Source organism: Salvelinus namaycush, chromosome 29, assembly GCF_016432855.1.
Source record: "Salvelinus namaycush isolate Seneca chromosome 29, SaNama_1.0, whole genome shotgun sequence".
Classification (NCBI taxonomy): Eukaryota; Metazoa; Chordata; class Actinopteri; order Salmoniformes; family Salmonidae; genus Salvelinus; species Salvelinus namaycush.
Window position 1 is genome coordinate 16850316 of NC_052335.1, and position 64174 is coordinate 16914489.

Here is a 64174-nt window from a genome sequence, read left to right on the forward strand (position 1 = left end):
TAATTAAAAACCTGTACACACCCCCTCCCTAACCTTGAGGCATGCTGAAGTTACTAAGCAGCTAAAAGTGGCAGCCCTAGTTGTCCCTGTCTATCTGGAACGGGATCAGCAGTGTTGTTTTGCTGAATGAGGGATTGAGCCCACCACTTATCTTCCCCTGGGAATTAAGGAAATCAATGCGTTGCACCTCTGCCAGACTATAAGGCAAAACAGAGGTCAGCTTATTAACTGTTGCTGACCTAACTGCTTTTGGAACTCAGCAAAGTCAGGCCACCTGGGAACTTTTTCTGCTTGGCTTATTGTTGTTTATCTCCCCTCAGCAAATTGCATAACCCAATTGTTCAAAAGTGAATAGTGATGGCAAAAGCTCAAAATGATGTCATGACAATTAGTCACACTTTATTACATCTTTGATCGCCCCCTCCCACCAAACTTCCTTATCAAACTACAGTAGAATCAAAACCACGTGACTGTAATCATGCCGAATGATCATAATATACAGTTTGGAATTGTAATCCATTTCTCCTCATTCATCCCAAAAACATTTTGACATGTCAGTTGTCCAGCACAGTTTTGAATATGACTGGTGCAGGCCTCCATTTACTCAGCTTCTTCACTTCCAGTATGTCTGCCTCCCTGTCCTCCATCCTCTTTCTCGCTGCATATGGAATACTGCAGAAAGACATCACACACACCAGCCACAAATAAATGTCAAAACATACTATACATCTGGAATGCCTCTTCATCTAAACCTTGCATCAATCATGAACATTTGCATAAATAATATCACTTGTTAAATACAATTCTTCTTCCCCAGGTCTCCAGAAGTGCACTAGTTTAAACGTTATCTTAATTGGTTATATATGTCTCACCATGTCTTTTTTGGAGGTGGCTGAAGAGGAACGAATGTATCTGCACTGAAGGTCAGTGACCTACAGAGAACAATTCCACTGTGAGTATGAAACCACCATCACACGTCACTGAGCATGCTGATACCCATCTTTTCACAAATGTGAAACTGTGGTTATGTCTCAATTATCTCGCTTTCCTTCCAAAGTGTGCATTTGTCCACTCCCCTTCACTGATTTGAAAGGAAATATGGTGGAAGCTCCAACTGCCCTATGACTCCACCAATCTACTGCCTTTAGATTGGTTGGAAGTAGTGAACAAGTGTACACTTCAGGTGAAAGGAGAGATTAATGGGATGCTCCCTGTGTGCTAAATTGTTGTATACTTGCTGTTTGTCCCTTGAAACCGGGCAATATAAAGACCAATAGCACCATCTTTCAGCCATCTGTAGTAATTCATGTATGAAAACAAGACAGAGCTACAGTATATCTACAGCACCGTAGCCTACTGTATCCTATTTCAATCAAATATACTATCAACACAACTGAAGGAAAACAAAAACCTTACCCAAAATGTGTTGTTGGTAATGTTGATCCAAACTTGTGAAAGTCAGAACTGTACTCAGGTGTTAGATAGGGTCTAGAACCAGGTGCAGAATGGCAGGTAAACCTGGCTGGAATGGAGGAACAAGCGGTTACATTATGATACATATATTCTCTCGTCTACAGACTACGTAAACATAATCAAGCGTCTGACCAAATGATGCAATATTTTAGTTCTGGGTTAACTGAGAATATAATACATTTAACACTGAGCATAACCTTGTTTAAACCAGAAATAAAATTGTGTGTAATTTTGTGTTTACTTAGTCTGTCCAGGAGAAATTACACAGAGCATAGCCAATCTAGAAAGTATTCTTCTATTAGCCTAAATCATGCATTCCAATTTACCATCAGAAAGCCTAACCATAAAACGCAGATAATCATAAACTACTTATCAACTTTAACACAATAACCTTCATCGGATAATCTTGTTTAAATAATACTTTGAACATTCTGCAAAACGTATGCGTTTTCACTGCTACTGAATATTTGCTGTACATACCTTGTTTTTTCCTCCCGATGGTGGCCTCCAGAGTTCTCTCTGAAGAACACCGTATGGTCCTATAATGGTGAGCTCCCTCCAGCAAACAGCGTTTGCCAACATGGAAGGTTCTGGGCTGACCAAAGTTGGGATAAAACGTCCACTCAGTCTGAGACCCCATGTTGGCCTCTACAAAAATAAATAAACAGAGTAATAAACATAAATAGAGGTTTGATAAATAGTATGCAAAACATCAGCGTTAGTGATCTAATAAAGAATGACGTCACACAGTTCTATTTATGACATAGTTGTCACGTTCCTGACCTTATTTCCTTTGTTTAGTATGTGTTTAGTTGGTCAGGACGTGAGCTGGGTGGGCATTCTATGTTATGTGTTTCTATGTTGGTTTCATTTGTATTTGCCTGATATGGTTCTCAATCAGGGGCAGGTGTTTTGCGTTTCCTCTGATTGAGAACCATATTAAGGTAGGCTGTTCTCACTGTTTGTTTGTGGGTGATTGTTGCTGTGTCTGTGTATGTCGCACCACACGGTACTGTTTCGTTCTTTCATTTATTTTCGTGTGTTCCTTCCTGTTCGTGCGTTCATGTTATATGTTCTCTAGTTCAGGTTTGGTCACGTCGTTTATTGTTTTGTAGTTATCAAGTGTTCTTCGTGTTCGTCTTCGTCTTGATTTAATAAATTCATTATGTATTCAACCAACGCTGCATATTGGTCCGATCCTTCTCGCCTCTCCTCATCCGATGAGGAGGACGACTTAGACGAACGTTACAGTAGTACTGTACATTCAATAGGGGTTACTGACGAGGTACTGTTTATGTCAGATTATTGGCACTTTATACACTGAGTGTACAAAACATTAAGAACCCCTTTTTGCCCTCAGAACAGCCTCAATTCGTCTGGGCATGGACTCTACAAGGTGTTTGTATTTTGTATTTATTAAGGATCCCCATTAGCTGCTGCCTCTTCCTGGGGTCCGGCAACATTAAGGCAGTAATATACAAGTTAAAATATTACATTTCTTAACACTTTTCACAACACATTAAGTGTGTTCCCTCAGGCCACTACTCTACTATTACATATCTACAATACAAAATCCATGTGTACGTCTGTGTAGAGTGCGTGTCTTATCATGTGTGTCTGTGCCTGTGTGTCTGTGCCTGTGTATGTGTCTCTTCACAGTCCCCGCTGTTCTAGAAGGTGTATTTTTATCTGTTTTTTAAATCTGATTCTACTGCTTGCATCAGTTACCTGATGTGGAAGAGTTCCATGTAGCCATGGCTCTATGTTGTACTATGCGCCTCCCATAGTCTGTTCTGGACTTTGTGAAGAGACTTTTGTTGGCATTTTATTTAACTAGGCAAGTCAGTAAAGAACAAATTCTTATTTACAATGACGGCCTACCACGGCCAAACCCGGGCCAATTGTGAGCGGCGCTATGGGACTCCCAATCACGGCTGGATACAGCCTGGAATTAAACCAGGGTCTGTAGTGATGCCTCTAGCACTGAGATGTAGTGCCTTAGACCGCTGTGGCACTCGGGAGCACCTCATGTTTTGTGGGGTATGCATGGGTGTACGAGCTGTGTGGTAGTAGTTTAAACAGACAACTCGGTGCATTCAGCATGTCAACGCTTCTTACAAAAACAAGTAGGGATGAAGTCTATCGCTCCTCCACTTTGAACCATGAGAGATTTACTGTATATTATTAACGCTAGCTTTCTGTGTACATTTAAGGGCCAGCTGTGCTGCCCTGTTCTGAGCCAATTGTAATTTTCCAAGGTCATTTTGTGGCACCTGACCACACAACTGTAGTCCAGGCGTGACAACTAGAGCCTGTAGGACCTGCCTTTTTGATAGTGTTGTTAAAAATGCAGAGCAGTACTTTATTATGGACAGACTTCTCCCCATCTTAGCTACTGTTGTATCAACATGTGTTGACCATGACCGTTTACAATCCAGGGTTACTCCAAGCAGTTTAGTCATCTCAACTTGCTCAATTTCCACATTATTCATTACAAGATTTAGTTGAGGTTTAGGGTTTAGTGAATGATTTGTCCCAAATACAATGCTTTTAGTTTTTTTAACATTTTGGACTAACTGATTCCTTTCCACCCACTCTAAAATTAACTGCAGCTCTTTGTTAAGTCCTGCAGTGATTTCACTCGCTGTAATAGCTGATGTGAATAGTGTTGACTCATCCGCATACATGACACACTGGCTTTACTCAAGGCAAGTGGCATGTCATTAGTAAAGAGTATGGGGCCTAGACAGCTGTCCTGGGGAATTCCTGATTGTATTGGAGAGGCTTCCATTAAAGAACACCCTCTATGTTCTGTTAGATAGGTAACTCTTTATCCACAATATAGAAGGGGGTGTATAGCCATAACACAAGTTTTCTATTAGCAGACTATGATCCGTAATGCCAAAAGCCGCACTTAAGTCTAACAAAACAGCTCCCACAATTGTTTTATCATCAATTTCTCTCAGCCAATCATCAGTCATTTGTGTAAGTGCCGTGCTTGTTGAATGTCCTTCCCTATAAGCGTGCTGAAAGTCTGTAAAATAGCATTGTATCTGGACAAACACCATTTTTTCCAAAAGTTTAATAAGTGTTGGTAACAGGCTGATTGATTGGCTATTTGAACCAGTAAAGGGGGCTTTACTATTCTTAGGTAGCGCAATAACTTTTGCTTTCCTCCAGGAATGAGGGCACACACTTTCTAGTAGGCCGAGATTAAAGATATGGCAAATGGGAGTGGCAATATCGTCCACTATTATCCTCAGTAACTTTCCATCCAAGTTGTCAGACCCTGATGGCTTGTCATTGTTGATAGACAACAGTTTTTTCACCTCTTCCACACTCACTTTACAGAATTCAACAGGGAGCATTCCACATGGGTGCTGGCCTATGTTGACTCCAATGCTTCCCACAGTTGTGTCAAGTTGGCTGGATGTTCTTTGGGTGGTGACCATTCTTGATACCCACAGGAAACTGTTGAGCGTGAAATACTCAACAGCAAAATACCAGTGCCCCTGGCACCTACTAGCATACCCCATTCAAAGGCACTTACATGTTTTGTCTTGCCCAATCACCCTCTGAATGGCACACATACACAATCCATGTCTCAATTGTCTCAAGGCTTTAAATCCTTCTTTAACCTGTCTCCTCCCCTTCATTTACACTGATTGAAGTGGATTTAACAAGTGACATCAATAAGGGATCTTAGCTTTCACCTGGATTCACCTGGTCAGTCTAGGTCATGGAAAGAGAAAGATTTCTTAATGTTTTGTACATTGTGAAATCATGGCCTCATATATTGGTAAATTAAAGGGGGGGGGGGGCATTGTCAAACAAACAATCAATCAATCATTTGTAGACATGATCTAAGCCCAGTGACTCACGTGGGAAGGACCTGAGCAGTCTGGTCTCTTCAGGGAACTTGATCAGTTTGATGTGAGGGAGTGGAGCATCACTGTAGCGAGGCGCAGGAAGCCACCGCAGACCAGAGCTCCAGTCAAGGTCACACCTGGAGAAGTACAGTACCCAGTCACCAATCCGTGTGCTGGACAGCTACTTGGTGTGCAGGCTTTTATTCCAGCCCAGCACTTACACACCTGACAGAGCTCATATGTTAATCATCAACTAACAATCAATAGCTTGATTAGCTGTCTTAAGTTAAGGGTAAGGTGCCATAAACATGAGGCATCATGAAATTGGGAAAATATATATATATATTGCAGATAAGGAGAGAGGTAGGCTGTGCTACCATCTAGAAGCACTGCAGGATTACTGGTTGCTGGCTTGCTGCAGCTTCCTCTGCTCTGACATTGTGACATAGCTAATGATGAGACAGACAGCCCTGTCAGAATGCCATTGTGTCAAGCCAGTTCCAGAGACATGGGAGTGGTGTGAGTAAACACTTTCTCAGTTAGTCTTTTGTGTTCATCTTACATTAACTCTGTTTTTTTTATTTTTCTTATTTAATGTATTTTATTCATAATACAAAAATCAACTTACATTGCTACATCAAACATGTCTAGCAAACCAAACACAGGTATTAACAATGCTCAAACATACAAAAAATATAAAAATAAAACACAAAAAATAAACAATTTAAGTGCAATTATATTCACTCTGAAAATATCTTATTATAATGATTCATGAAGGTGTTATTCTTGTTGTTATTCACTAGGGTTAGTGTTTTAATAAGATAATTAAATTCAATCAGGAAAAATTGGTAATTTTGGTATAGAATTTTGGAATTTTTGTTTGTGTATAAAGTATTTGGCAACAAGAATAAAAAAATTAACAATCATTTCAGTGGTTTTGTTATCATTGCAATAGTAACATATTATATATTTTATGTTAAAATTATAGGCAGTGTTCATAATGGTAAATAAGTACTTTGCAAGGTTTTCCCAAAATTCTGACACAAATTTACATTCAAAGAACAAGTGAGACAGATTCTCACCTTCTTTTTCACAGAAAACGCAGATATCATCAATAGCCACAAATTTGGAAATCATAGAGTTACATGGATATATCTTATGTAAAATTTTGAAGTGCACTTCCTTAACTTTGTTTGGTATACAGTATTTGTAAGGCCTTAACCATGCATTTTTCCAGACAATGTCAGGAATAAGCATGTTCCAGAAAAACTTTCCTCTCGGTGTAAGTTGGTTTTGTGAATGAAGAATTTGTCTTATATATTTATTACAACAAGATTTCTCAAGTAAGCCCACGCGTTCCAATATTAACATAACATTCCAATATTAACATTAACTCTGTCAATGTCAATTAACTCTGTCAATAACATATGTCAATGAATGAAGTGAAATTATAAAGGAATGCTATTGCCTACAGTCTGGTGTTCTAAGATCCTCTCAACGCGCTGGACTTGGATTTAGCTTGCAAAGGTCACTGCGCCTGCTCTGTATCTTAGCTACCCTACAAACAAACAGTGTAGAAAAAGAGAAAGCACACAAAATAAAGTGATTGGTTGGTTACAAAACTTTAACCTCTAGACTATACATTCAGTTGTTTGTAAAGTAACCCTTTATCCTGGTACATTGAATCCCTTTTAACAACTTTGTTGATGTTCATACAGTGTATACGGTAGTATAGAGACGATCACTTACTCTGTTAGGTTGGGCTCTATGTGCCGAATGTGCGGTCTGTAATTTATCTCTCCTCCATGTGAATAGTGTCTGCCGTGGGGTCCGAGCTTGTCCAACGCACCAAAAGAACACATGCTGAATGGGAACCACCTTTTACACGAGTTTATTACTTTATATTTCAAGGAAGCGTATCCTGATGGCTATTTTACTTTGACCGTGTTTTGCAGCGGGCATTCATGTTATCTAGATTAAGCGTCTCGCCCCAAAAAGTTGTTGGAAACAATAGGCCTGTATGACACGTTTGTAGCCTATAGAACGACCCAAGCTGTTGCTAGGAGAGAATGACAAACTTCTCTGAGAGGGGTGGGTCGTTCCACCAATTAGGTGCCTTTTGAGGAGTGTAACTTCGTGAGAGAAGAAAACGTGTTATTTCTCCTAATTGTAACATTCTGTCATAAAGAGCAAATGTTCAACTTAATAAAAAACATGTTTCCCCATCTCAAGAGGTCAAATAAAATATCGACTATTACATTTACATTTTAGTCATTTGGCAGATGCTCTTATCCAGAACGACTTACAGGAGCAATTAGGGTTCAGAGCCTTGCTCAAGGGCTCATCGACAGATAACAGGGTTGAACGTGAAGGTGCCCACATACATAGGTTTGGTTTGCTTCTAGCAGAACACCGCTTGGCGAAACAAACATCTGTGCTTGCACACTCCCTAAAGACCCTCAATATTGCTGTTGTTTGTCCCTCTTAAGCCACTGTAGCAACAACATAGTCAGAAACTCTTCCTCAAAATAGTCAGAATTAACCTAAAATAAATCAATGAATCTGTCATTCATTTCAATGTTTTTGCCAAGGAAGACTTAGTCACGCAATTTTACATCTAACTATGATTTTTGGTGCAGTATTTCTCAAGTGAAAACATTTGCATGAAAACTAATCTCCCATTGAATGACAACAAACACTTCATGTTCCCACTCCTACTAGTAGTGTTTTTGACCAGTCACCGATAAAGGGGCGTAGACTTCGGCTACGAACTTTGACTTGCTTTAAGAAGAAAATGTGTGCTCAAACAGCCGAAAACAAACGTGCCGAATACTAAAACCAACAAAAACATCATAAAACTTCTTCGTAATATATGTGCAGTTTTAGAAGCATTCGGTAAGCTTTACAGTGTTGACGATTTCATCTTAAATAAATAAAATAATAGAGTCTTTCTATCTACAGTATGGGTAACGAGGGTTGATGTGTGGCTAAAAAGAGTAGAACCAGCTCACCCGCATTACACTATGATTTGACTATTCAATGTTTCTTTTAAAGGAATAGTTTCACTATATTAAAACAATTCAGTTCACGTAACAGGGATGACCTTAAAATAACAGAATAAATTGTTGTTTTTGTACCTTAAAATTAATCACTAATCGCATGAAATAAATAATAATCTAAGCTTGGAGAAATGTTGGTGTTAAGTGGGTTAAAATCTTGCTTGAAGTCACAGAGGATACACGAGGAACACACATATTTTGGCACTTTAGCAAGTCTTTATTCGTTTTAAAAATCAGATTGGTTGACTTTTCAGTGGGTCAATCTAATTACATAATTTACAAAACCCCATCTTATTAAACCATAGATAGCTGGGGGGGGGGGGGGGGGGGGGGGGGGGTCAGACCTATCTGGCTAGAGTCCTGTACCAGAGCTCTAAACCCCCCCCCCACCAAAGGCTTAGACTTTTAGGTGTTAAAGGGCACTTCATTTAATTGAATAGGATTTGAATATGTGATATTTGTGCACAATTTCTACTTAAAATATCAAAGGCACTAATTTCATGGAACGACCCAGGTATGAAAATGAGAGGTGATGGGAGGGTTACTTGTGCAAAGCATGGAAGGGTCAGGCCTATACCACATTGACAAAGTGCCAGATGTATGACCTGTTATAATAACACATTTTGGTATGAATTTGCTTACAGATCCTTTGTGAAGGATCTATATTGGCATTGTAAAGGTTTTATGAAGTATTGGTAGTGCATCAGCAGTTTTCCACTTATTATGTCAGTCACTGACAGTCACTCAATTAGCCCATGTCAGCTAAAAACATATATATTGCAAAGTAAGGTAGTCTAGCCAGCCATCCAATAGTACTGTTGACCAAGTGCCGTTTACAAATGTAGACCTTTTCTTGTACGCTACTATTTAAAAACAGCATAATTTGCTTTTTTGTCATCATTATGGTCAGAAACGAGATTTGGTTGTTAGCTGACATGGGCTACAAATGTTAGGTGACATGGGTTAATTGAGTGACTGTCAGTGACTGAAATAACAAGTGGAAAACCGCTGATGCACTACCAAATTTAGAAATTGCACCTTGTGTATTCTAATTTACAAACTCTCAACAGTAAATTGAGTCCCCGACTGAGTTTTCTTTTTTTTAAACGGCCAGAGGCGCCTCTGATTATGGTGTTGTTATCTGTCACAACAATTTATCAGTGTCATGTTTTTTTGTATGTTCAGACAAGTAGGCTATACTATGTAACCATAGTCACTAGATGGCGCCAACAGATAATGTACTAAGCATTTGCCTGGCTACTACCTAGTCAAGACCTAAACTTGACTGTCACATAATGGTGCCCTGATGTGCCCTAGTCTAGATACATATGTCAAAGGCTTTGGCAGAGTAAATTGCAATTCGTAATGCTATCCCAATAAATTTCTCGGAGCCACACTCAAAATGTAAATAATCTGTGGCATCTCTTTACTTAGCTGTACTTAGATTTTGAAGCCCTATCTATGTAGCCTAAATGTGGGTTGTGTCTTATTATTTGAGATAATCTGTCGACTCTTCACTTGCTTGAAAACAATAGATTACAGTAATTTATATTTGCTAAAACTTCAAAATCCTAAAAAGCATATGCGTTTGAATGGGAATTGGGAAGATAAATTAGATAAACACTACTGCCTGAACACTGGCACTTTAAATCCACCTGTTGGGGCGCAAGACTGCGCCTTCTGAATCGTGGAGCTATAGGTTAACTGTGGTTTGAAGACACCGTTTATTACGAGTGCCAGGAGTGTTGCGGAGCTCCTATTTTAATACCGCCACATTGTAGCCAACCAGATTCTCTTTAGTAATTTGCCTGTCCAAAGCATTCTTCCTATCCGGGATGTTTTTGAGCATAATTTGGATCTCTTGATATCCATTTCAAGACATCGCTTGGATTTATATTATTTATATTCTTATTGTGTAATCTCTGCATTGAAATGTCTGTCGTTTTCATCAAGTCTAGGCCACTGGTCTAATTTCCAATTAAGAAATTGCGCCGCAAAACGTTTCGACTTCAAAGTGAGACCGTGGATTCGCGTTTCGTTGGAGACGTTCTGCAACAATTTGTTGCAAACATTCAGAGCAAAGTGATGGATGGAGTCGTTATCACCTCGGTTTGCCATGGCACCTTAATCATTTAGTTTTTTTAATGTGATTCATCTGAGTCCTCTTTTCGTGTTATTCAATTATGTTCACTTTCGCTGCCTTTTGCTATATGCTGTCACTGGTCCTCTGTGCTTCCCTGATCTTCTTTGCGATATGGCATGTAAGTGGGGGATTTATTACTTGTTTTTGTTGTTGTTATGAGTCTTTTAAGATGTGAAAATAAATGTTAATATGATTATGAATGATTTTGGCTATGGACAATATTCCATAATGGTGCGTAATAGCCTAGTGTATTTATACCTGCTCACAACCCCTTTGCCTTTTGCGCAAGATAATTAATACATTATTCGATGTATGCAAAGGTGCTGTTTCAATGCCCAACCTTTCACTTGAATTATAATTTTATTAAGATCCACATTTGCTGATGCCACCCGCTCTAATGGGTAGGAAAATACAATACATCCCCAAATTGACACGTGCGCACCTGTATCTCAGACGTTTAGCCTAAAACACCACTCATTTCCACTTAATTGACTAAATGGTCATATCGGTTTTATTTTGTTTTTGCAGATTTTTTAGCTATGGTTTCATCAAAGGGTTTTACAATTCACTTGACTCAGTCATCATGCACCTCTGTAATCGATTAGGAAATCTGTTAGAGACGTTGGACACGCTGAGACGAATTTTCCTTCGCACACAGTTTTATCTGTGTGTTATTGTCTTTGTTCAAACCAGCCAGGAGACCCTGCAACACAGAAATGCCAATAAGAACGCATTACAATATTTGGATAATATAATGATTTACTCTGAAAGCCCTTGCGCCCTCCTGCGGAACTTTATATAAAGGCAGATTTCGGTCCGGTCACACAGTCCTTGGCCCCCATCGACCGGCGTACCTTTGCATAGCGATAGACCTGAGACTGAAGGAGAGCTTCAGGTTTACTTCTGAGCCCAGGCAATTACTGGAGGCATGGCATGTGTCAGGCCCATATGGTGTACAAAGCAGTGGACAGATCTTATCTAGTCTGCCTGCTACTCAGGAATATAAGGACATACAGCTTATGCCAAGAGCAGAATTATCAACATGGATGTTTTCATTCTGTTTATATTAATGTAATATACTGTAAAGTGGTCATTTCACACACACACACACACACACACACACACACACACACACACACACACACACACACACACACACGCACGCACACACACACACACACACACACACACACACACACACACACACACACACACACACACACACACACACACACACACACACACACACACACACACACACACACACACAGAGAGAGAGAGAGACACACACTCACACACTCTGTTATCCAAAACAACTAACAGCTCATACATACAGTACATTCAATATATCTGGCCCAACTGTGGTCTTGTAAAGCACCATGTTCAAACCAACTGAGACTTATGGGAAACACAATGCTTCTGATGGCAGGGTGGCGATTTCAATTCACAAACACAGGCATAAGCTACAGACAAATCAGAATAGCCTGTTATGCAGGCTACATGGCGTGATGTCACATGCATAGTCAAATAAATGGGTTTTAATTACCAGCCCTTTTTCACATTACAGCATGCCTGTCATCCAGACATCATTCAGGTAATTGTAATACATGATCCCATACACTCTGACAGTGAAATGTACCCATACATCCTACAGTAATATCCATCCCACTGGGCAAAAACTGGGTACATCAACAACAAAGAATCCAAGTAATTTCAACCAAAAATATAAATCTGATGACGTTGAATCAACATAGAAAAGCTCATTGGATTTGCAAAAAGTAATCAGTAATCAACGTATTTTCTTCACCCAGCTTTTAACCTAAATCCAATGACTTGGTGACATTTGATATTGATTTCACATTGAATTCACAGTTAGTTGACAACTCAACCAAATGTAAATCAAAACTATACGTTGAACTGATGTCTGTGTCCAGTGGGACTTTCTTCATTCTCTTTCATCTAATTGTCCTGCCAAATATTGCATCCCTCTACTTGACAGGTTTATTACAGTGCTGCCTGTTTTTCAGTGGACATGTCAGGTGTAGCATGACCTAGGTATCCTCCTCTTTCCTCTCCTGACACGTTTGGATTATCAGGACATGACTTGTCATTAATCACTGCCTGTTAACAGGCGGTCTCGTCTCTCACAGGGCATGTACTGTACTGCACTAAGGCTGACTGATGAGAACCTTATCAGACACTACGTTGACTGACGGATATGATTGGTTGAGCTTCCATGTCCAAGAAATCATCATTTCAGTCTCAGTGATGATGCTTCTTTACATGTCCAGACCGCACAGCACTCCCCATTCTGGGCTTCGGGGGACTCTGAAATGTTGTATCTATAGCAGTGAAATGTATTTTTATGGTAGTGACAAAGACAAGCTGACGTTCAGTCGTCAAGTTCATTGACTAAGATGAAACCCTCGACTCTATCTAGCTTAACACATGTTCAAGGTTGATCAATAACAAGATAATCTCATTCGATACGCTTAAAAGTCACTCAGTCTGTGGAAGGAAAATCACACCTCACTGGTTAGCTATCTAGCTTCTGTCCAGATTGAATGATCAGTAATCAATCGTGTAATCCCAGTTACACCATCACTCCTGGGACTGCTTGTAACAGATTAGGGGGAATTTTAATTAACATACCCAATGAACTGTGTTCTCTTGCACTCCGCTCAGCTCCACACTCACCGACAGAAAATGGTTGAGTGATTTCCCTCCATGTAGCAAAGCCCCTAATGTATTATGAGTGTCATTATCACCATGTGAACGGCTCCTCTGCATCCAGTGACTTATGGGAAAACCCACGTGCCCCTATGATGTGTAGAGAGAGTCCATTGGCTAAGAGGGCATATGTTAAGTTAACATCATTCACTTTCATTGTGGCCATACAGTATATTGTTGTTTTAGTTTTTCTGACGCTTTTAGTGGATGCCGGTTAGATTACCGTATTCGTAGTAGGAAACTATGAAGGAGTCATTTGTATACATGGTTTCTGTCCTGCTGCTTTAATATGTGCCTCATGCTGGTTCCTTAGGCAAGTACAGGACATTCACAGGTCTAATGATCCTTCACACCGACTCCCATGCTCCTCCACTCAATGCTACTGTCCTCAGAGCATGCTATTATTTGGAAATGACATCTTGCTTCAAATTTCAATCTATGTGCAGTACAAGAACATTTCTCTTTGTCTTTGAGGCTGTGAGTAACCTAAGTGGCTCTATAAGAGTCAGCTTGGGTTTAGTTCAGTAGTGCTGCGCTTATAAAGGCAGCCCAATTCAGATTTTTTTTTCACAAACTAGTCTTGACTAATCAGGTGAGCTCTGAAAAAGATCTGATGTGATTGGTCAAAAGACCAATTAGTGGAAAAAAAGATCAGATTTGGGGCTGCCTGTGTAAACACAGCCTTTGTGTTTGGTTTTGCACGTAGTCCCACACATTCATTAATTCCTCATAGGTTGTTCATCCATCAATGTGACATCAATTACATTAAGTTACATTGTTTCTCACTGTATGTTATATTGCCTTGTGTAAATGAAATTGTATTTTCCTGGCAAGAGGAGATAGGGATTTTATTATTCTGAGCCAGGGGGAAAAAACCAAAATGTTACTTGCCATGCTGGTCTTTGGAGATATACTGTAGGCCTATACAGATGTGAGCATGTTTTTAAGGCCAGTCAACCATGAAGAAGCAGAAATGTCCAGTCCCAGATATGGAACCAATGCCATTAAAAAAAAGTATTGATAGAAAGCTTCAGGAAATGTAATAAAATAAATAAAACACATAGTATAAAGTCCATTCCCTTCATGTAGCTCTGCTGCCTGCAGCCACGTCAAAAAGAGCAGCAATCCCCAAATGGGCAGTCTCCACTCACAGAGGACCCGTTTGTGAAGCTTCCAAGCAGTTGCACTAGGCACATCAGACATTTTCTTGGTATTCAGTTTAGTGAGTTGATTTGGGGCGTCATCCTGCAATGACTGTGACTGTGAGCAGACCAGACCTGTCAGTCCATGATTGCCTTTCCAGTCATAGAGAAGTACTGCACACAATGATGACAAAATTAACCCATTTCAGGCATTTTAAAATCCTCCTGAATAATTAACCATAGCTGGTCAATTATTAACATCAAACTTGTAGTCTCTTTCATCAGAATTGATGTTCTCCGCATCACGGTTGTACTGTTATTTTTTTATGTAATTATTTCTATATGAATGCCTAAAGTAGAATGACAGTGACGTAAGGTAGGGAATGTGTTCAAAGAGAGTCAGGGTCTTTCACAAACAAAGATAACAGTTGAGTTGCCAGTCGACCATAGAGTCTGTGGACCAAGGGCGGCCAGCCATGCTCATGTATGGATGTACACAACCGTTCAAAAGTTTGGAGTCACTTAGATATTTCCTTGTTTTTGAAAGAAAAGCACATTTTTTGTCCATTTAAAATAACATCAAATTGATCAGAAATATAGTGTAGACATTGTTAATGTTGTAATTGACTATTGTAGCTGGAAACGGCAGATTGTTAATGGAATATCTACATAGGCGTACAGAGGCCCATTATCAGCAACCATCACTCCTGTGTCCCAATGGCACGTTGTGTTAGCTAATCCAAGTTCATCATTTTAAAAGGCTAATTGATCATTAGAAAACCCTTTTGCAATTATGTTAGCACAGCTGAAAACTGTTGTGCTAATTAAAGAAGCAATAAAAATGGCCTTCTTTAGACTAGTTGAGTATCTGGAGCATCAATATTTGTGGGTTCGATTACAGGCTCAAAATGGCTAGAAACAAAGAACTTTCTTCTGAAACTCGTCAGTCTATCATTGTTCTGAGAAATGAAGGCTATTCCATGTGAGTAATTGCCAAGAAACTGAAGATCTCGTACAACGCTGTGTACTACTCGCTTCACAGAACAGAACATGAGTTTCAGAAGAAAGTTTTTTGTTTCTGGCCATTTTGAGTCTGTAATCGAACCCACAAATGCTGATGCTCCAGATACTCAACTAGTCTGAAGAAGGCCAGTTTTATTGCTTCTTTAATCAGAACAACCATTTTCAGCTGTGCTAACATAATTGTAAAATGGTTTTCTATTGCTCAATTAGCCTTTTAAAATGATACACTTGGATTAGCTAACACAACGTGCTATTGGAACAGTGATGGTTGCTGATAATGGGCCTCTGTACGCCTATGTAGATATTCCATAAAAAATCTGCCGTTTCCAGCTACAATAGTCATTAACAATGTCTACACTGTATTTCTGATCAATTTCACGTTATTTTAATGGACAAAAAGTGTGCTTTTCTTTCAAAAACAAGGACATTTCTAAGTGACCCCAAACTTTTGAACGGTAGTGTATGTTTACACCTGGTGAGCAGGAGGTGTCACTGTGTCAGTTTAGGCAACATTGAATTCAAATACTTCTATTGAAACCACCCAAAGGTGGCATGATGTCAACTGTGTGCATACAAGATGTCACCTCATATGATGATGATGATAGGCATGAATATATAGCGTGTATTTGCTGAACATTCCATCTCCTCATCACACCCAACTGCCCCAGGTGTTTACAAACAGTCCATCCATGTTGTTTGCCATCGGCCCGTGAAGAATTAAGGGAGCATCAACACACAGTAGCGCCCGCCAGAATCACACCACAGGGAAATATGGCTGTGTGTGTGTGTTTGTGTGTGTGTGTTTGTAACACGGGAAAAATTTATAAAATACACACACACATGACCCTAAGGACTTACATACATGCAAACACATCCACTCTCTGCCTCTGCTGTGCCGCTGTATGGCCACAGGGAATAGACATGCAATGTCAGCTGTCTCTGTAAGACGATACCCCCCTATGCAATTACTAGCACTGCTTCCTAATGCAGCTCTGTCTGTCTGATTGATCCTGTTTGTCATGCAGTGTTGTAATCGCTGTGCTAGCTCCCAGACAGCATATAGAACCACTGACACAGCTACAGCCACTGACACAGCCACTGTGAGTGAATAACACTGATGCAGGCAGAGAACTAAAACACATTGTTCTTTTTCCTCACTTTGTCACTCTCTCTCTCTCACTCTTTCTCAGATAACAGCCTTTGATGAACTGCAGGCAGACTTTAAGGTCCCCATCGATCAGGGAAATCCACTCCATGCGGTACGTGTCTTTCTCTGCTGTGCTAGTACACTTACATGTTACTCATGTACTACTGTCAAACATGTTCTCTCACTCCAGTAGTGAGTTTATTTTGGCGAATGTGTCTGGAATATGTGAGCGTGTGGAAAGTGTGGTGACTAGGATGTGCTCGTGGTGTATTAGTGTATGATGTGTCATAAGTGTGGTATCTGGAGTATGCATGTGTAACCAGCGTGTTTAGAGCATGTGAGTGCGTGTGCTGATTGTTTTGGGCAAATATGTGGTGCGTGTGTTAGTGTATGCGTGCGTGTGAGTCTGCGTGCCTGATGCTTGCGTGTGTGTCTTCGCGTGTGTGTGGGGGGAGGGGGCGGGGGGGCTTGGAAGAGGTGTGTAATCAGCACCAGGGGCCGCGGACAGGTGTGGTGCCACCCTGCTGCTCCAGAAGATCATCTCCCTCAGTCATCTGCAGCTCTGCATTAATACTACAGGAACCAGATGGCTGCATGCTGTTCAATTCCTCCTCCTCTGGACTGGGACTGAGTGGCTGACAGGCACCTCACATCACAGGTTTAAAGGCCACAACCCCCTGGCTGTGTCTGAAATATCGTGCACTACTTTTGACCTGGGCCCACATACCATGTAGTGGCATTTCAGGTGCACGCTTTGTATAAATTATATCCCCTTCATCAGAGAAGAGATGGGACACTGAGGTTGATAAAGGACAGGTTCCGCTCCATGAATCCCCTCTGGGGTTTCTGGGTTATTATTCCCTCTGGCTCCTTAATAGAGGAGAATGACTTGAGCAGTTTAGGTATGATGTCCCTGGGACAACACAGTTTAGAGGTGACTTTGACTGTACTGCCGCAGCACTTGAATGTTGACAGCTGTGTGTCCTTTGGGATAACTAGAGAGAAAAGATGGATGGAGAGACAGCGTATTCGAGGAACAGGATTGCTGAGCAGTTTCAAATGCAAATGTGTGAATTACTTTTTTCAAAGTCATTGTTGCTTTGAAAATGATCTCAAAGTACAGCGACACTTATTTTTTGTAGCATTTGCTTTGCATGTAATTATGAACAGTACCTGGATACTAAACTTGATGCTAATACTTGTGATCTCAGAGAGAGAGAGAGAGAAAGAAAGAGCCTGAGTGTTCAGACTTTGCCACTTAAAGAAATTGTGTTGTTATCACTGTGCAGATGTTTTTTCAAAGCCATTTTAGCTGTCACACTAGCTGTTCGGTCAAAACAGATTCCCAAATGAAAATTTGTCAGGCTATGCAGAAGTTGCCTCCCACCGAGGCACACGTTGCTAGGCAACCCCTTGGACTTGCCCAGGCAGGCTCTGGCTCAAGCCAGTTTAAAGGACTTGCTAGCAAACATTTGTGCTATGGAACTAAATAAGTACTGCACTCTGACCACAAAACGTATTTGCTAGATTGGTTCATCGTGTTTTTATTCAAGCAATGAAAGTGAACATCAAAACGTGGTGTAGTTTTATTGGGATTTGCAGCTGTTGTTGGTAAGAAGTGAAACTGCTAGCTTCTGATATGACTTACACAACCTTTAAATACTTTGAAATAAAAATGTATTTAGTCAAATCCATTGCACTACTTCATAGTCTCTCACTCCCCATGGCCTCCATGCTCTTTCCTTCTACTGTGACATGGATACCACCTTCCCTTTTTCTCTCCCTCCATCTCTCTTCTTCCACACCATTTCTCCCTCCCTCTCCTCCCTCTCTCCACCTCGACCACCTCATGAGTCCTGATTGGAGATTGATGGCTTGGGCACCACCCTGCTCCCCTGCCACCCTTGCCACCTCTGCCACCAGCGGTGTCATTCCCATAGGGAGCACAGGGGCAGGTGCCCCCTCAGATTTGTTTTTAAAGATAATTGTTTCTCTTTTAAACTACTAGCCATCTAGCAATTTTATGAAGTTGGCTTTAGCTAACCCAGATACTGTAGGTTCCCAACCTCATAACTAGCCACCAAGAAGCCATTTCAGGCTATCAATCAAGTTAGAGTAGCTATCATAGCTGGCATGCCTGATGCCAAGGTTGGTAGAGTTTTGAAAAGCAAGCAATAACTAAATGTACTGAATAAGACTCCCATTCCTCCCAATCTTTTACCCAGATTTTAGCAGCGATGCAGAGAAGAATATATATTTAATAAAGAACCACCAGTCAGGAGGATACAGACAGCTCAAGAGATATGCTTAGATACATTTTTTTTTTTACATAGAATTAAGCATAATGATTATGGCTCTAGATCACAGGAACAAGCTGTTTCAGGTGTTTGAAAAATGCACAATTCTCCACCACCAGCCATCCTCACATACTTGTGCCCCCTCAGATTTTTGGGGTGCATGACGCCCCTGTCTGCTACATCAGCCTCACACCCAGGCAGCAGGCTAATTAGTGACTGACTGTCATCTGCCCCTCACCCAGGGGGCTTTCTGGGAGTCAGGGCTCACCCTAGACCTAGAGCAACCATAGTAGGGATCCACAAACACACACACAGAGTCAAACACACACACACACACACACACACACATATAGAATCAAACCTCACACACAAACATACACACACAGCTGTGAGTCTCTGGTTCTGGGGCTCCAGGCACATATATAAAGACAGAGCCTATTATCACAGGGAGGAGTGCCAACACAGAGAACAGTGGGCTGAAAAAAAGTAGGTTTATTCCTAGAGAGTTTGTGTTCGAGAAGGGGGTGGACGTGTGTGTGTCTGTGTGTGTGTGCGAGCCCTTGTGTGTAGTGTATAAGTCCTCTGGGTCTATGGGGACGTACACTCAGGCCCAGATGTATTTCAGCACTGCCAATGTTGTTTACTTTGAGGAGGCCAGTGCCTATCTGCCTATCTCTTCTGAGACACTCAGATGACACACCAGTGCAGAGCCTGATGAGAATACGTTATGCTTTAATACTTTATTCCCCACAGCGCTCTGGGCCCTTCTTGTGATGGGGCCCTGCTTTGTGATGCTGATGGCATCTGTTGCTTCTCCGACTCTGAACTACCGTTCTATCAGCCAGGGATTAGCCTGAAGCAAATAATATCATCTAAGTCTTGCATTAAAGATCAGACTGATAAAACAGTGAATAAATGAATGCAAGGAAAGGGAAGCAGTTACCATAGTTGCATTATCATGCAGAGAGAGGAGTATTACTTGTGTTATGATTTTATTTCCCTAGACTGATCATGGAATTGCGTACTACCCATGTGCTCATATAGGTTACATTTTAATTAGATCTCTAGTAAATTAGTACTATCGGTTATATGTCAGTGTGACTCCAAAGGGTGAATGGTGGATTGGCATAATACTGGGTCCTGTCTAAAAACGTTGTTGTTGTTACAAGAAAATGTTGAAAGCTTTACAGTAGGCCCATGTAATCGGCCAGATATCAAACCTGGGATGACGGCTCACTGGGTAAACTCTAGGTATTAGCTCTGGGAGCCGACACAAGTCCTGAGATCTCAGGCAAGGTAAGTCATAATATAAAGCCAACTTGGAGAACCACCTGCACTATACTGACAGTACATCAGCCTCCACTACTGGATCGTCACATTTCTCCTCTCGTTATGAATATTATTGACGTCAAACGGGAGAACCAAGGACACGGGTAGTTCCTAATGTTGTAAGATTCTGGTTAGTGTTTACAGAACAACTGGTTCTGAGAGATTAGGATCCGGACTTGCAATTGTAACAGTAAGCAGCTGTAACAAATGGATGACTGCAGTGTAGCCGTTATTATGAGTACATGTTCCAAATCAAATCACATGTTATTTGTCACATGCATCGAATTCAACAGGCGTAAACTTTACCATAAAATGCTTACTTACAGGCCCTTTCCAAATGATGCAGTTAAAAAGTAAGAAAAATGTGCAATAAAAAGAAGGAAATACTAACACATTAAAATAACAATAACGAGACTATATACAAGGAGTACCGGAACCGAATCAATGTGCAGAGGTATGAGGTAGTTGAGGTAATTATGTACATGTAGGTAGGGGTAACTGTAACTAGGCAATCTGGACAGATAATAAACTGAGTATTCAACAGCGTACGTGACGAGTGTGAAAGTGTGTCTGTGTGTGTCTGTGTGTGCGTGTGTGTGTGTGTGTGTTTGGGGGTTTGGCGTCTATGCATGTATGTGTATGATTTGTGTGCGTGTGAGCGTATGTAGTCTATGTGTGTGTTGGAATGTCAGTGTACAGTGCCTTCAGAAAGTATTCACACCCCTTGACTTTTCACTCATTTTGTTGTGTTAAAGCCAAAATTTAAAATGTATTATATTGAGATATTATATTGACATTGAATGTTCCTGAATGGCCTAGTTACAGTTTTGACTTAAATCGGCTTGGAAATCTATGGCAAGACATGAAAATTTCTGTTTAGTAATGATCAGCAACCAACTTGACAGAGCTTGAAGAATTGTTTGTCTATTCATGTTTTGTATTGTGTCATGTTTTGTGTGGACCTCCAGGAAGAGTAGCTGAAGCTTTGGCTGTAGCTAATGGGGATCCTAATAAAATATTAAATGCTCATCTCCAGAAAGTGAACCAGTAATTAGCCCATATTCATTCACTCCTCCGACAGAGCACTGTGTGTACTGTGTACTCTAGACAGTGAAGGTACACACTCCAGAGAACGATTTCCCACCTGTCAAACACTCCTCTTCTTCTCTCAACAGTTCCTTGACCTCTCTAGGTCTCCTCTCTATTCTCACCCTGAGCCTCAGTTTATTTTTGTGTGTCTTATTTACAGTACCCCAGCACACTTGCTTGTCAAGCAAATTCTGGCTGAGTAACATTTCAAAGCGAGCCCTGTCTAATTGCTTGCTAATGAGAAGTGTTGATACGTCGGCAGTTATCTGGCATCTCCATGGCTACCACTGGAATATATTAGCATGGCCTCGTTCATACTCCTCAAGATGGGAGAGGAGAGGAAAACATGTGTAGAGGCAAATTCAGGTTCGCCCAAATGAGGTGCTGCAGTCCCAAAATAGGGCTAATTTACGGTAACTTCTCATAGATGTTGTGGATTCTTATGCTGAACTACTGCAGTGGGTCGTGAGAGGACATGGGGAGGAGGAAGCAATGCAAAATGTGCTTGGAGAACATCAAAGTATTCTACAGATTTGACTTCACGTATGTATATGAGACTACCCGCAGCTCAATTTGACGTCTCCTCAACCCCAACCTCTTTCCTACCTCTACTCTTAATATAATAGCACATTTCTCTCAGTGGAAGGGGACTTCCTTAAAGTGAAACTTTAAAGTGCATTTAAAACATCTCAATACACTTGGCACTTTTAAAATAGAAAAACGGTACAGTAAAAGGAGGCAATTGAAGACATTTTCCACCATCTTTACCCAGAACAAGTCCAAGGGGACTGACGTGTACATTGTGTCGTATCAGATTTTGAGATGAGAGATAAAAAAACGGCTGATGCTCAAATGGAGATTAGCCACCAGGCTGCACATTTTCCCCACAGAGCCTGTAGAACCATTACAATGGTCTTAGTTCCAACGTACGCTAGACTGGCTTTCTACAGTAGTGTTACCTCAGATTACATTATTTAGAGGCGTACAGGCGACTCCATTATGAATTATACATCCCATCAGAGGAAGTTCTTCTGTAGTGTTTTTTTTCTCCAAAATACTAATCAAATATGTATGTTTAGTCTTGATTAATGCAGCTTTTGGGAAATAACATTCAACCCCCCCCCCCCCACAGAGTGCTGGGGCCTTTTCACCAGCACTCTGCAGAGGAAGATAAGCCTGTTTGGGTGTCATTCATATATCATTTATCCTCAAGATAGCACATCATCCCAAGTATGACAATTTTGCACATCAACCAAGTCAATTTGGTCTGATAGAGACACATGTACAGACTGGGACTCTCAGGGTGAGGTATCCATCCACAACAGGCATAGAAACAAGCACTGCCCAAAATAGGGAAAGTTTCTATGTAATCGCCATATGCCATGCTGCTCACATGCGCCATTCAAGAAATGGTGTCGCCTGGCATTGGTTTTTCTAAATATGGCCCTTGATGTCCTCGCCAGTTTCTGGTTGCACTGTAGTTCTGCAGAGAGAGGAGAGCTGGGCCAAGAAGTGGGGGGTAGACAAGTGCTTTAGGCAGTGCTGGGTTGACTCCACAAAGCCCCAGCACCACACACAGACAAACACAGGCAGAGGAAGATGCAGAGTCTGCTTATAGCTCAGCAGAGGTGGGAAGGAAGGAACCAGCATCATCCATGTCTCACTGTGGGCCTACACAGTGCAAATCAAGCTTCACAGGCCAGCGGCATCATGCTACCCAAAACACTCCTGTATACCTAACACACTCCTGAAGCATTCTTGATTCTCCCCAGCTTGTAACAAGTATGCTACAGGCCTTAGTGACTAGACAGTTGGACTTACTACACTATCTAGTCACTAAGGTCTGTAAAATACCCCTATTTTTGGACTGGTGAACCTCATCAGAACAACTGTTGTGTTTCTATATGTATATTTAATGCAGGTGATGTAACTGTTTCCTGTTTGGCTCCAACAGAGAGAGCGACTCCGGAACATTGAGAGGATTTGCTGCCTGCTGAGAAAGGTAAATAGCCACTGAACACTGTCCTATTTAAAACATTTCCTTTATTACTTCATGTGCATATGTCATTTAGCCTACATTTTAAAGCCAGCAAATGATCACGGTCTTCTACATCTAGACTGGTGGCCCGCTAGTTTGTGAGAGTTAAAATAGTAGAATACACAAGGTGCAATTTCTAAATTTGGATGTGTATCAGCAGTTTTTCTCTTGTTATGTCAGTCTCTGACAGTCACTCAATTAGCCCATGTCAGTTAACATTAGTCTAGCTAGCTATTTAAACCTGTAGTTATCATGGCTGAATTACCGACCAGGGGCCCCCCATTGATTTTGTTAGTCACTCTAACTCAGATATCATATACAAAACATTTTCTATCCGCCCCATGGCAAAATTAGTAGAATGAATTACATTTGTTATACATTGCAAAAAAAATTCTCTGCCCATGCCAAAATGTGTAAAATTGCCGCAAATAAGCTTTAAAACTGCAATATTTGATGCCAGGGCAGCAGCTACTCTTAATGGGGTGCAAACAGGAAACGAAACACAACAAATAGAATACATAATATACATATACAATGCATAATAAAATGCAAAATACAATACATAATACAATGCATAATACAATACATAATACAATGCAAAATACAATACATAATACAATATATAAAACAATGAAATATACAATACACAATACAATGCATAATACAATGCAAAATAAAATACATAATACAATACATAATATATGAAAATGTCTGTGTCTCTTCACAGTCCCCGTCGTGCCGTAAGGTGTTCTTTTATCCTAAAAAAATCTATAGCTGGTTTTATTGCTAGCTTGAGTTACCTGGGGTGGCACGGAGTTCCATGTAGTCATGGCTCTATTTACTACTGTGAATTTCCCAGCCTCTGTTCTGGAACTGGGGACTGCGAAGAGACCTCTGGTTGCATGTCTTGTGTGGTACCGATGAGTGTCCGAACTGTGTGCCAACTGCTTGAACAGACAGTTCGGTACATTCAACACCTCACACAAAGACCAATAGTGATGCAGTCAATCTCACCTCAACTTTGAGCCAGGAGAGATTGACATGAATGCCATTGACATTCACCCTCCATGTATATCTAGTTGCAATATGTGCTGCCCTGTTTTGGACCAACTGCAACTATGCCTATGTCCTTATTTGCACATGACCACACAACTGGGCAGTGGTCCAGGTGCGACAAAACTAGGGCCTCTAGGACCTGTCTAGTTGATTGAAATGTCAAGAAAGCAGAACAGCGCCTTATCTTGGACTGACCTCTTCCCATGTTAGCAACCATTAAGTCTATATGTTTTGACCATCACAGCTCGCTATCTAGGGTTACACCTAGCAGTTCAGTCTCCTCAACTTGCTTAAACGCCACATTATTCAATAATAGATCTGAGGTTTAGGGTTGAGCGAGTGATATGTCCCAAAAACGATGCTTTTAGTTTTTGCAATATTTAGCACCAGCCTATTGCTAGTTACCCATTCTAAAACTGACTGGAGCTCTATGTTAAGGGTGCCAGTTATTTATTTTACTGTCATAGCCGACGTGTATACTGTTGACTCGTCAGCATACATAGACACACAGGCTTTATTCAAGGTCAGTGGAAGGTCATTGTTAAAAACAGAAAACAATAATGGCCCAAGCCGACTGCCCTGATTTTGGAATGAGATGTTCGACAAGCAGGTGTCAACATACTTTTGGATGAAGTAATTTCGTCAAACTTGTGAGGCTCTCCATGCTCATTAGTTTCTCATTCAACATAATTTGCTGCTGCTTCACTCAGTCTCAATCCCGCTTGAAAAGCCTCCCTTCCTAGCTGTTTTACATTCCCTAAGACCAAATATTGGCCAAATATTCCCAGATTTTCATAAAACGGCCACACGTGGTCTCTCGTTTCTGCATCACCAAATTTTGCAGTAGGCAACAATTAGTTGGCTAGTTGCGCCGAGTGCTGTGTAGTCCGGGTGTAGTGCTGCACTTCTCACAATCGTGCTCATTCAGTAAAGTTAGATCAAAGCTGAATCAATGTCTTGGAATGTCACGTTCCTGACCTATTTCTGTTAGTTTGTTGTATGTGTTAGTTGGTCAGGACGTGAGTTTGGGTGGGCATTCTATGTTTTCTGTTTCTATGTTGGTTTATGGGTTGCCTGGTATGGCTCTTAATTAGAGGCAGGTGTTTGGCGTTCCTCTAATTAAGAGTCATATTTAGGTAGGTGGTTTCACAGTGTTCGTTGTGGGTGGTTGTCTCCTGTGTCAGTGTTTGTCGCACCATACGGGACTGTTTCGGTTTGTTTGTTCATCGTCATTTATGTGTAGGCTTTTTTCCCTGTTCGTGCGTTCTCGTGTGTTATGTGAGTCCGTCGTCCAGATCTGTCTACACCGTTTGTTGTTTTGTTAGTTTATTAGTCAAGTTCATGTTTTCGTGTTTTTCTTTAATAAATCATGTCTTCAAACTCCGCTGCATTTTGGTTCAATCCCTGCTCCTCCTCTTCTGATGAAGAGGAAGAGGAAAACCGTTACAGAACCACCCACCGATCCAGAACCAAGCGGCGTGAATTCGAGCAGTGGCCTGCTACACAGGAATCATGGACTTGGGAGGAAGTACTGGAGGGAAAAGGACACTGGGCTCACATTGGGGAATATCGCCGCGCTCGTGAGGAGATGGAGGCAGCGAGAGCCCAGGAGCGATGGTATGAGGAGGCAGCAAAGAGACGTGGCTGGAAACCGGAGAAGGGAACCGGAGAAGGGAACCGGAGTTATGAGGGGACGCGTCTAGCACGGAAGCCTGTAAAGCCCGTGAGTACCACCCAAAAATTTCTTGGGGGGGGGGCTAAGAGGTAGTGGGCCAAGGGCAGGTAGGAGACCTGCGCCCACTTACCAGGCTAACCGTGGAGAGCGGGAGTACGGGCAGGCGCCGTGTTACGCAGTAGAGCGCACGGTGTCTCCTGTACGAGTGCATAGCCCAGTGCGGGTTATTCCACCTCCCCGCACTGGTAGGGCTAGATTGGGCATTGAGCCAGGTGTCATGACGCCGGCTCAACGCGTCTGGTCTCCAGTGCGTCTCCTCGGGCCGGCTTACATGGCACCAGCCTTACGCATGGTGTCCCCGGTTCGCCTACATAGCCCGGTGCGGGTTATTCCACCTCCCCGCACTGGTCGGGCGACGGGGAGCATTCAACCAGGTAAGGTTGGGCAGGCTCGGTGCTCAAGGGAGCCAATACGCCTGCACGGTCCGGTATTTCCGGCACTACCTCCCCGCCCCAGCCCAGTACCACCAGTGCCTACACTACGCACCAGGCTTCCAGTGCGTTTTCAGAGCCCTGTTCCTCCTCCACGCACTCTCCCTATGGTGCGTGTCTCCAGCCCAGTGCCTCCAGTTCCGGCACCGCGCACTAAGCCACCTGTGCGTCTCCTAAGTCCTGTGCACACTGTTGTTTCTCCCCGTACTCGTCCTGAGGTGCGTGCCCTCAGTCCGGTACCACGCAACAGGCATATAGTGCGCTTCGAGAGGTCAGTGTGCCCTGTCCCTGCTCCCCGCACTAGGCTTGAAGTGCGTGTCCTCAGTCAGGTGCCTCCAGTTCCGGCACCACGCACCAAGCCTACAGTGCGTCTCAGCCGGCCAGAGTCTGCCGTCTGCCCAACGGCGCATGAACTGCCTGTCTGCCATGAGCCTGCAAAGCTGCCCATCTGCCATGAGCCTACAGAGCCTTCCGCCAGACAGGAGCAGTCAGAGCCTTCCGCCAGACAGGAGCAGTCTGAGCCATCCGTCTCCGCAGCGCCATCTGAGCCATCCGTCTCCCCAGCGCCGTCTGAGCCATCCGTCTCCCCAGCGCCGTCTGAGCCATCCGTCTCCCCAGCGCCGTCTGAGCCATCCGTCTCCCCAGCGCCGTCTGAGCCATCCGTCTCCCCAGCGCCATCTGAGCCATCCGTCTGCCCAGTGCCGTCTGAGCCATCCGTCTGTCCCGAGCCATTAGAGCCGCCCGTCTGTCCCGAGCCGTCAGAGCCGATAGTCAGTCAGGAGCCGCTAGAGCCAGTCGTCAGTCAGGATCTGCCAGAGCCGCCAACCAGACAGGATCTGCCAGAGCCGCCAACCAGACAGGATCTGCCAGAGCCGCCAACCAGACAGGATCTGCCAGAGCCGCCAACCAGACAGGATCTGCCAGAGCCGCCAACCAGACAGGATCTGCCAGAGCCGCCAACCAGACAGGATCTGCCAGAGCCGCCAACCAGACAGGATCTGCCAGAGCCGCCAACCAGACAGGAGCGTCCAGAGCCGCCAGCCAGACAGGAGCGTCCAGAGCCGTCAGCCAGCCATGAGCGTCCAGAGCCGTCAGCGAGCCATGAGCGTCCAGAGCCGTCAGCGAGCCATGAGCGTCCAGAGCCGTCAGCGAGCCATGAGCGTCCAGAGCCGTCAGCCAGCCATGAGCGTCCAGAGCCGTCAGCCAGCCATGAGCGTCCAGAGCCGTCAGCCAGCCATGAGCGTCCAGAGCCGTCAGCCAGCCATGAGCGTCCAGAGCCGTCAGCCAGTCATGAGCTGTCCCTCAGCCCAGAGCGGCTATTTACCCAGAACTGCCCCTCAGTCCAGAGCTGTCTCTCTGTCCGGAGCTGCCTTTCAGTCCGGAGTTGCCCCTCTATCCTGAGCTACCTCTCTATCCTGAGCTACCTCTCTATCCTGAGCTACCTCTCTATCCTGAGCTACCTCTCTATCCTGAGCTATCCCTCTGTCCTGAGCTATCCCTCTGTCCTGAGTTATCCCTCTATCCCGGGGCTGCCCCTTGTATTGATGTTACCCAAAAGATTAAGTGGGTGTAGTATGAGGGTGGTCATTTGTAGGGGGAGATGGAAGCTGGGATTGACTATGGTGGGGTGGGGACCTCGCCCGGAGCCTGAGCCACCACCGTGGTCAGATGCCCACCCAGACCCTCCCCTAGACTTTGTGCTGGTGCGCCCGGAGTTCGCACCTTATGGGGGGGTTATGTCACGTTCCTGACCTATTTCTGTTAGTTTGTTGTATGTGTTAGTTGGTCAGGACGTGAGTTTGGGTGGGCATTCTATGTTTTCTGTTTCTATGTTGGTTTATGGGTTGCCTGGTATGGCTCTTAATTAGAGGCAGGTGTTTGGCGTTCCTCTAATTAAGAGTCATATTTAGGTAGGTGGTTTCACAGTGTTCGTGGTGGGTGGTTGTCTCCTGTGTCAGTGTTTGTCGCACCATACGGGACTGTTTCGGTTTGTTTGTTCATCGTCATTTATGTGTAGGCTTTTTTCCCTGTTCGTGCGTTCTCGTGTGTTATGTGAGTCCGTCGTCCAGATCTGTCTACACCGTTTGTTGTTTTGTTAGTTTATTAGTCAAGTTCATGTTTTCGTGTTTTTCTTTAATAAATCATGTCTTCAAACTCCGCTGCATTTTGGTTCAATCCCTGCTCCTCCTCTTCTGATGAAGAGGAAGAGGAAAACCGTTACATGGAAGATCACATAATGATTCATTAGTATTCTACATAACATAACCAAGTATAATAGCATAGTATAAGGTTGCTGTTACATCAAAAACACCACCTCATTTCATGAGATTTTAGGATGGTTAGCTGAATAGTCCCAAAAAAATCTCACACCACCAAAACTCAAAACAGTGCACCACTAGGTTGAATGTGCTCCGATTGAATCAAAACGCTGTAGTTTAACACCAACTGCTCTAATTTGCTCACAAAACACTTCAAGAAGATCTAAATGCACATTCCCATGAAACTGATTGAGATCAAATGATTGGCAGGCAGATGCAGTTTGGACATTTTCACTGGTAAAACGTGAAGAATTATCATTCATAATTTACAGTGAATATGCCATGGCCTATTTTCAAATGGTGTTTGAGGGTATTAAAAATATATTTTTATTTTGAGACAATATGTGTCGGCATAGGCAGATGTTGCAATTGGAAGATGCATTTTATGCATATTCTATCATGATATTCAATAGTGTACATCTGTCGGTACATACTTTGAGAAATGATGACGTAATTTACATTTTGATTGCTCTCCGGCACTTAAAAAATGTGCACTGCACCATGAGCGAGAGGTGTGTGTGTGTGTGTTTGTGTGTGTGTGTGTGTGTGTGTGTGTGTACACTGTCCCGCGAATGTCCAGCAAAATGTCCAGCAAAATCCTCCTGTTGTCCAGGAGGATTTTAAATGTGGTCACCCCAGTTCTATTAGAAAGGTAACTTTCAATCCATGATAAGAAAGAGGATGTAAATCCATAACAACACATTTTTTCAGCTATAGGTTATAATCAATGATATCAAAAGCTGCACCGAAGTCTAACAAAACAGCTCCCACAATCTTCTTATTATCAATTTCTTTCAGCCAATCATCAGTCATTTGTGTCAGTGCTGAGCGTGTTGTGTGTTCTTCCCTATAAGTATGTTGAAAGTCCATTGCCAATTTGTTTTCTGTAAAATAACATTATATTTGGTCAAACACTGTTTTTTACGAAAGTTTGCTAAGCGCAGGTAACAGGCTGATTGGTCGCCTGTTTATACCATTAAAGGGTGCTTTGCTATTCTTGGGCAGCGGAATGACCTTTGTCTCCCTCCTGGCCTGAGGGAAAACACCATCTTCTAGGATTAAATTGAAGCCGTGGCAAACAGGAGTCGCAATGTATTCTGCTTCCAACCTCAGCAATTTACCACCCAGACTGTCGGTACCAGGTGGCTTGTCCTTATTTTAAAAAATCATCTCTTTCACACCATTTTTGCGGAACTCAAAACTACAGCGTTTGTCTTTCATTATTTGGTTCGATATGCATGAATATGAAGGCTCAGCATTTGTTGTTTGCATGTAATGATTAAGTTTGCTAGTCTTATCAACAAAAAAGTGATTAAAGTGGTTGGCAATATCAAAGGGTTTTGTTATGAACAAGCCATCTGCCTCAATGAAAGAGGGAGCTGAGTTCGCTTTTTTGCCTAGAATTTATTTTAAGGTACTCCAGAGCTTTTTACTATCATTCATTATATAATTTATCTTTGTTCCATAGTATAGTTTCTTCTTCTTTTTCTTTAGTTTAGTTATGTGATTTTGTTTGCCAATCTGCTGTGTTGTCAGACTTATTTGCGATTCCCTTTGCCTCATCCTTCTCAGCCATACAGTTTTTCAATTCATCATCTATCCATGGGGATTTGGCAGTTCTAACAGTCAGTTTCTTGATGGGCGCATGCCTATCAGTAGCCGGAAGAAGCAATTTCATAAATGCTGCAAGTGCTGCTGTTCCTCATTTCATACATCAGACCAACAAATATTTTTCACATCTTTGCCATCGGAATCATTGCAAAACCTCTTGTATATTGTATATTCGCTTATACACAATTTATTTTTTTCTAGATATGGCTATTATATTATGATCACTACATCCGATGTAGTGGGGGGGGGCTCTGACTGCAAAATTTCACTTAGGGCTAGGGCTCTGACTGCATATGTGGGTATAGATGTGTGTACGCAGACCCACGAGCCACTGCGGCCCCTCATGATATTTATATGTTATATAAATATGATATATATTTATCCCAGCCCCTATCCCCGCAGGAGGTCTTTTGCCTTTTGGTAGGCCGTCATTGTAAATAAGAATTTGTTCTTAAATGACTTGCCTAGTTATTTAAAGGTTAAATAAATAAATAAATGTTTTTTTGTGGGCCCCACCCCCATCAAAGTTGCCCATCCCTGATCAAGACTTTGCACAGGGGTGAGTACAGTACTTCAGTCACTGTATCTCAAAACATTAAAGGGATAGTGCAAGATTTATCGATTTACCAAGGGTCAGATGAACTCATGGATACCATGTTCATGTCTCTGCATCCAGTATGAAGGAAGTTTGAGGTGGTTTCGAATGCTAGCTGTTCCGGTAGACTTCCAGTCATTGCACTAACGCTAGTTAGCATTGGCTCGCAAAACTCCCTCTAACTTCCTTCATACTGGGGCTGCTGGAATGGAGGCCGTTTTTGTTCTTTATCTCTGTTGTCAACACTGCCTTAGGCTCATCTGTCACTCCTGGGGACTGTTGCAGTACTGACCCAGTGAGAGTGTTGAGCTGCACCATCAACACCACATCAGAAGTTAATTTCCTACCCTGCCTGGAGTCATAAAGCTTATTCATTAGATTTCATCGTTCCTAGAGGATCTTCAGCACTACATGAACTATGTGTATGTTACTGTAGAAATGGTTATTGTTTGTTCCTCATCTGTTACAAATGCATTCTCTCAGCATTTGCGGATATGAGTCACCCCACACAATATTACATAGAAAATGATCTTGGATAGATTGTGGGGTTTGTCTTATGGCAGCAGGTGCTGTACTTTGCAAGCCAGTCACAGAGGAGCACTAGCTGGTGGTTTTATTTCTCCCGCCCCGTTCGGTTTGTGAGTGTAAAACAGCGGTGTTGTCACAGCAACAGAACCAACCATAGAGTGCTGCTCATCTATCTTTCTTTATTTTTTTGTCTCATTCTCCCTCCCCATTCCCCACACACCTCTGTGAGTACAGAAGCAGAAGCACAGAGGTGGTTAGGCCAGCGTGTTCATTTGCAAGGTGGTGGAGCCTGCAACCCTGCTCGATTCCTGCTCCTAAAATACATAGGAGTTCCATTTTCTCCCTCCCCTATCATTTGAAGGGAGATGAAATGGCGGTACAGTAGATGAGAGAAAGATAGAGAGGGGAAAGATAGGAAGAGATGGAGAGAGATAGAGATGAGGGAGGGCTGCTGCTGCGCTCTGGTGATTCCGAGCCAATCAGAGCATTTCTGTATGCTGTTGAGTCATGGAGGATTCCACTCCCCCCCATGGTGCCTGTCTGGACCCACGCCATACCACCATGTCTGGATTTACAGACAACCTCCAGTCATTCAGGCTGCACTACCACACACTGAACAGACAGCCTCCAGTCCCAACTCTCCAGGCTGTACTACCACGCATCGTTTTTAGCTCAGCAAACTAGACTTTTCACAACACTTCAACATGTTGTTTGGCAATGGATGGGGAGTGTCATCCTGACCTACTGTATTACACTCAGGCACAGTTCAGCTCATGGAGAGTTAACAGAACACCTTGAATGCTGTTTCTCAATGTAAGGGGTTATGAAGCGATAAGGAGCGTATACCTTCTGACCTTCTGTCCTACTGTATTACCACCAGGCACAGTTTAGCTCACCAAGCTATACACTGAGTGTACAAAACATTAGGAACACCTGCTCTTTCCATGACATAGACTGACCAGGTGAATCCAGGTGCAAGCTATGATTCCTTATTTATGTCACCTGTTAAAGTGAATCACTGTAGATGAGGGGGAGGAGACAGGTTAAAGAAGGATTTTTAAGCCTTGAGACAATTGAGACATGGCTTGAGACATGTGTGCCATTCAGAGGGTGAATAGGCAAGACAAAATATTTGTGCCTTTGAACAGGGTAGGTAGGTGCCAGGAACACCGGTTTGTGTCAAGAACTGCAACGCAGTGTTTTTCACGCACAACAGTTTCCTGTGGTATCAAAAATGGTCCACCATTGACATCCAGCAAACTTGACACAACTGTGGGAAGCATTGGAGTCAACATGGGCCAGCATCCCTGTGGAATGCTTTCGGCACCTTGTAGAGTCCATACCCCGACGAATTGAGGCTGTTCTGAGGGCGTGCAACTCAATATTAGGAAGGTGTTCTTAATGTTTTGAACACTGTGTCATTTGCACTCCTCCTGTCATGCTGTTTCCCAATCAAAGTCAAAGCATACATCCTCTTTCTGTGTGTACTATTAATGGAGCACAGGTTTTTTTTACCTTTATTTAACTAGGCAAGTCAGTTAAGAACAAATTCTTATTTTCAATGACGGCCTAGGAACAGTGGGTTAACTGCCTTGTTCAGGGGCAGAACGACAGCTCGGGGGATTCGATCTTGCAACCTTCCGGTTACTAGTCCAACGCTCTAACCACTAGGCTACCTGCCGTGACATACAGTTGTACACAGAAATGATGATGAAATATGAATGTCAATTATGACACAACCAAGGAAGAGAGGATTACCATGGATTATTAACATTAGAGAGTCTTAGTAGATGTGTGTGTCTTCACAGGATATTGAAAATAGATTTTTACCTGAAATTCTTAGATCTCTCATACTTGACAGTACTATCCTCTTGTCTTTCTAACAGCTCATCACAGTTCCCAGCCCCACATTATTACACTACAGAAGGAGATATGAAAAAAAGTCAATAAAAAAATAACTCTTCCTCAAATCCTGCATGTGGCTTTGCATCATCCTGACAGAAAAAACAACAAATCCTTGTGAGCTCAGCAGTGATAAGGAATAGGACTGAGTGTTTCCTCAACACCCTCCCTCGCCCAGGTGTGTGAAATTGCCAACTTCTCTCTCCAGAATATTTTGAGTTTATGCAAAAGAACTGGAGCTCAGATCCCAGGCAGTGGGAGAGAGGACAATAACACCCAACTGGTGATTGACAGCCTCCGCTAAGCAATTGGAATTAATATTAATCATGCCAGTGCAGTGTGTTTGGCATTGGAAACGGAACTGGTATATGAGTAGTGGGGAACATAGTGTTATTTGACTGTTGTTGGTGTTGTATGCTTGCAATGAAGGGATTGTACATTATAACAGTAGAATTCCATTCATCTAATAATTAATTTAAAGACTCATATTGTAAGTTTAATCTCGGATCGATTTGTTCATGTTTGCATTTATTATTTCTCCAAGTCATCCATTGATTTGGGTAACTCATGCAGGAGTTGCTCCTGTAGCCTCCAGTATTTTGATTGGAGCGCTGCTTTAGAGCTACTCTACTCCTCTGCTTTGATGCTCGGGCTGTCGAATAATAAAATGTCCCCAGCAGGAAGACTTGGATACCAGCCTTGACCTCCCCAGCGCTTAACACATCCATCTGCATCTACTTTTCATCCCTTGTTCATTCCTCCTTTCCTCCCTAATCGAGTAGGGTTAATGTCCCGGTTACGGAAAACCTCCTGGATGAAGAAGCCTTGTTTTTTTTCTTCTCCAATGTGAGTGTCAAGGTGAATCTCCCTCACATCCAATCAGTGCCCAGCGAGCGGTTGAGCACAGAACAGTCCCCGGTGGTTTCCGTAGCGCCTCATGTTTATTCTTCAAACGAGGAGCTACTTTTGATGTTTCAGTACAGAGTTTCCATCCTCTCCATCACACTGTCTCACGCCGCATTCATCTCTCCAAAAAATCCATTTGCATAGGATTGTCAGTTTGCAGAGAAGCGGGGAGGGAGGGAGGGTGGGTTGGGCTTGACAGATAAGATGTGTGCTTCACGTGGAGAAAGTAGATGTTACCAGGGTACAGAAACAAGCGAATGGTGATGTAGTCAAATGATGTAGCTACAGTGTCAAATGTAGGCCATAGATGACTTGGTGGTTTGAGGAAGCTCCTGTAAGGACTGTTGATGTGGACCAGGAAGTACGACAACTGCACTGAAGACCTGGGGCTATACTATACTGTGGTTATGGGTTTGCTTGTAGTTATGTTGATGTGTGGGTTATTTCAAGTGTATGATGTCCGAACTGTTGCTGCTTTGATGTTATGGTTGGATAGTGAGATACACTTTCACTCTCACAGTAACGCATATACATTAAGATATTTGCCCGATTGAGTTACTATAAAAAAAAAAAGACATACTTTCTTTTCACTGCTCTGATAGAGAAAACACATATTTTGTAGAGGACCTGAAGCTGTATATATATATATACTACATTAGGCTAATTCATTTACTATGTACTGATAGAGACAGGCACATAGACATCGTTAGACAGAGCGAGATAGTCTTTCTGGAAATCCCACAAATCATTGGTTCAGACTGTTGAGCCCGTTAACTAACTTTGGTGGATATTGTGAACTCTGCATAAAATAAATGTTCATCTCTCTCTCACATCAGTACAGTATAATGAAGGAATTCCCTTCAAGACAGGAACGCGATTTGTTAGTCTGAAATCCTGCAGTAATTCCTTAAAGTTTCCCATTTATTTGTCACATGCACAAGTACAGTGAAATGCTTAACTTGCAAGCCCTACCCAACAATGCAGTATTCAATATCAAAATAGTATAACAAAAAACAACAATAAATCAGGAAGTAATAATGAAAGAATAAAAACAACAGGAGAGTGTAAGCAGGGTCAGTGCCAGTACCAAATGTACAGTGTGCAGGAATACTGGAGTAGTTGAGGTAGCTCGATAGTAGATATGTACATATAGGAAGGGATTAGGAGAAAGAGACTGGTAGCAGGATAAATAATAATAATAATATTAATAATAATATTAATAGTTAATAATATAACTGTGTAAACAGGACTGAAAAGTGACTGGTAGCAGGAATATGTAAATATTTATGGTAATATAAATGATAATATATACATGCAAACAAGTAATATTGACCAGTAGCAGGATAAATAGATAGATACTAATGGTAATGTCAATAATCAATGAACAGCAGCGTAGTGGTGGTAATAAATCTAGTCAATAATCATTTTAGTAGCAGTTTAGGTGTGAGGGAGTCTGTGCCTGTGGGTCTAAGTGTGTGGCTTCAGTAATGACTGCGTGAGTGAGGGTGTGTGTGAGTGTGTGCGTGTGCGTGTGAGTAAGAGTGACAGTGAAGGTGTGTATGTCTGAGTGTGTAGAGACCTGTGGATGGGCATCGAGTCATTGTGGCTAGATACTCTGTGAGAGAGGAAGAACAGTAGTTGTTAGCCATTTAACAGTCTTATAACCAGGGGATAGAAGCTGTTTAGGAGTCCGTTGGGCTGAGCCTTGATGCACCGGGACCGCCTGCCAGATGGTACTCATCCCATTTGATGCGCTGGGCCGTCTGTACCAGCCTCTGTAGGGCCTTCCGGTCGAGGGCGGTGCAGTTGCTATACCAGACGGTGATACAATCACTCAGGATGCTCTCAAAGGTGCAGCTGTAAAAGTCCTCCCCCGCTCCCTGTCTCCTGTAGTCCATGATCAGCTCCTTAGTCTTGCTGACGTTGAGGAATATGTTGCAATTCAGTCCAGTTGTAATGGTGCTGCACTGATGTACTGTAGGGAGACTAGTGAATCAAGTTGAGTATGTTTGCACAGTGACCGCATACAATACAAAGTATCTGTATTGCCTTACTACCGTACTACAAGGCCACAGAGAGGACCTTTACTTTCCTCAGGCACTGTGTCACAGCAACAGTGAGCTGCTTGTGTTGTCTCAGACAAACCTGATCTACGCCCTCTGTGCTGTAATTCACTCTGAAGAAACAACCAGTACTGCCTGGAGCCTTTTGCCTTTAATGTGCTGTGGCCAGGGAAAAGTGGAGGAGAGGAGAGGATCCACAGGGGAAACAGTCTCTCTCTCTCTTTCTGTCTCTCTCTGTCTATGTCTCTCTCTCTATGTCTATCTTTCTCTCTGTCTACAGTGGCTTGCAAAAGTATTCACCCCTTGGCATTTTTCCTATTTTGTTGCCTTACACCCTGGAATTAAAATTGATTTTGGGGGGCTTTGTATCATTTGATTTACACAACATGCCTACCACTTTGAAGATGTAAAATATTTTATATTGTGAAACAAACAAATAAGACAAAAAAAACTGAACTTGAGCATGCATAACTATTCATCCCCCCAAAGGCAATACTTTGTAGAGCCACCTTTTGCAGCAATTACAGCTGCAAGTCTCTTGGGGTATGTCTATATAAGCTTGGCACATGTAGCCACTGGGATTTTTACCCATTCTTCAAGGGAAAACTTCTCCAGCTCCTTCAAGTTGGTTGGGTTCCGCTGGTGTACAGCAATCTTTAAGTCATACCACAGATTCTCAATTGGATTGAGGTCTGGGCTTTGACTAGGTCATTCCAAGACATTTGAATGTTTCCCCTTAAACCACTCGAGTGTTGATTTAGCAGTATGCTTAGGGTCATTGTCCTGCTGGAAGGTGAACTTCCATCCCAGTCTCAAATCTCTGGAAGACTGAAACAGGTTTCCCTCAAGAATTTCCCTGTATTTAGCGCCATCCATCATTCCTTCAATTCTGACCAGTTTCCCAGTCCCTGCCGATGAAAAACATCCCCACAGCATGATGCTGCCACCACCATGCTTCACTGTGGGGATGGTGTTCTCGGGGTGATGAGAGTTATTGGGTTTGTGCCAGACATAGTGTTTTCCTTGATGGCCAAAAAGCTCAATTTTAGTCTCATCTGACCAGAGTACCTTCTTCCATATGTTTGGGAAGTCTCCCACATGCCTTTTGGGGAAAACCAAACATGTTTGCTTATTTTTTTCTGGCCACTCGTCCGTAAAGCCCAGCTCTGTGGAGTGTACGGCTTAAAGTGGTCCTACGAACAGATACTCCAATCTCCGCTGTGGAGCTTTGCAGCTCCTTCAGGGTTATCTTTGGTCTCTTTGTTGCCTCTCTGATTAATGCCTGGTTCGTGAGTTTTGGTGGGCGGCCCTCTCTTGGCAGGTTTGTTGTGGTGCCATATTCTTTCCATTTTTTAATAATGGATTTAATGGTGCTCTGTGGGATGTTCAAAGTCTCTGATATTTTTTATAACCCAACCCTGATATGACTGCTCCACAACTTTGTCCCTGACCTGTTTGGAGAGCTCCTTGGTCTTCATAGTGCCGCTTGCTTGGTGGTGCCCCTTGCTTAGTGGTGTTGCAGACTCTGAGGCCTTTCAGAACAGGTGTATATATACTGAGATCATGTGACAGATCATGTGACACTTCTGAAGGTAATTGGTTGCACCAGATCTAATTTAGAGGCTTCATAGCAAAGGGGTGAATACATATGCACGTACCACTTTTCAGTTTTTTATTTCTTTGAATTTTTTGAATCAAGTAATTTTTTTCATTTCACTTCACAAATTTGGACTATTTTGTGTATGTCTATTACATGAAATCCAAATAAAAATCTACTTAAATTACAGGATGTAATGCAAAAAAAATAGGCACTGTCTCTCTCTCTCACACTCACGCTCACGCTCACTCACACACACACACACACACACACACACACACACACACACACACACACACACACACACACACACACACACACACACACACACGCTGGGATGAATCCCTGATAGGCATCAGGCAGTTTGGCAGTCCACTGCTGAGTTGGACTACTGTGAATATGCATGAGCAGCCACAATGTACAGCTGGGAAAACAACGAGAAACAGCATGGTAGTCCAACATTAGGGGCTTTTAAGCAGTACATGTAAATGCTAAACTGGCTTTACCCAAATATGAGACAGAAAAAATAAATAAACTCTTATGCCTTGGTGTTTAAAGTCCCCTTCTAGCTCTCTTTCATAGAAAATTACATTCTCAAATCTCAACGATTTAAAAAATTGAATTGTACTGTATGCAGGATGTAATCAGCTGATGTGTCTTGCCAAGGCCTGATGCGGCTGAGTTAGTGTTGGGTGCATGGCGGGGGCTGGGGGCTGGACGGAGCCATTAGTATGTCACGCGTCGAGTAAATGTGCAGCCAGTGGAGGTGTGAGATCACCTCGCAGAACTACTGCATGTTATCATTAGTTGAAACACACTGAAACACACTGTTCTACATCTAGCCTGTGTCTTGATCAATACGATCCTCTAGTATACAGTAGTCTACCCATTATCTCCTCACTTTGCCCCTCATTTCTCTTTCATTGTATCTTGTTCTACCTCTCTTAGTAGGCTATAAGAGTGAGTAAGGGATGTCTGAGCTCTGTGTTCATGATGCTATCACTCTTCCAAATGGGGTGTGTGGAGCAGAGCAGCTCCCTGCAGATTTCTGCTTTGTCACTGGACACTAGATCAAAGGGGGGTAACAGCAGCATTCTGCAGCAGTACACTGCCTAGATACCCGCACTTCATTAACAAGAGTGTTGATGTGTCCCTGGATACTGAGGATCAAGGTCTAGTAGCAAAATACTGCAGAGATACCAGTCACCTACTTTATTGTCAAGTGTCATCTGAAGTCACTCTTGCTCCTCTTTATATGGAGACTTGTGGATTGTTTTATTCCTATAACCATGGGGTAGTGGCCATGGCTTTCACTGGAATGGATTGGAGTGGAATTCAAACCATTTGTTCCTTTCATGTGTAAAAACAAGAATGGTCCGCAGACTTTTGTGTTCACAACATGAACAATGTTTAACCTGATTACTAATAGGTGTTCCTGATTTAACTCTGTCTTCAAGCATGGCAAATATCAGAGGTGCTGAGTTGAAAATTGTCGGTAGAAATGTTCTGGAGCTACTGTATGACTATCAAAGCAGTAGCAACTCTGGATGCTTGTAATGCAATTATACCTTTGGGTGAAGTCAGTTGGAAATAAATGTATGTGGAGTGCGTAAAGAAAAAGAGCCGAGGCACACGTGTAGCCTAATATTCTACAGAGGCCTTCCAGTCCAGCCTTTGGGGACAACTTTTCATCTATCCACAAAGTTTGACAAACTAACTGTACTGTGGACTCATGTGCTATTGGGTCTCAGAGGAATACGTCTATTTTAAAGAGAAAATATGTATAATTATTCGCTGCATTTAATTATTGTTGCTGTTGTAACGAGAGAGAGTAATTGGAGAGTAGGAGCTCTTTTGATCTCTGGCGGCAGCAGAGGAAATTTGCTGCTGCTAAAATGAGAGTGATATCCAGATTAGTCACAAACACAAATGAGCGAGGCGGAGAACAATATTGCATACGTGATTGCATATATGTTACAGGCGTTTCATATGATGGATGCCTGGAGAGGCCACTGGGTTTGCTCGACCAGATAAACTTCAGTTAGTTTCAACCCCTTTTCTGCTTCAAGTTAATTCAAGTAATTTAATTTATTCCTTTTTATAATGGACAAACTGCTACTGTATAATTATGAACTTACTGTACCATAGCCATTGATGGCAGCAACACTTGGCACTGTCATGGCACTTGTAGAAAGATGGATTTTCTGGGTTGGTGCTATGGTTTCAGACAGTTAGTAAACCTTGTTAACTTTTTATAACATTTGATCCTCTGGTTCCATTGTATTGTGAGTGTACTGAAGGCTACATGCACTCCCCTCCATGTATTTGAACAGTGAAGCAATTATTTTACATTTGGCTCCACTCCAGCAATTTGTATTTTAAATAAAATGTGTCATATGAGCCGACAGTACAGAATGTCACCTTTTATTTGAGGGTATTTTCACATACATATCTGTTTTACCATTTCGAAATGAAGGCACTTTATGTATCTAGTCCCCCCATTTGAAGAAGTCAATAGATATTTGGACAAATGCACTTATAGTTTATTAAAGTTGTCAAAAAGTGTTGTATTTGGTCCCATATTCATAGCATGCAATGATTACATCAAGCTTGTGACTCTACAAACTCATTGGATGCATTTACAGTTTGTTTTGGTGATGTTTCTGAACCCGCCTAAATGAATCCTGATTATGCCATGATTAAGACAAATCATGAATGAATCATGAATAATGATGAGTGAGAACGTCTACAACATAACATGCTAAACTCTCACCATTACCAATAACAGGGAGGTTAGCATTTTTGGGAGGATATGATCTTTGTGCCTCTGTAAATTTCCCACTCATCTCATCGATGAGTCCATGTACCGTGGAGAGGTCAACCGGCTGGTGGCCTAGTGCAGTCACGATAACCTGAAACTCAACACAGAAAAAATCATGGATATGGTGGTTGACTTCCGGAAACACCCTGCACCATTTCTCCCCCTCGAGATTGATGGCTCTGCTGTTAGCACGGCTGAATCATTCAAATTCCTGGGGACCATCATCTCCCACAGTATCAAGTGGGAGGACAACATCACATTGGTCACCAAGAAGGCACACCAGAATATATTACTTTGTAGAGTCACAAGTTTGATTCAGTCATTGAGTGCTAGGAATATGGGAACAAATACTAAACGTTTGACTACTTTAATAGACTGTAACTGAAATTTTCCAAATTCTTCTGACTTCCTAAAACGGGCCGACTAGATACATAAGTACCTTCATTTCTAAACGGTAGAACATATATGTATGAAATCAACCTTCTGTACTGTTTCCTCATATGAAACATTTGATCTCCAATCCAAAATGCTGGAGTATAAATGTTAGCTTCGCTGTCCAAATCCATATGGAGGGGAGTGCATGTCATAAGGAGCCTTTGTAGTGTTGAGGGCTGTATACTCACTGTTAAGTGGTGTTAACTGGCCGTTGCAAGCGACCCGACATCGAGCAGCAGAGAAGGAGTGAAGGACTGTCGATCAGAGAGAGAGAGAGGAAGAATGGAGGGAGTGGAGTAGAGGAGAGTGGGCTATAGCCCTGTAGATCACCAGAGTGGAGTAGAGGAGAGTGGGCTATAGCTCTGTAGGTCACCAGAGTGGAGTAGAGGAGAGTGGGCTATATCTCTGTAGATCACCAGAGTGGAGTAGAGGAGAGTGGGCTATATCTCTGTAGATCACCAGAATGGAGTAGAGGAGAGTGTGCTATATCTCTGTAGATCACCAGAATGGAGTAGAGGAGAGTGGGCTATATCTCTGTAGATCACCAGAGTGGAGTAGAGGAGAGTGTGCTATATCTCTGTAGATCACCAGAATGGAGTAGAGGAGAGTGGGCTGTAGCTCTGTAGATCACCAGAGTGGAGTAGAGGAGAGTAGGCTATATCTCTGTAGATCACCAGAATGGAGTAGAGGAGAGTGGGTTATATCTCTGTAGATCACCAGAATGGAGTAGAGGAGAGTGGGCTATATCTCTGTAGATCACCAGAATGGAGTAGAGGAGAGTGGGCTATAGCTCTGTAGATCACCAGAGTGGAGTAGAGGAGAGTGGGCTATAGCTCTGTAGATCACCAGAGTGGAGTAGAGGAGAGTGGGCTATATCTCTGTAGATCACCAGAATGGAGTAGAGGAGAGTGGGCTATATCTCTGTAGATCACCAGAATGGAGTAGAGGAGAGTGGGCTATAGCTCTGTAGATCACCAGAGTAGAGTAGAGGAGAGTGGGCTATATCTCTGTAGATCACCAGAGGGGAGTAGAGGAGAGTGTGCTATATCTCTGTAGATCACCAGAGGGGAGTAGAGGAGAGTGTGCTATATCTCTGTAGATCACCAGAATGGAGCAGAGGAGAGTGGGCTATAGCTCTGTAGATCACCAGAGTGGAGTAGAGGAGAGTGTGCTATATCTCTGTAGATTACCAGAGTGGAGTAGAGGAGAGTGTGCTATATCTCTGTAGATCACCAGAATGGAGCAGAGGAGAGTGGGCTATAGCTCTGTAGATCACCAGAGTGGAGTAGAGGAGAGTGTGCTATATCTCTGTAGATCACCAGAGTGGAGTAGAGGAGAGTGTGCTATATCTCTGTAGGTCACCAGAGTGGAGTAGAGGAGAGTGGGCTATATCTCTGTAGATCACCAGAGTGGAGTAGAGGAGAGTGGGCTATATCTCTGTAGATCACCAGAATGGAGTAGAGGAGAGTGGGCTATATCTCTGTAGATCACCAGAATGGAGTAGAGGAGAGTGGGCTATATCTCTGTAGATCACCAGAGTGGAGTAGAGGAGAGTGGGCTATATCTCTGTAGATCACCAGAGTGGAGTAGAGGAGAGTGGGCTATATCTCTGTAGATCACCAGAATGGAGTAGAGGAGAGTGGGCTATAGCTCTGTAGATCACCAGAGTGGAGTAGAGGAGAGTGTGCTATATCTCTGTAGATCACCAGAGTGGAGTAGAGGAGAGTGTGCTATATCTCTGTAGATCCCCAGAGTGGAGTAGAGGAGAGTGGGCTATATCTCTGTAGATCACCAGAATGGAGTAGAGGAGAGTGGGCTGTAGCTCTGTAGATCACCAGAATGGAGTAGAGGAGAGTGGGCTATAGCTCTGTAGATCACTAGAGTGGAGTAGAGGAGAATGGACTATATCTCTGTAGATCACCAGAATGGAGTAGAGGAGAGTGGGCTATATCTCTGTAGATCACCAGAATGGAGTAGAGGAGAGTGGGCTCTAGCTCTGTAGATCACCAGAGTGGAGTAGAGGAGAGTGGGCTATAGCTCTGTAGATCACCAGAATGAAATAGAGGAGAGTGGGCTATATCTCTGTAGATCACCAGAATGGAGTAGAGGAGAGTGGGCTGTAGCTCTGTAGATCACCAGAGTGGAGTAGAGGAGAGTGTGCTATAGCTCTGTAGATCACCAGAGTGGAGTAGAGGAGAGTGGGCTATATCTCTGTAGATCACCAGAGTGGAGTAGAGGAGAGTAGGCTATATCTCTGTAGATCACCAGAGTGGAGTAGAGGAGAGTGGGCTATATCTCTGTAGATCACCAGAGTGGAGTAGAGGAGAGTGGGCTGTAGCTCTGTAGATCACCAGAGTGGAGTAGAGGAGAGTGGGCTGTAGCTCTGTAGATCACCAGAGTGGAGTAGAGGAGAGTGTGCTATAGCTCTGTAGATCACCAGAGTGGAGTAGAGGAGAGTGGGCTATATCTCTGTAGATCACCAGAGTGGAGTAGAGGAGAGTAGGCTATATCTCTGTAGATCACCAGAGTGGAGTAGAGGAGAGTGGGCTATATCTCTGTAGATCACCAGAGTGGAGTAGAGGAGAGTGGGCTATAGCTCTGTAGATCACCAGAGTGGAGTAGAGGAGAGTGGGCTATAGCTCTGTAGATCACCAGAGTGGAGTAGAGGAGAGTGGGCTGTAGCTCTGTAGATCACCAGAGTGGAGTAGAGGAGAGTGGGCTATAGCTCTGTAGATCACCAGAGTGGAGTAGAGGAGAGTGGGCTGTAGCTCTGTAGATCACCAGAGTGGAGTAGAGGAGAGTGGGCTATAGCTCTGTAGATCACCAGAGTGGAGTAGAGGAGAGTGGGCTATAGCTCTGTAGATCACCAGAGTGGAGTAGAGGAGAGTGGGCTATAGCTCTGTAGATCACCAGAGTGGAGTAGAGGAGAGTGGGCTGTAGCTCTGTAGATCACCAGAGTGGAGTAGAGGAGAGTGGGCTATAGCTCTGTAGATCACCAGAGTGGAGTAGAGGAGAGTGGGCTGTAGCTCTGTAGATCACCAGAGTGGAGTAGAGGAGAGTGGGCTGTAGCTCTGTAGATCACCAGAGTGGAGTAGAGGAGAGTGGGCTATAGCTCTGTAGATCACCAGAGTGGAGTAGAGGAGAGTGGGCTGTAGCTCTGTAGATCACCAGAGTGGAGTAGAGGAGAGTGGGCTATAGCTCTGTAGATCACAGAGTGGAGTAGAGTAGTGGCAGTCGCTCTGCAGCAGCAGCCCTCTGTCATTAGCTCTGTGTGCTGTAGAGAACCTGCCTCCAAGTGTTGCTCTGCTCTCCCTCCCAGGGAGCTGCCTCAAATCACACTTGAAAAGCACTTTGGCACTCCAGCCTCTTGAACTGTGGCTGAGTTGGGCCCTCACAGGAGTCCGCTCTAATTGGCTGACAGGTTGAGCCCTGCCTCGCCACCGGCTAGTGTGTGTGTGTGTGTGTGTGTGTGTGTGTGTGTGTGTGTGTGTGTGTGTGTGTGTGTGTGTGTGTGTGTGTGTGTGTGTGTGTGTGTGTGTGTGTGTGTGTGTGTGTGTGTGTGTGTGTGTGTGTGTGTGTGTGTGTGTGTGTGTGTGTGTGTGTGTGCCCTTTAGGGCTCAGAGCCCAGAGACAGATCCCTGATCCTAGCCTCGCCCGGCCAAGATGAGCCCCGAGCTCCACACAGCTGGATCAATCTTATACCTTCAATCAACACAGAGCATCAGGGCTGTTACTCTCCCCTTGTCGTTAGACCTACAGTATCATGTAGCTGTGTTGCTCCGTGTGCCTCGCAGCCAAACCCTTTGTCTTCCATCATGTCACTGTTTTAGTCACAGTTGGTGTGATGACTGCTACTGATGTATGTGCTCACAATGTATTTTAGGTTGTAGGTTGAATTTAGTTATGCAGAAGCCTGGTACATTAGCATGGGAGTAGTTCATAATGTTTGTCTGCATTCAGCAGGAGTTTAGCCAGCGACAGCGAGGGTAGGATTGGGACTTGATGGATGGGGGCTGAGAATAAGGTGGGTTAATAAAAAGTTTAGCGTGACTATTTGTATTTTAATGAGCATGGCGAAGTGTTGTGTTTATATATAAAGCCGTTTGAGCAGCAGTTTCTCCATCACCTGCTGTTAAGGAGCTTCTCCACTGTGTTTTTATGTTATTAGGGAGTATGCAGCACTGTGAATAATGTATAATAGAGCCAATGCACATCGTGTACAAGTCCAGGTGTTTCAGACAAGGCTCCAGTTGTGCCTTTAGCTTGTTAAATATACATGAACGTGTGGAGGGCTTCACATCAAATCAAATCAAATCACATTTTATTTGTCACATGTGCCGAATACAACAGGTGTAGACCTTTACAGTGAAATGCTTACTTACAAGCCCTTAACCAACAATGCAGTTTAAAAAATGTTTAAAAAATAAAAGAATACCTAAAAATTAAATAAGAATAAGAAATACAAATAATTAAAGAGCAGCAGTGAAATAGCATTAGGGAATAGCATTAAGCCTACATACAGTAGTTTAACTCGGCCGGTGCTTCTCTCCTTCTGCTTCTCTGAAAGCTTTTTCTCTTTTTAAATCGTTACATATTTTAGAGTTTTCAACAGGGTACATCTGTGGCGCTAAGGAGCACAAATCCTGGTATTGTTGGTATTGCCTAGGATAAAACCTTCTGTATGAGTCAAACATAATAACCTTAAACCCCTTTCCGTGTGTTTACACAAACACAGAGCTGGAAACAGGGCTTACACCGTGAGCATTCAGGACTCAAGACATTGTATTTATCAGCACTGTGGTGGCAATCGCATTGAATTTCAGGTTGACTACGCACATGAATACAACTACTAATCCTGTTGTATTACCGTATTGATATCCTTAGTCTTCCACCACTATGTGCCAATATAATCAATGGGATACGCTTATGACTAACACACCTGACTCGTACCATAATCATATGCACAAAGTTCTATAAAACTATTCAGAGCAGATGCAATTTAAACTAAGGCTTTCATTTTTGACTTGACGCATTAACGTTTATTGGGTAGGCTCCTAGCGTCCTCCAAATGTTTTATTTCACACAGCGTTCATTTCACCACATGAAAGATGGCGCTGACTTTTTGGGGAGAGAGACACTGTATGTGGCCCAGCTAGTGCTAATGACTACTCTGTAATCTCGGTACTCACTCTTTGTCAGACGCTAACCATGTTTGGAGCTCTGCTCTGATGACTAATAGCTGCTGATGCTGGATTCATTAAAGTGACTGATGGCGGTTTGCCACCATGTGTTTGACCCCACTCACTCAATATGAAAAGCTTATGTACAGTAATGCTATCAAACACATGACATGGCACAAGATCAGTGAATAACATTTATGATAATTGCACTGCATCTCAGGGATAGAGGCATCACTACAGACCCTGGTTTGATTCCAGACTGTATCACAACCGGACGTGATTGGCAGTCCCATAGGGCAGCGCACAATTGGCCCAGCGGGTAAGGGTTTGGCCGGGGTAGGCCGTCATTGTAAACAAGAATTTGTTCCTTGTTAAATAAAGGTTAAAAAAACTAAAACGTTTACAGGCTAGCCAGTTGCTCAATGACATTGTGAAGCCCTGTGGGTAATTGTTTGGAGCTGTCTATGATTGCCATATTTTACTGAGTTACAGTTCATATAAGGAAATCACATGACTGTGAATACAGATATGCATATGTTGGTCACAGATACCTATAAAAGTAGGGGTGTGGAAAACCAGTCAGTATCTGATGTGAACCAATTGCCTCAAGCAGCGCAACACATTTCTTTCGCAAAGAGTTGATCAGGCTGTTGATTGTGGCCTGTGGAATGTTGTCCCACTCATCTTCAATGACTGTGCGAAGTAGTTGGATATTGGCGGGAACTGGAACACACTGTCGTACACGTCGATCCAGAGCATCCCAAACTTGCTCAATGGGTGACATGTCTGGTGAGTATGCAGGCCATGGACGAACTGGGACATTTTCAGCTTCCAGGAATTGTGTACAGATCCTTGAGACATGGGGCTTTGCATTATCATGCTGAAACATGAGGTGATGGCGGCGGATGAATGGCATGACAATGGGCCTCAGGATCTCATCACAGTATCTCTGTGCATTCAAATTGCCATTGATAAAATGCAATTGTGTTTGTTTTGCGTAGCTTATTCCTGCCCATACCTAACACCACCACCACCATGGGGCACTCTGTTCACAACATTGACATCAGCAAACCGCTCACCCACACAAAGCCATACACGCTGTCTGCCATCTGCCCGGTACAGTTGAAGCCAGGATTCATCTGTGAAGAGCACACTTCTCCAGAGTGCCAGTGGCCATCAAAAGGGAGCATTTGCCCACTGAAATCAGTTATGATGCCAAACTACAGTCAGGTCAAGATCCTAGTGAGGAAGACGAGCATGCAGATATGCTTCCCTGAGAAGGTTTCTGACAGTTTGTGCAGAAATTGTTTGGTTGTGCAAACCCACAGTTTCATCAGCTGTCCGGGTGGCTGGTCTCAGATGATTCCGCAGGTGAAGAAGCCAGATGTGGAGGTCCTGGGCTGGCGTGGTTACACGTGGTCTAAAACAACGTTGGAGGTGGCTTATGGTAGAGAGATTAACATTCAATTATCTGGCAACAACTCTGGTGGACATTCCTGCAGTCAGCATGCCAATTGCATGCTCCCTCAAAACTTGAGACACATTGTGTTGTGTGACAAAACTGCACATTTCAGTATGGCCTTTTATTGTACCCAGCACAAGGTGCACCTGTGTAATGATCATGTTTAATCAGCTTCTTGATATGCCACACCTGTCAGGTGGATGGATTATCTTGGCAAAAAAGAAATGCTCACTAACAGAGATGTAAATAAATGTATGCACAACATTTGCGAGAAATAAGCTTTTTGTGTGTATGGAAAATTTCTGGGATCTTTCATTTCAGCTCATGAAACATGGGACCAACATTTTACATCTTGCGTTTGTATTTTTGTTCAGTGTATATTTAGGGCTCTATTTTAACTAACCTAACACAATGGTAAATCTAAGAGCAGGCGGTAGCACTATAGGTTCAGGGGTGTGTCAGAAATATTTTTATATTTTCACTATTACAATTATCCGCACACTTGCTGGTGTTGGCGCGAAAGGGCTGGGTTTTGATGAATTAACAAGTTGGGGGTGTGTCGAGGCTTGGTCCATGGCGAAATATATGGTTGCTTTAGGTTGTGTATTTACTGTCTTTTATGTATTGGCTTTGAATCAACTCCAATTTCAATGTTAGTCCGTAATAGTTTATCAAATGGCTTACAGAAAGGAAATAACAAAATATAGACCTATCCCATCTTTGCTAAATTTGCAGTTCACATTGTTCTAAGTAATTGCATGACTTCAATAGCATTCACACTGATACAGGGGCTAGGCCTACTGTAAATTGCATTATGGATGAGCATGGACATGCCAAACATTGTCAATAAGCAAGATTAAATTCATTATTGATAAGGCCTAAAAAAGAGAATGAATAATTCTAATCAAATTCTAAACAAAACTAAACAACAACTTGTTTTAAATAGGCTATGTCACACTTACAGGCATATTCATTTCTCCCCGTGGGCATATAATATTAAAACAACTCAGACTATGGAGGATTTAATGGACATCCAAAACGGTACCTGCATGGCTAAAATAATGTGGGCCTGCCTACAATTCATAGATAAAAAGGGAATGTTAGCTCACTGTTTTACTCTGCTCAAACTTGATATTTTAATAAAGTTTGGGGATTAAGATTTATTTCCAAGAAGCCTCAGGAGCCAAACTCTTTATTGACCGTCTTTTTGATTACTTCCAGATTGCATTGGGTCAACAAAAAATCCGTAATTGAGATGAGGGGAGGCTATGCTTGGTTGTATGTTTCTAAATACGAAGTATGCAGGCTTCAAATCACATTAGGCTACTCTTTTTGTAAATGTTTTATTGTTTTATTTGTTTGTCTTTTTACTTCTATTTTCATTTGTATTTTTATTTTTATTAACAACAAATCAATACAAAAAGTACATGGGGACATTAGGCTACTCTTGTTCCATAGGCTGCGTTTCCGCTGTCAAAATTCATGCCATAACCAACTGCGTTACCGCTAAAACCAGCTTTTGGTTGGTCTTAATTATCCATCAGCGCTGCCTGAAATTAGCACTTCGGATCATGTTTTTAAGACAGGTAAATAGCCGAACCTGGCGTTAGGGCTGGAAAATGCGAGCGCGCCAGGTTTTGCACGACGAGCTGTGTTAGACACAAGCGCCGCCTTAACGCCATGTCAAATGGTGATGAATAATCTGTGAATGAGAAGATTTGATGTGAAATGACCTCTCTCAAGAGCATTTTACTTTCCCTCTTACCCCCCCTTCACTCTTCCGTTCTCTCTCCTTCCCTCCTTCCTTCTCCCCTGCCAGTTGGTGCTTCCAGAGTATTCTATCCATGGGCTGTTCTGTATCATGTTCCTGTGTGCCCAGGAGTGGCTGACAGTAGGCCTCAACATCCCTCTGTTCTTCTACAACACATGGAGGTAACTATCGAAGCTGGACTAGTCTTTTCTTGTCTTTCTTTCATTTTGTAAGATGTCATTAATTCAGTATGGTGCCCAGAAGATAAGCACTTATTTATGTATGTATGTATTATATTATGTATGTATTACATTATATTATGTATTATATTATATTATGTATGTATTATATTATATTATGCATGTATTATATGATATGATGTATGTATTTAACGACTTGAGCATTTGTAATTTGACAGACAGGCTGTGAGTGACTTTGGTTATGATGCCCTGAAATCTCACCTTGAAAATTGGTCATCTGTCAAGGCTTCCTCCCATTAATATGTTGTTTTCTCCCTTCTTTGGGCTTGTTGTTGTTTCGTTATTTGATGTGAATCACTTGCAGAACTCTGTGATTGTTTTGCTCAGCCGGTTGAAGTTACGCAGCAGCACTCACTGTTTCATTAATTGCAGACTCTGCCAGATGCCCAGTGGCTACAGATGCTGTTTTCTCTACACATCTGAGGGGAGACAGGGAGAGGGGGAGAGAGAGACAAAGAGAGGCACAGAGACAAAGATAGAGGGATGAAGAAATAGAGAGAGAGATACAGAGATATGGGGGAGGGTGACCCACAGCAGCTACAGATCTGTCCATTTCTGTTTTCCTTCCCAGTGAGCACAGCTGATGCCTGATGTCTTCAGCTCGTCCCCCTCCTCTCCATCAGCCCCCACTGGCTCTGCCTCTCTGCCAGCCTCTCCTCCCCACCTCCACATGCAGCAGGGGCTCAGTGACACACAGGATAGTAGAGAGGTTTAGATGTAGGTTTAGCAGCAGCAACACAGTGGAATGGAGCACCACTACCTGTGTAGCGGCGATAATGTACATACTGTACATGCCGATGTAAAGCAGTGGCTACATTTCTGAGAAAGACGTCTCAGTTTAAGGCCAATTCCATAGCTTCATCAAAAGAGGAGGCTCATGATTCTCACCCACTTCCATAGACTTACACAGTAATTATGAATACTTCCGGAGGACGTACTCCAACCTATCAGAGCTCTTGCAGCAACTGACATGTTGTCCACCCACTCAAAGGATCAGAGAATGTATCTAGTACTGAAAGCATAACCTACAGCTAGCTAGCACTGCAGTGCATAAAATGTGGTGAGTAGCTGACTCTACGAGAGAGAAAAAAAAGTGAAATAGTTTTGTACAAATTAATTTATTCCTAAATGAAGGAGAAGCAAGAGAGAAATAGAGAGAGATTTTGTATTTTTTTTCAGTTTCACTTACTTAGCTAGCAAATGCAGCTAGCTAGTTTAGCCTACTGAAACATCCTGCTCAAACAGCTATGACTATCCAACACAACACTGGAACTCTTCCAAGTCAAGGCAAGCTTTTGGTGTGACTAATTTATTGCCACCAGGGCCCGCCGGTGTAACTGCTTACTGTACACTGTAACCTTACTGCATGATTATAGTGGGTTTACTAACGCGTTAGTTCTCTTAGCTATGCTGACTATGACATTACTTTAGCTAATATGGTGACAACGATGTAGGCTGTGTGTAGCGGTTTGGCTTGGAAAGGTTTTGTCACCTGGTCACATACAGCTGATGTGTTGTGCATTGAAGTCCACAAGCGAAGGGAAGAGGTGAAAGGAGGAGAGTGCATAATGTAGATGCAAGAAGGAATACAACATGGCTGTGAAGGAATACAACGGTGTGTATTCAATCTTTCCGATTCTGTTGAAAAACGTTTCACAAACAGAAGCAAACGGAACAAAACAGGGATGAACATACCTGAATTTATCCAATAGAAACTCTCGTTTGCAACTGTTGGACTAATGATTACTCCCACTATCAGCTAGATGCATGCAACAATGTGCAAGGCGGTATTGATTTCACTGTCTGTCCATGTGTCACTGTCTGTCACATCAAATTTGTCTCTCGACCTGTGTGCACCTACGTTGTAAACTTTCATACATAGGCATGATGGGTATAGGCAAAATTTGAGTATCATGTAGTAGCCTAAACCTATCGCTGTTACATTGAGCTGGGTGAATGGAATATGAATGACAGTCATCCAATATGCTGTAATAGAAATAAGGCCATGCTCATGAAAAAAAAATGGTCATCCCTAATCTGGAACGGCACTGACCGCCACTGTTCTAAATGCTACCAGATAGGGGTTATTAAGCTTGTAACCATAGCGGAACCCTTTTTTGGTTCATTTGAAGGTTCAATAAAGAACCATGCTCATAAGGTTCTAAATGGAACCTGTATGTTGCTATAAAGAACCCTTTCCTAAGGTTCTATAAAGAACCATACCATTTTTTTTCTATATAGCACCAAAAACGGTTCCGCTATGGTTACAACCCTATTTGGGGCTATATAGAACAATTATTTATGGTTCTTTATATAACCTTTATGGAGAAGGGTTCAATAAATAACCTTTCTCAATCTTAAAGGTTCTTTGTAGATTATTTTGAAGAACCACACAGGGTTTTTTATTTTGGTCAGCCATATTATATTGTTAACATTTAATTCTTATTATTGTGTTCATTGACAAGTTGAATCAAGTGAGCTATCTCTGGAACAGCTGGGGGTCCCTGAGGAGAGAACCACTGACTGATTTAGTCAATTGTTCTCAATTGACACAAGGCCATACATGAGTCTTTCACAAGACACCGCCACTGGCCATAGTTATATATCATTATCACTTGTAGACTTCGGTGCACAACACTACAGCTGTCTGTGAACAGGCGAAGACAAAAAAACTTCATACCATAACCGCTACACACAACCTACATCGTTGTCACCATATTAGCTAACGTCATAGTCAACATAGCTACAAGAACTAACGCGTTACTACACCCACAATCCAATCCATGTGTACAATCACACAGTAGTGTACAGCAAGCAGTTTAGCAGTTACACCGGAGGCCCCCGGTGGCAATACATTTATAAAACCGAAAGCTTACCTTGAATTGGAAGTGTTGGATAGCCTTAGCCAGCTAGCTAACATACATATAATTCCTTTCTTTTTGAGTCAGGATGTTGAGCAGGCAAAATTAGCTAGTGTAAGTGAAAGTTAAAAAAAAAGGTTTTGGACAAAACTCTCACCATATTTTATTCACGGCAGTATTAGCTAGCTGTAGTTTATGATTTCAGTACTAGATGAATTCTCTAATCCTTTGATTGGATGGAAAACATGTCAGTTCATGCTGCAAGGAAGATGTCCTCCGGAAGTTGTCATAATAACTGTGTAAGTCTAAGGAAGGGGGTGAGAACCATGGTTTTGTATAGGTTTTGTATTGAAGTCAATGTACCCAGATGAGGACAGAAGCTAGCTGTCCTCCGGCTACACCATGGTGCTACCCTACAGAGTGCTGTTGAGACTACTGTAGATCTTTAGTGCAAAACAGTGTTTTAATCAGTTATTTGGTGATGCAAATATATTTAGTATAGTTCTATCTAAGAAGGATAACTTTCTAATGTTTCACAATTTTTATTTCATTAAATTCACTGAGTAGGATGGTCCTCCCCGTTCTCCTCTGAGGAGCCTCAAATGTAATATACAGTATAATATGTAACAGGATAACACAACACATTAGTGGAATGACACATTCACTCACTGTTGCGCAAAAAGAGCTGTAAGCAAACCACACCCCAACATATTATAATGAGCTGCCTCCCCTACATTTTAAAAGAGCAAATAAACATTTTGTGAACTGTAAAGAACCATTGAAGAGCTCAAAGGTTTCTTTGGGTCGTTATGGATCCACATAGAACCATCACCCTTCCAAAAGAACCTTGAGGAATCTTCTTTGTGTGTGTGTGTGTACAGTAGAAGGGATCCCGCTCTCTCTGTGTTTTGAGCTGAACTGATCCTTTAGCACACATACTGTACAGACAGCTGCTCCCTATCCCCCACCATGGCCCTCTCACTGTCACAGAGAGGGATGTCTTTCTCTACAAACCTCCATGTGGGTCCCTCTCTCTGTGCCTGTAGCTCACTCTACCCTCAGGTGCTGTGGAGCCCCACAACCTATCAGGTGGAGTCAGTCAGTGTGTTGTAGAAATATAGGCCACCGCACAGCAATGAGTTACGGTGTGCTGTGAAATAGGGCACTACTGTCTCAGGTGGTGCTTGTCCTAACAGTAGAGGTACTATATGATGCAAATGTGTTAGTGGAGTGACTTACCAGGTGGTAGTGGTAATAGTAGTAGTAGTGGGTTGAATGCAGGTTCAGCTGGGGTTTTCAGGTGTTACAAGGTGCATGAGTAGAAATGGAATGGGCAGAATGGTTCTGATTTTGTATTATTTATTTTTGACTAAACTTTATTTTATCAGGTACATTAAACTGTCTGGCAAGACATTCTCTCACATTCTCATTTACAGCAATCTTGTTCTACATGAATTTCAAAAGCCCTGTCACAATTTATTTAATAGTCTGTCTAGTACAAACGACTTATAAACCATTACTGAATAGTTTGTTAGTCATTAGCAAACTATTGGTAAATCATTATAAACCATGTGTTCATGTATCTATTAACATAATTAAATGCATGTACAGTGCCTTGCAAAAGTATTCACCCCCCTTGGTGTTTTTCCTATTTTTTTGCATGTAACTGAAATTGATTTTTATTTGGATTTCATGTACTGGACATACACAAAATAGTCCAAATTGGTGAAGTGAAATTTAAAAAATTACTTGTTTCAAAAAAACAACAAAAAAGGAAAAGTTGTGCGTGCATATGTATTCACCCCCTTCGCTATGAAGCCCCTAAATAAGATCTGGTGCAACCAATTACCTTCAGAAGTCACATAGTTAGTTAAATAAAGTCCACCTGTGTGCAATCTAAGTGTCACATGATCTCAGCATATATACATCTGTTCTGAAAGGCCCCAGAGTCTGCAACACCACTAAGCGAAGGTCACCACCAAGCAAGCTGCACTATAAAGACCAAGGCGCTCTCCAAACAGGTCAGGGACAAAGTTGTGGAGAAGTACAGATCAGGGTTGGGTTATAAAAAAATATCAGAAACTTTGAACATTCCACGGAGAACCATTAAATCCATTATTAAAAAATGGAAAGAATATGGCACCACAACAAACCTGCCAAGGGAGGGCCGCCCACCAAAACCCACGAACCAGGCAAGGAGGGCATTAATCAGAGAGGCAACAAAGAGACCAAAGATAACCCTGAAGGAGCTGCAAAACTCCACAGCGGAGATTGGAGTATCTGTCCGTAGGACCACTTTAAGCCGTACACTCCACAGAGCTGGGCTTTACGGACGAGTGGCCAGAAAAAAATAAGCAAACATGTTTGGTGTTTGCCCAAAGGCATGTGGGAGACTCCCCAAACATATGGAAGAAGGTACTCTGGTCAGATGAGACAAAGATTGAGCTTTTTGGCCATCAAGGAAAACGTCATGTCTGGCACAAACCCAACACCTCTCATCACCCCGAGAACACCATCCCCACAGTGAAGCATGGTGATGCCAGCATCATGCTGTGGGGATGTTTTTATCGGCAGGGACTGGAAAACTGGTCAGAAATGAAGGAATGCTGGATGGCACTAAATACAGGGAAATTCTTGAGGGAAATCTGTTTCAGTCTTCCAGAGATTTGAGACTGGGACGGAGGATCACCCTCAATGACCCTGAGCATACTGCTAAAGCAACACTTGAGTGGTTGAAGGGGAAACATTTAAATGTATTGAAATGGCCTAGTCAAAGCCCAGACCTCAATCCAATTGAGAATCTGTGGTATGACTTAAAGATTGCTGTACACCAGCAGAACCCATCCAACTTGAAGGAGCTTGAGAAGTTTTGCCTTGAAGAATGGGCCAAAATCCCAGTGGCTACATGTGCCAAGCTTATAGAGCCATACCCCAAGAGACTTGCAGCTGTAATTGCTGCAAAAGATGGCTCTACAAAGTATTGACTTTGGGGGGTGAATAGTTACGCAGTAGTTATGTGAATAGTTACGCTCAAGTTTTCTGCTTTTTTTGTCTTATTTGTTGTTTGTTTGTTCCACTTCTTCAAAGTGGTAGGCATGTTGTATAAATCAAATGATACAAACCCCCAAAAAATCTATTTTAATTCCAGGGTGTAAGGCAACAAAATAGGAAAAATGCCAAGCTGGGTGAATACTTTCGCAAGCCACTGTACCTACGTATATGCATAAACCATGCATTACAATTCCTACAACCTTTAATCATGTACAACTTAATCATACTAATCATGAACAGTCAGATGTTTCATGTGTCCCCCTACTCATCCTCCATCTCTCCATTCTTCCTTTCATCTTCCCCTCCGTCCCTCCGTCTCTACGGGTCAACTACCCCTCGTGTGTCGTGTCCCTATTCGGTAGGTACTTCCACAGCCCCACAGACACTAAGGAGCTCCTCTATGACCCAGCCTCGGTCATGAACGGGGACACACTCAAGTTCTGCCAAAAAGAGGCCTGGTGCAAGATGTCCTTCTTCGTCCTGTCCTTCTTCTACTATCTCTACTGGTGAGTGACAAATGCACTTTCCACTGTGTTGTTTGGTAATGTGTTAAGGATACAGACAATGATCATCGTTCACCTCAAAGTGACTATCAACTATATACAGTACATCTAGCCTAAGTAGAGTATAGTTGTTATTCCTCTTGTACATTTTTCAGATGTTTAGTACAGGCTTTTACATGCTTTTACAAGCATGTTATGTGCATATTGTTTTGTATTGCTAGGTATTATTACTGCACTGTTGGAGCTAGAAGCACAAGCATTTCGCTGCACCTGCGATAACATCTGCAATTCTGTGTACGCAACCAATAAACATTTATTTGATTTGATTTGACCAGGGATGGGGTCAATTCCATTTCGGTTTAGCCAATTCAGGTAGTGATTGGGTAATTTTCAATTCCCGAACTAAAACGCTTTAATAAAACGTTTTCATAAACCCATTCATTTCATTGACTAAGTTGAAATGGAAGGGACCCCACAGTCCCTGGAGTACTAGTGACCTCTCACCAGAGGCACAGTTTTTTTTTTTAATTGGCCAATCAGAAGTGTTGAATGTGACTCTCCTCCTCTCGCCTGTAGCGTGTACTGGACCGGACCTTCATCTAGTAGTGAGTCTCTTCAGTGGGTTTGTCACCTCGTGATACTGACTTCCTCACTGCCCCACGGTGCCCTGCCCCCTGCACACACCACCATACCACACCTGTGAATCTTTCCCTCTCTCTCTTTGTTTCTCTCTCTCTCCCCTCCTTTCTCCCTCTCATTCTCTGTTTCTCCTCACTCAGCGATACTGTAACACTAACGGACACAGCCTTTTCTGGAGAATTGGCCTCCTCAGGGAGATAACCTTTAACCCCTAACCTCTGACCTCCATTACTTCAGTCCCCCCTGACCTACTGGTGTTTGTCACAGTGGAGGTGGTCACTCTGGTGGAGTCCAATATGGAGTCCAAAATAACAACTGACCTCCATTGTTTAACCTTGATGAGATGTGCATTTTCTCCTGATGTTTAACCACTGCTATGGATGTTATGTAACGTTACTGTATATGAATGCTTCCCTCTTTGTCTAATAAGTACCACTCCTAACCTGTTCTCACCCACTTCTCCACTTGTCTTTGGCATGATCTCTAACCCTTCCTTGCACACACACACACTTACACACAGACTCACGCTCGCTCGCACGCACACACACACACGCACACGCACACGTACTGTACACACGCGCGCACACACAGTCTGAAGCTATTGAGCATCAGCTGAATAATGCTCTCCCACTCACAGATTGATGGGAAATCAAAGATTGGCTCTGGAGGCCTAATCCTCCCAATTACAATGGCCAGGTTAGCTTCGGTTCATTAGCCCAAAAGCCGTTTAAATGTAATGGAACAAGAAATTACTACGTGGCTCTGATAAGGAAGCAGAGCTCCATATAAATGTTTATGACAAGCCCTCAGTGAGGGATAAGCTATATTCGCCTGCGGAAGCCAAGCTACTGGGTGAATTGAAACAACCTCAATGACAGAGAGATGACAAGCTGACAGCAAGGACATATGTAGCATCTCTGTCTACCATGAATAGCAGTCTAAAGACGAAATGTGATCTCATTCACATCGCATGCCGTAATGGGATGTAATGATATAATGTTATGTTGTAACAGTAACCTCTTGTCAAACTGAATATAGATTCCAAGTACAGGGCTTGAAGTTTTTTTTACAGTACCAGTAAGTGGGAGATCCAGTAGCTAGAGAGTGTCTGTTCCACACATCTCCTCAGCTGTTGTTCAGCTTGTTGTCTTACTGTTTGGTGCAGTGTTGAAGACCAGACTTGGTCTTCCTCAAGTGACCAGGTGGTTAAACCAGTCTTTTTTCACCTAACAGCTGAGTAATAATGGAGATGTTTGTACGGTAGAATAGGCCCAGTGATCATGTGATGAGCTACGATTTGTAGATACAGGCTACTAATTAATCTAGCTACAGCTCTGAGGGGTGATGGAGCCTAGGCATGATGGAGGTCATGATTTGTCTAAGCTGCATCTGGTTCCGCTGCGTATGACCCCCCCAGGCCACCATACGTATTGTGCGTCCATTACATTAGGAAACATGGATAATGATAACCCAGACAGACAGGTGAGCTCAGGCTTCACCACAGCAGCAGGGATTAGTGTCTCACTGGCCAGAGGACACCAGAATGAATACAAATTTCTCCATTTGGGAGTAGCTAAGTGATCATGATTAGTTAAAGCAGTAAATAAGCTATTATGGTACAGTTAGCTAGGAAGCTGAATTATTTTAGAAGATGTTTATTTACCTAAGGCTACGAAAAAATGTTAAGTATTGGCATCTGGGAGATCTACGCTTGTCTGAGCAGCTCACAAAATGTTATTAGGCCAACATGACTACTAGTTTGTAAAGAACAAAACTCTAGGGCTGTCCTTACTTTATTAAACCATCAAATCGTATATTTCATGAGCAGTGTTGTCCACGCTAAGACAAAGGCATACCTCTTAGTTCGAGCCCAGTTCTTCAAATGAATATTAAATATTTCAATTGGGTTTATCGACAAGCTTAATCAAGCATAACTGCAGCGGCCTCACATCAATTTCTTGCTTATTTATTTGCTCGTGTTTTGAATAGGCAAAACGTTTATCCGTTGAGAAGGCTATATGCACAACATTAAAGGGCTCTTTTAATTGCAACTTCAAATAAAGAAACACAAACAAATATGAGTGAATCTGGCAGGCACCGAGGCATGGGTCCTAAAAAAGTCTGAACACACTACTATACCACACATGGATGAATCAGTTGTTTCTGAAACACTTTTAACACACACTTGAATGCTCCTTTCTTATATGCTTATTCATTCCAGTGGATCAGTTTATAATGGGATCATTTTTGGCACTGTTGATAGTTATTGTTGTTGTTTTAACTGTTTGGTCCAATCATGTACTGTAGTCTCAGTCATTGATTTGTTGTCTTGTGTTTTTCCTCCTCTCTTGTCTTCCAGTATGGTCTACTCCTTGGTAACCTCATAACAGCAGAACTCTCAGTATTTGAGCCATTCTCCGGATATCAGAGACTGTTTTCTGGAATTCAAACTAGCTAGCACAAAAACCAACTTTGCAGCAAAAAATAGCACTTTGGGTCACAACTTTTCTGTTTCATCAGAAGGACAGTCGGTGGGTCTGGTCTGGGGGGAAGAATTTCAGCTCCAGTCTCCATTGTCTCCTCAATGTATGTAAAGGGACATTACTGTTTACAGTTCTCTATAGGTCAAAAGTCCTTTATGAGTCACAGTGACCACCATATCTACTGTTGTCCGTCACTGCCCGGCTAATGTCTGTACTTACAGCCTGTCCTGTCCTGGAGAAGTACAGTAGCATCACCACTACTGTAGTAGGGTACACAGTAGTGTTTGCACAGTTTGTCTCAGGCACAGCACATAGAAACACAGCACAGCACAGTCATGTTTGTCATCGGGACAAACAGGTCTTCTTCTTCACCCATCTGCCCTTAGAGTCTCACCGATAGTAGCTTCTTCTTCACTGGTGGGAAGGGGAGATGGCACATCCTGTACAGAGACATGGTGAACCTTCTGTTCAGGGACAAGGAAACCGGGTCAGCGAATGTTGCATTTTTACCTGCTGCAATACAATACATGGCCTGTGTGTTTATATACATTACATATGTGAATGGCTTTGTGATGTGTGCATTTTGTGTATTCTTAACAAAATCATTTCTAATGGAAATATGATCTACGAAGAATCATATACAAATGGAATATTGCGTGATTCTCTGTGGTTATAGTGTTGTTATTTGGTAGAGAAATTAAAGCTTGTTTTTTAGAACTAGAAAAGCAGTAATTCTTTGCACAGTAGTGTAGGCCTATTTCATTTTTTTGACAAATATTTGCGATGTTTGGTTGTGTTTCAATACTCTATAGTCTACCCAAATGAGCAAAGGTATCACTGTTTCCATAATGGACCGAATGTGGTACTTATTCATTCACTTAAATTATTCATAGACATTTAAAATGAATTGTTTCCCTTCACACTTTGTCCAAAATACTTTTCAGCAAATATAAGTGAATGGCATATCAGCCTCCACTGTAAGATGACTAATATATCAAATGAACGACACTGTTAATGTTCTAACTACCCCCTCTGTCATTACCGTTAGCTAGCAGATGCTGCCAATAATGAAACAGTGTCTGAAAACAGCTATGGACTTCAGAGCTTTTGGCAATGCCGTTTCATTTGATTGTCTTTCAGAGAATTCATTATACCAATGCTGTCGGTTTGCTGCCGAGTTCGTAATCATGCATCTTAGCGCAGAAGTTTTGCATTAACCTTTACTCAAGGACAAGACAGGAATGCCCATATTGTTGTTTTCTTATTTAAGAGCATTTTGTATGTTTACTGTGTATGTGTCAACCTAAGATGAATTTAGATAATTGTTTATGAAATAAAGTATGACTATTTTAAAATGTGACATCAGAGGCTTTCTCTTTTTGACATTTAATGTGTTTATCTTTTTTATTTATCTTTTCCTTTCATGGTGTAGGTTTTTGAAATGGATAAAGGACTATAACCTATTTCTGCACACATGCATTTGTTGTTTCCTAATCTCAGCACCTAGAACTAAATATATCACCAGAGACTAGTTGTTTCCTGATGACAATATTTGATGCAGTGACACTGTCAGAGTCCTACAGTATGTGTTCTTACCTCACTTTGCCCTATTACCACCTCTCTTGTCTCCTCCTGCTGTATCCTGTCCACCTGTCTGGCATCAGTATCAGTTCCTTCATTTGGTTACGGAGAGGTAGGATCCTTTGTTCTTCTGATTTGTGTGAAGAGCAAAGGAAGCTGTGATTCCTGCTGTTGTCATTTGCAGTCCTTAACTGTGTGATTATACAAGTGTGTGTGTGTGTGTGTGTGTGTGTGTGTGTGTGTGTGTGTGTGTGTGTGTGTGTGTGTGTGTGTGTGTGTGTGTGTGTGTGTGTGTGTGTGTGTGTGTGTGTGTGTGTGTGTGTGTGTGTGTGCTTTCATGCATGCTTTCAGTGCTGTGCCCATGTCGCCAATGCGACGTGAGGGCGGCGACAGATCGGTGACAGCCTGTCCTCCCACAATGCACCTGGGCACTCTCCAGATCACTACCACATGCATCATAATTACACAGCACTCAGACTGCCGTTACCCTCGACGTTCCTCTCCCTCCCCCCGCATTCCCCCCTCGCTCCCTCTCTGCTCCCCTTGGCAGCATCTGACGCTCCTCACTTATAGCCGTGAAATGGCATTCAGCTCATGTCGAACGCCTCTGGCACTCAATCTCAAACTCACTTAACTGATTCTGTGCTCCCACTCCGAAGACGCCCCTTACCCACCTACAGACGCCTGTGTTGTACAGTAGATGTGCTGTACTGCATGTGCTAAGAGGCTCTGTACAGGACATCTCTTTTTGATCTTTTCATTTTAGAGAGTGATCAGGTGACTACACTGTAACGTCTCACCTCCTCCCTCTGCAGTGAGTGACAGATCCCAGCTTTCTACCTACAGAGCCAGTCTGACCTGAGAATACCCCCTACGTCTAAAGCCACCTGCCTGTTCCTGCCTGTTCCTTCCACTCCCTCTAACCCTGGATCTGAACACACATGACACCCTGTGCTGTATCTCCCGTCATAACTCACCCCCGGTCCAGATCAGAGTCTGTCTCGTACTGTTCACTCCACTGGCTTTGGTTTACATGGGATACCAGACACAGTAGATGGGAGTCTGAAACAGTGTTATAAGTAATAACACTATGTTATTTTCAGAAGGAGTTTAAATAGTTAAATAATTGAAATGCTAAAATAACTCTTGGCCTCAGCTGTAGATCAAAACGCAAATCTGAATGTGACATTAAAAGGGCATATAGAGTGCATTCGGAAAGTTTTCAGACCCTTGACTTTTTCCATTTTGTTACATTACAGCCTCATTTACAGACCCTTTTTTCCTAATCAATCTACACACAATAACCCATAATGATGAAGCAAAAACAGATTTTTTGAAAATGTTCCAGGTTTATTACAAATAAAAAACAGATATCACATTTACATAAATATTCAGACCCTTTACTCAGTACTTTGTTGAAGCACCTTTGGCAGCTATTACAGCCTTGAGTCTTCTTGGGTATGACGCTACAAGCTTGGCACACCTCAAGCTCTGTCAGGTTGGATGGGGAACGTCGCTGCACAGCTATTTTCAGGTCTCCTGTGTTGTGTTGGTTGTTTGCTTTGGGTCGTTGTCCTGTTGGAAGGTGAACCTTCGCCCCAGTCTGAGGTCCTGAGAGCTCTGGAGCAGGTTTTCACCTTTACTCAGTACTTTGTTGAAGAACCTTTGGCAGCGATTACAGCCTTGAGTCTTCTTGGGTATGACACTACAAGCTTGGCACACATGTATTTGGGGAGTTTCTCCCATTCTTTTCTGTAGATTCTCTCAAGCTCTGTCAGGTTGGATGGGGAGCATTGCTGCACAGCTATTTTCAGGTCACTCCAGAGATGTTAGATCGGGTTCAAGTCCAGGCTCTGGCTGGGCAACTCAAGGACATTCCAAGACTTGTCCAGAAGCCACTCCTGCGTTGTCTTGGTTGTGTGCTTAGGGTCGTTGTCCTGTTGGAAGGTAAACCTTCACCCCAGTCTGAGGTCCTGAGCGCGCTGAAGAAGGTCATCAAGGATCTCTCTGTACTTTGCTCCATTCATCTTTGCCTCGATCCTGACTAGTCTCCCAGTCCCTGCCGCTGAAAAACATCCCCACAGCATGATGATGCCACCACCATGCTTCACCCTAGGGATGGTGTCAGGTTTCCTCCAGACGTGACGCTTGGCATTCAGGTCAAAGAGTTCAATCTTGGTTTCATCAGACCAGAGAATCTTGTTTCTCATGGTCTGAGAGTCTTTTTTGTGCCTTTTGGCAAACTCCAAGCAGGATGTCATGTGCCTTTCACTGAGGAGTGGCTTCCGTCTGGCCACTCTACCATAAAGGCCTGATTGGTGAAGTGCTGCAGAGATGGTTGTCCTTCTGGAAGATTCTCCCATCCCCACAGAGGAACTCTGGAGCTCTGTCAGAGTGACCATCTGGTTCTTAGTCACCTCCCTGACCAAGGCCCATCTCCCCTGATTGCTCAGTTTGGCCTGGCGGCCAGCTCTAGGAAGAGTCTAAGTGATTCCAAACTTTTAAGAATGATTGAGGCCAAGATTGATCAAAGCCAATGTGTTCTTGGGGACCTTCAATGCTGCAGACATTTTTTGGAACCCTTCCCCAGATCTGTGCCTCAACACAATCCTGTCTCGGAGCTCTACGGACAATTCCTTCGACCTCATGGCTTGGTTTTTGCTCTGACATGCACTGTCAACTGTGGGACCTTATATAGACAGGTGTGTGCCTTTCCAAATCATGTCTAATCAATTGAATTTACCACAGGTGGACTACAATTAAGTTCTAGAAACATCTCAAGGATGATCAATGGAAACAGGATGCACCTGAGCTCAATTTCAAGTCTCATAGCAAGGGGTCTGAATACTTATGTAAATAAGGTATTTCTGTTTTTTGATGTTTTATACATTTTCAAAAATGTCTAAACCTGTTTTTGCCTTGTCATTATGGGGTATTGTGTGTAGATTGATGAAGAAAACAATTATTTAATCAATTTTAGAATAAGACTGTAAAGTAAGGGGTCTGAATATTTCCGAATGCACTGTAAATCAGCAGTAACCAGACATACAGTGTACAACATTTGATA

General features: G+C 42.7%; 1 protein-coding gene across 1 annotated transcript; it reads left to right on the forward strand.

Moving 5' to 3' along the window:
* The first annotated feature begins 10584 nt into the window (after nt 1-10584).
* Nucleotides 10585-59430, forward strand: LOC120023872 (protein cornichon homolog 3-like). Its single transcript, XM_038967972.1, has 6 exons — nt 10585-10662; nt 16630-16698; nt 23256-23303; nt 49799-49911; nt 56264-56407; nt 59403-59430. Exons 1-6 carry the CDS (start codon nt 10585-10587, stop codon nt 59428-59430), a joined length of 480 nt encoding a protein of 159 aa, XP_038823900.1.
* The last annotated feature ends 4744 nt before the right edge of the window (nt 59431-64174 follow it).

What these genes read in the sequence shown, in the direction of transcription:
- LOC120023872 (XM_038967972.1), top strand. Translation starts at nt 10,585, where the DNA reads ATGTTCACTTTCGCTGCCTTTTGCTATATGCTGTCACTGGTCCTCTGT. An exon ending in TCTTCTTTGCGATATGGCAT is followed by an intron (nt 10,663 to 16,629) that starts GTAAGTGGGGGA and finishes ACTCTTTCTCAG; the next exon opens with ATAACAGCCTTTGATGAACT. An exon ending in TTCTTCTACAACACATGGAG is followed by an intron (nt 49,912 to 56,263) that starts GTAACTATCGAA and finishes CCTATTCGGTAG; the next exon opens with GTACTTCCACAGCCCCACAG.